The 72,089-nt window shown below is 34.1% G+C and overlaps 1 protein-coding gene across 1 annotated transcript; it reads right to left on the bottom strand.

Annotated features, from left to right (window-relative positions):
• Positions 1 to 13,582: 13,582 nt before the first annotated feature.
• On the bottom strand, positions 13,583 to 45,227 carry LOC142350430 (uncharacterized). The gene is made up of 5 exons (XM_075402277.1): positions 45,215 to 45,227; positions 44,271 to 44,346; positions 39,483 to 39,663; positions 16,758 to 16,967; positions 13,583 to 13,766 (listed from the first exon to the last, which is right to left on the bottom strand). Exons 2-5 carry the CDS (start codon positions 44,317 to 44,319, stop codon positions 13,583 to 13,585), a joined length of 624 nt encoding a protein of 207 aa, XP_075258392.1. The 5' UTR covers positions 44,320 to 44,346; positions 45,215 to 45,227.
• Between the last annotated feature and the right edge of the window lie 26,862 nt (positions 45,228 to 72,089).

Raw genomic sequence — 72,089 nt, 5'->3', positions numbered from 1 at the left:
ACAAGCCTCCTTATCTCAAAGTGTAATTGCCTTTCTCTTGCGACGTTCTAACCGAGTAATGAGATGACAAAGGGTTTTAACAGCGCTGCTTTAGCCAGTTTTATTGCTCAAGAAGGTTTTGTTGAAGGACAGAGTGTTTTATGTGTATATAATAAAATTATGAGCAAAAAACAATTAGATTAGGAGCACCAATAGTTTTGTTCTTGCTTTGCACAATATTTATTTTAAAAAATTGTCGCATTCTTTTTACTTTTTGAGCTTTAAAGAAAAAGAAAAGCGGAAAATGAGAAGACATAAACTAACAAAATATAAATAACGTTTTAGTTATACAGCCCCTGGGGAATTTTCTGTTTGTGCCCCCCACATAGTAGGTTTTTACAATTAACAAACATCCCATAAGACATAATGAATGATTACGTGATCTGTGACTAGGTGAATAGCGTATCGAGGGGGGAGGGGGCACAGTGAGAAAAGAGCCGATTCATTTAGTAAAACATGCCAGATTGATTTGAATGCGTAAATTTGATAATTGGAGCACCAAAATTGTTCAAACAACCTTCCAATGGAACATGAAAATCACAGAAGCAAATATAATTCAATTTTTATGTAGCAGCAGACAAAAAACGATTTACCTTAAGTAGCAGCTATTGATTTAGTTTTTAGACAGAAAACGTTTGACAATATTGAAAAACATTTAAAGACCTCAATACGTGTAAATATGCTATATTATTTTAAAGCTTTAAGTTACCTCTTTTATCCTCAATTGTCACAACACGTAAAATAGGATTGAACAATAAGGAAGAAAAAAAGTATTAGCCTAGCAAATTTTTTCCTCTCTTTTTTTGATGGAACAATGAGAGTTTTGTAGAACTATGCAAGCAACCGTTGGTAATGTTCGCAAACTTGCCTCGCTGGAAGAGTTTTTAATGATGTTGGAACGACGGCTATTTCAGTTTTCTACATTATATTGGATTTTTGTGCACTTCCAAAAGCTCGTGTAAACAACATAGTTGAAATTGTTTTTGTTGATTGTTAATCGCTTTTGTGATTTCTTACCACTATTTAACGGCAGTTAGAATAACGCTTAGCTGTAACAGAAGTTCAGATTTTTATCATGAAGCATCTCAAATTTTCTAAACTAAAAATTGCGTATGATCTTTAACCGCAAAAAATTGATTCCTGCATTATGCGGTTGTTTTACAACTATCTACTCATGTATATAACTATCTAACTGTATATCAACTGTAAGTAATCCAATCTAAATAAAGCTATACAATGGATTGCATTTTCAGACATTTGTGTCAAATTACGACAAGCTATAAATTAACTTATTGGGCTAACATTTTACGAGTCAGAAATGACCATGTATGAGTCAAGATAACTTTCTATAAAAATTTCTTGAAAATTGAAATGCTGAAGATTGAAAATCGTCCAAAAATATCTGCATGGTTATATACAGGTTACCAATTAAATATAAACAATCTAAGTCAGACAAGCAGTAAAACGTTAAAAATAAACCTATATTTTGCTTTATTCAAATAATTTTATCTGATTGGCCACTAGAAATAAAAATTTTACCGTTTTACCAATACTCAAATATTTTCTATCTAATGTTGCAAGAGACCGTTGAGAAGATAACAATTTATTGAGGTGGTGTTTTTCATGGTAATTCCTGAATTAAACAGTTTTCGACATCTTTCTAATCGTGGATATAACTATCTAATTTCATATATAATGTAGGTATTCCGATCAAAATGAAGCAACACAATTAATTGCATGGGTCAAAATAAGATTCACATTTCGTTAAATCTCATTGTCGCGGAATTGTCAAACTTTTCCAGAGTACGAAAAAGTATTTAGGCACGTCAAAAAAATCGAGGTGGATTTTATTTGCAAACACTCCAGATTTGTTGTCAAAAACTGAATATGAAAAATAAGCGTTTTAGGAAGTTGGCTCGTAGCCTCATGCCAATCTTTTCATAAAATATCAGCCAGAAAACAATACTTAACGTTGCCGTTTTTTAACGTGATATAAGTTTGATTGACATTCATGGAAGCTCTATTGCAGACTAGCACTACAACAAAACGTAATTTGAACTAGATTAGAACAGATTCCATAACGTTGTTTTTTTGTGTGTGAATACGGTGAACCATTTTGTCACCATATTCCACGTTTCCTGCTTTGTTGAAAAAGGGAACATTGATTACTGAGGAATATGGAGACAAACATTTTCACCATATTCTGCATTTAACATTAAAAAAATTTTCAAATAATTATTTTGTTATAATTTTTCACACACTGAGCCAATTTTGCATCTTTTAAGAGCTTTCTAAGAAACTTGATATGTGACGTGGACCGAATTGGTCCCCCTTTGGTAGGGCCTCTAGTCTGTAATATCTTAATTTGATGGAGCTATTTCAAACCTTTGTACGTTCAAACCTTTGTGAGTTTATAAACACGTATCGAAAATTGCTTTTTGTATTGATTTTTTTTTGTTTAATAATTTTCCTAAACTTAAAAGTTGAACAATTATCGTTATCTAAAAATGTATGTATTTTTATCTAAAGGCCACCAAATGTTTTGAAGTCTTATTAGTCTGACATCTATAAAAAATAACCTGGCCTTTTATTTTATTTAATTAATCTAATCTGACAGAATAGTCACCACAGCCTTTCAAAAAATGCGGACGCTTAATAAACAGATACAAGTTGATTGTGGTGGTGAGATTGTGACTGTTTTACACATAATTTAATAATTATCTCGTCACGTATATAGATATCTAACTTTTTATCAAGAGTAGGTAATCCAATCAAAATGAAGCAACACATGAGTGCATGGGTCAAAATTCAATTCAGATTTTGTTAAACCTGGTTGTCGCGGAATTGTCTATTATCTTAAGAGGCAGAAAATCTATCTATACATGTCGAAAACCGTAAACCATATATTTGTATTTCAACTGCAAACGCTCCATATTTGAAGTCAAAAACCGAATTTGAAAGAGAAGGGTTACAGGAATTCGGATCGTATCCTCCTTACCATCTCTTTAGCATTATATCAACAAGAAAAAGATTTTCTTTTCTTGTTTCAACGTGATTTTATGTAAGACTGACAATCATAGAAGCTCGATTACTGACCAGCGCGACTAAGAAGGGTAATTTGGGCTAGATTAACATAAATTCCACATAACTGCCTTATCTACAAAATTTTCCACCATTTTCTACAGTTAAGCATGCACGAGCATGATGTAGTTCCAAAATGCCGAATCTGAGGGACAAAATTTGTCGCCAATTCCAAAACGGACACTAATTTCGTCATTTTATGGAATTTGGTGACAAAATCTGTCGCGCAGATACCGCATTTTAGAAATCCTATATGATTTAAAACATGCTCAGGTGCTTAATTGTGGAAATTGGTGACAAAAAAATTGACGCAATTTCCGGATCTTTGCGTTTGTGTCCGCCTCCCCCAGTTTAGTGGGTGCATGTTATTTGCAACCCCCTGGTGCACGAGCATTCTTACATATGCAATTACTATGTTATCACACGCGCTCTGTAACTGGATGCATAACGTACTGGGGCGCACCAAGGGAAAAGATGCCAAATTCCAGACAACTTTTTTGTAACCACTTTTTTACATTTTTGGCCAATTTTGCGTTCTAAGACATTTTTGTGGAAAATGATGTTGAAATGGACCGAGCGGTCCATCCCAATTTGGGAGTGGTGCTTGTCTGTAACGTCTCAGTTTCCTGGAACTTTCTCAAATCTGTGTACGTTTTCATTACTTAACGCTTGGATCTATCAGCGGTGAAGTGGCAAACGAAGAGTAATTAAAAAAAATCTTTTCTATCAAAAAATTTTTATGTACTGAAAAAGCCCTCAGAGCAGAAAAATTCACATTGTTTGTCATGAAAGTATTAGGAGAGGTAAACCATTTTGCTAAAAAATAATCAAGAATGCTGAGGTTCATCGTGATTTGAAAGCGAATGTGGTCCCGTACCTTCCATTCAGTCGGCATCAGAACTGAATCAGAACATTTTCAGAATAAATTTAACTTTCAGTACTGATTCCAGAACAGTTTCTGTATTGATTCTGTACGTTTTCAGAACAGTTTCTGTATTGATTCTGATACCTCACTGAATCAGAGCAAAATTCAGAATCTATGTCCTCTGAATTTCTCTGAACCAGAACAAAATTCAGAGTGCAATTCTGAATCAGCTCTGGATCAAAATAAAAATCAGAAACTTTTCACAACACTGCAGGAAAGTACAAAAAAAACATCTTTTCGGCTATTTAACCGTTATTCAAAGGCTTTTTGAAAATTTTTTTGTGGAAACATATTAAAACTCAGAAGACTTTTAGTAATTAGAACTGATTTCAATGCAGCTGTACGGATGCTTAGAGTTGTGAGTCTGCAAAAACTTGGTCAGAAAACATTTTATCAGAAAAGTCTATTTTTTGAAAAAAGTTATCATTATTTAAAAAGTTGCAATTTTCTCATTGTTATTGGTATAGAGGAGAAATATTGCAGTTTTCCGGAGTTTTTGCTTTAGAACCAGTTGTGTGGGCTCTTTGAACTCTGAATCTGCAAAGAATTTGGTCAGAATAAAATTATTTGAAAAAAGTTGTCACTTTTTAAAGAAGTTGCGTTTGCAATAGAGAATTTTTCAATTTTTCAAACAATTTTTATTTGAATACTCTTCACTAAACGTAAATCCATTCGACAATGAAAGTAAAAGATATCCACAATAATTGTGACTGAATTCTATGGTCGAAAGTGGATTATTATTTGTCATTATTTAAAGAAGTTTTGTCTATAACCATTTTTAAAAATAAGTTTTATTTTTATTGTAAAATAGTTCAGTTTTTTCTAGTTGTATGGGCTATTTCAGACAATCTTCGAGCTATATGATCTTTATATCTAGTTTTGTCTTGTTTTGATGTTTAATTTTGTCTTTTTGTTTTGGAAAACTTTACAAGCTTGGTTTTTTTTAGCATGCTATACCAGTCAGTTTTCCTATAGTTAATTTTAGTAACTCCGCCACTGCAGGTCCCCAGCCCGGAATGAAAAAGGAGGAGGGTTTAAACCACACAGAACATACTGGAAAATCTCAAAAAGTCAGTCTTTAACTTGACTTGAGGAGATTTCCGACAACCTATTTTATAAATTTCTTCAATTTCTACAGGTATTGTATGAATTTGTATATTTTAAGGACCTGAGAGCAAAAGCAATGATAAAATCTGGCTTGGCTCACGAACATAGTTATGAATTTAGCCTAGTTCAGAGAAAAATCACAGTCTGATTCAGAGTCTGATTCAGAGTCTGAATCAGATTCTGAATCAGAATATTTCAGAGTCTGATTCAGAGTCTGAATCAGAGTCTGAATCAGAGAATTTCAGAGCCAAATGTGACATGAACAGACTCTGAATCAGTACTGAATTGTTTCTGAAAAACTTCCTGATTCAGTACTGAATTACTCTGAAAGTTAGGTACGGGGTCTCACATGAAAGTATATAGTCTTGAAGGTAACACAAAGCAATATTGTACGTAACCAACAGGTGGCAATCTGAGTGCGAAAATTTTTATTAATCACTCTACAAGTCATCAGAAAAGTGAGACAGCGCACAGGTGCAAAACAGTAACAACTTTTTTGTTTATTCTCCTCCCTCCCGAAAAATATAGGAGCAATATGGGTGGTAACTATTTATTATAACAAAAATGTTCCTTTTTAACCTATTTCGCACTTCATCTAATAAGAACTGTTTCATATACGTCTTTACTTAAGCTCAGTAAATTTTTCTGGGAAAAGTGGAAAAATCTTGGCATGCCTTCCATACATAATAAACATATGGAGCCTTTGCGACAATGAAAAACAAGAAATTTTTTACCAGATGTAGATGTTTTAAAATCATTTCAATTTAATAAACAAATTTCAAAACCGAATCAACTCCTTTCTAGAGGTTATTTTGGTCTACAAAGCCTGGTCAGAGTTCATTTCGGTGTGGAAAGTCACTTTTCAGACCGAAATGACTTCTCATCAAATTTTATTAATTTTGCATTTTGCTCAATTGATGACGGAAGAGAAAATTACTACTAGTTTTTACGCAAGGATCCTTTGCATTACCACAAAAATGAGTGCCCAGTTTGAAGTCCGGGCCCAACTTGGGCTCTGATTAGACTTTCCGGACAAAAATGCCTTTTGGCCTGGAAAATCTAATCATAGCCCAAAAATGGTCAGCGCCTCAAACTGGGCAATCATTTTTGCGGTAATTCAAGAGTTCCTTGCGTGTAAACAAGTAATTTTTCTCTTTTTCGTCATTTTGAGCAAAATTGATATAATTTGATACGAAGTCATTTCGGTCTTGAAAGTCTGATCAGAGGTCAAGACCTCTGATGACACTTTCCACACCGAAATGACCTCTGACCAGATTTTCTAGACCGAAATAACTTCTGCTCACACCAAACCCAGACATTAATCCAGATTATTGAAAACCTATGGTCAGACTCAAAATCAGGCAATTGTCCCGACTATAAACAGACTTTGATTAGACCTTCAGGCCAAAGTGACCGCCTATCAGACTCAGTCTATTGCAATTCTAGAAAAATGTACATTTTCTCATTTTTGCTTTATTGGTATTTTGCGTAACCAAACAATTTTTTAGCCGGAAAGTTGTAAATTCTTAACAACTCTCAAGCCTTTTGTTGTTGCTAATTGAAAAATTCTTCTGCATTCATGAATTCAACAAATTTCTTGTTTGAAACATTTGATCAAAAATTTAAAACATCATACGGTTAATGTTCAAAAATTGTTTCCACCTCATCATTAAGACTTGGAATGTTCAGGAGCAACTAGCTATAACTTAAAAGCAGCGCAAAATTCTATCACAATTTTTTTAAATTTTTTTATAAACGAAGTTTAATGGAACGTAAACTTAGTTTGACCATTATTTAACCTTTAATTGCATTTAAGTGCCAAACTACGATGCTAAAAATATTATTTTTCTTGATATAGGGGAATAAAAATCTCAGCAGCAAAATGATTGCTCTTTTCATGAACATTATATTTTTCAAATCCAAGCTTCAATATTTTTTGCAAGTAAAACATTTTTTTCCTCCGGCTCCTGAAGCCGTTTTTTTCTTCGTTATGCTTCAACAAAACTACCTCTCAAAACAGTAGAAAAAAGTTGCGTTTTTTTAGAACTTCGACTCACTTTGAGTTTAAATGGGGCATGAACGTTGAAAAAAATGCAATTGATAAAAATTGTAAAAACCTATTGGAGCAAACGAGCTTTTTGGTAAAATATCAACTCATAAATTTAATGAAATATACATTTTTTAAAAATATGTCCTAAGTTGTTCGTTTTAACTCCCCAGAGCCAGTCCCTAGCCTGAATGAGAAAAGAGTAGGGAAACGCACCCATAGCATACTGGAAAAATATGAAAACTTGATTTTTGAATTTGACTTGAAATTATTCCGACATTACATCAGCTATTTCGCAATACAGCGCTCGGCCTCTAATCAGATTCAAAAGCGCTCAAAAAGTCTCAAATAGACCCAAATGTGCTCAAAACCGTCTCTCGTGGGACTCAAATGCGATCGAAACGCCGGCCTCTGATTAGACTGTAGCAACTGCACAACCTGGAAAAATAATATCACTGAATTTTTTTCTGCGGTTTTATTTAAACTGAGCATTATCTAGGCAAACTTCAATCATAATTTAGAATTTGGAACGGATGAGTAAAAAGTATTTTTCAGGAAGACTTTTTTGGAACCTGAGATTAGAAGTTTATTAATAGTCTTCTCAGAAACCGAAAAAAATTCTTGCATTATCGCGCATACACTAAAACCATAAAACACAAAAACCATTAAAGAAATATTTAAATACACTATCTAAATAGATAGCAGGAATGAATTTCAAGATATGATCAGTACTTCTCCAGTAGAATAAACTTCTTGAATAGACAAATCAGTACTGATCACGTCTTATCTCAAGTCCTAAGACTTATGACGACATGTCAAGTCCTGCTTAACAATTGACAAGTCTAAATCAAGTCTTGGCCAAGATCTGACAAGTCTTGCGTCCAATCATGACTATTGCGCAGTAAGGCAAAAGACAGTTATGAGAAGAAATTATTTATAATTATTGCATTGCTTTTTCTGACAAATTTGCTAATTTGACCAAGATATTTCTGAACTGAGCATATACCAACTTCAAAGGTCCCATATAATCAGCCCATAAACATTTTTTAATGCGCAGAAAAAAAAAGACCATGACTGGTATATTTGGACAATGACTGATTTTTTTCTCATTCTCTATCAAGTGAGTTTTGTGGAAGTGCTCGCGTTCTCTTGTGCCTTTTTTTCACACGGAGAGTTTTTCATGCAAGCCACTGTAAGTTGCCGTTTTCTTCTTTCGTTATCAAACGAAACCAAACCACATATTAAATTGTGCTCAAAACTTGACCCTAGGACTTGATTTATGACGTCTTAGGACACTTAGGACTTGATTTATGACGTCCCAAGTTTAAAAGGGGACATGATCAGAGCTCTTATATAGTACTGATCAAATACTTGCATTTTTAAAATATGAGTTATGATTTAGACTTGACGTTGGTTGTGTCCGGGTACTCTAATTCCATCAAAAGGAACACTTTCTTTATTATGGAGATTGTTTGAGTCCATCGACTCTTCTATATACCCTAGATTATTAGTTTAAAAGTTTTAACGAACATGAGTGTAGATACAATAACTAGAAATAAAATGCTAGCTGTATTGAAGAAGCCAGATGACGTTTTTTGGGAAATTTATTAATTAAGGGACATCAGCGAAAATCAAATTCTCGTTAATGTAAACTTTAAAACTTCGGACTTTTGTATATGAAAGCCTTTCAACAAAAGCCATAGACAAAATAAATAAGAGCTTCTCATAAGTTCCACTGGAGAAATTTATCCATCCTTAAATATGGATTGAGCTCCAATATGATTTCTTACTAAAACATTGTTTCATGTTCCAATCGGTTTTCACAAATTTTTCCTTTGCAACAAAACATTCATGTGACAGCTAACAATCCGAGTTACCACTATAAATCAAAAAGTGCCAAGGATTTTTTTCTGAGAAATTTCTCCATAAGTGCCCAGAAATTGCGGATTTTGAAAATTGCATAACTGCAGTGAAAAAAATTTTTGGTGTATGAACTCCATGGATGAATTTGTATTGCCTAGTGTGGTCATTTGTCCCGTCAGAAGTAGATAAAAAAGTTTTTGAGGATGTGTCAAACACTTACCCTTGCCTAGGTTTTTCTTTTCAGGGTAACGGTGTTTAACCTAACTCCTCGCATCAAGTATCAGAAAAAGGGAATTATATAAAAAGCGCCGATTTGCTCTCGTCTCTTTTACCCTAGACGATAGCTAAAACGTTTTTTCAGGGCTCAAAAAAATCACGAAGGAAAAGACGAGCAAAATTAGTAAAACTTGAACATGAAGGTTTATACAGATTTGGAAAAAAGAGACAGTAGTGTAGCAAAACCGAGTTAATGGAAGATATTAGCAACTGCTTTTTCTTCTGGAAAGGATTTTTCTCGAGCTAAAAATGTGTTAATTTTGGTCCATCTAAATATTTTGGTTGGATTATTATCTGTCTGCTAAAAAGTAAGTAGTTAATAAGTTTAGGGTTCAAATTTTCCTAAAATATGTGCTCACACAAAAAATTTCTTAATAGTTAGACAAAAAATTTCTAGTTAATAGTAAGAAAAATATATGAAAACCTGTTAAATTAAGTAAACAATCTTTTGTACGCTTTTTTGGTACCCTGAAGGAAAAATTTTATGTTTTCCAATGAAAAATAAACGAGGAGTCCATAAAGAACAAAAAACTGAATGGTAATAAAGTATTTCCAAGCAACAGATCTTTCGAAATCATTGATCATTGTAAAGATTTCCGTGTTTCAGGTTACCGCTTTCAATTAACGAATTCTTCCTATTCATAAATTCCCAGACTGAAGGTGCCTCTGATGAGATGTTTCAGTCCAAAAGTGCCTCTGATCACATGCAACTGCGCTCGAGAGTTTCTTTAAGCGCGTTGAAATCCGTCTATGATCAGACTCAAGCGAGCTCAACAGTTTCTGTGCACCCGAAAGGACCTGTTTTCCTGATCAGACCCCAATGCGCTCAAATGTACTTCTGATCAGACTCTCGGGTAGAGATTTCACCTCTAAATAGTGCTTAAAAGTGTAATATTAGCAACGAGTTCTAGGAATTTTTGTAACATTTGCAGTTTTTAGCGCTGAAAGTGGAAAACGCGGTAAAAAAATTCACCGCTCAAAATAGCAAATATCAACAGCATGTTTTGTTCACCCGTTCCAGATAACTGGTGGAACCTTTTTCTCCAGGTAATCAGTTAGCAGCAAAAAAAAAATCAACGCAATACCGTTAGTCCCTTTTTACGACACAACGGATGGACATAGACAGCATTCCATAATAAACGTCTTGATCTATAGTTAATTAAAACCCTCTCAGGGGGTCCAGCATTTGCTATCAGCTGGGTTCCTTGATCGTGGTCAGAGCCATTTGAATTGAGTCTCTGATAAGAACTCTGATGAGTCCCTGATAAGTCGCTTCTTAATTGTTGCCGCTGGGCAGAACCAACATCTGTCATCAAAAAATACAACAAAATGAAGAGGCTTTCGAAATTGTCTCTGATCAGATTCTGATCTTGAAACAGTCTCTGGTCGAAATGCTGCGAGTGCTAGATTACCGACTATCTTGCACTTGAGAACTTAATGATCAAATTCAGTTGCATTCAAACCATTTATGATCAGACCCAGTTGCGCTTGAATCCGTTTATGGTCAAGACCCAGATGTTCTCGAAGCCGTTTATTATCCGTGATTATAACCTAAACTATGTATAAACAAATAGCAAAACCTGTGGACGGGTTATCAAGTAAGCTTGGTCTCACTGTGTCAAATAGAGAAAATTAGACTCGTATTGGGGGAAAAATAATAACTTTCTTTGATCATGGTCTCTCCAGTGAAAATCAAATGCAAGAATTCCATAATTCCCCGATCATAGACATGAAATATCTGATCTTAGTGTTGGTAGCAGTTTTTCCACTAAAAACAGTCAAATACCGAGACTCATTTTTTCAACTAGAAGCCGAAAGATTCTCGATTCACCTAACTATTGTCTAGAAATTTCAGTTCAAGATTGGAGTCCACTTTACTGACGCAACGATGAAAGTAGTATGTACACTTTCCTTTGCGAACTTTTTTTTAATATATACAATTCTTGGTTATAATTCAACTGAGGAGAAACCGTATTTGACCAAATTTGTAAATTTTGATTTCAGAAAAACATTTTTGTGAAAATTTTGAAAAAAAAAGAATCAACTTGAGCAATCGAAACACTTGTTTGAGGTACACGTTTGATTTGGTTAATAGGAAGCTGAAAGAGGCGGACAACGAGTTTTGAGAACAAATTCTTCGCAACCGTCCGACAAGTAAAGAACAGCGGAATTCTTATCAAAAAGTGATGTGGTTGGTAAAGGAAAACACCCTCATCCATAAAAATCAAGACGGTCATATTATTCAAATAAAAAGTGCGATATTGCGAATTCCATTAACGTGAATTTTCAAACTGTAGTTTTGTTCAATGGAGCATTTGTGAACAAACAGGTTTTTGCTACAATGACGCTGAATGAATCGTACGAGGTTGTTGACTCACTTGAAAATAACAATGCTCCATGCAAGGGAGTTTCCAATGCTTGGGCCAACAACCTGCTAAGTTTTCGATAAGATATCAATAACAAATCGTCTTCAACGTTTGCATTTTGGAAAAGATTTCCCCAGAATAATTGAAATCTGCTTTTGTCAGTCCTGTCTAGAAAAAAAGTAGCAAGGTAAATGGAAGTTATAGGCTGATCTCCCTAACTGCAAAGTTTCCAGAAATTTATTAACGTCTTCTACTGAATCAAGTGCCTGATAGCCCAGGGAAAAATACGCAATGATACCCAAGTTGGATTTCAAGTTCTTTAACTTTTCAAAACTGTTGTTTGCAATAGTTGAAGACGTACAGTAAAACCCAAACAATATAGGGAATTCAAATTTTTTTGATCCTGCCCAAACCTGCAACTTATTAACCTCTCCATTTTTTTCAAAAAATTAACAGCTTACGGATTTTCGTATAAAACCGTAAAACAAATTGTGACCTCTTTTAGCTGATAGAAAGAAATAGTGGACAAATAGGGGTCATTTTTTGGAAGGACAGTAAACAAACATCCAGCACGTTTTTCTTCCTTTTATTAAGTCTACATCAATGATAACAGGGAAAAGGTACTTGGAATATCTAAAATTTTTCAGATTCCGGATGCTAAAAGTTTTTATATCAAAGACAAAAATTATTATCGAGCTGAAACATTTTGCGTTCGGAATTTTAAAGAAAATGGATGAATTTCTGAAATTAAAAAAGTTAAAGCAAATACTGATAAAAAACGATTAGCTTTTTTTCGAAAAAAAGTTGAGTTTATCTAGTTCAATTTCATTGGTGAACAGTTAAAATCAAAGAATACTGCCAATATCTATGAATGTAAATTGATTTGCCTTCATATTCAACCCAAAGATCACTCTCAAAAACAGCTGTGGCTATACAATGAATATATATTTTATGCCATATAATACCTCTTGGAGCTCGATTATGGTTGTTGAGATCCGTAGTACTCTCTGCTTTAATTTTTTGTGCATTGTTGTCTGCAAAATTTTAACATTTGGCCAAACAAAACGACAAAACAACAATTTGATTGGGTAATCAAAGTATGCTACTTTACTTTCTTTCCGACATTGCACAAATCATTACTTTTTTCCGACATTTTATTCAAAAAATCAAGCAAGCGTTCTTACAAAAAAGCGTTTTGAAATACGGAAATTAAACACTAAACACAAATTTGAAAAAAAAATTAAAACAGCATCTGTTCTAGCAATTGAACTTGTACTGTTCGAAAGAAACATTAGCTACTTCAAAATTCAATTTTATGTTTAATGAAATATGAAAATTTTATATTTGGTGTACGTTATTGTACTGTAGATATTGAATAAATATATTTTACCTGAGTTGTAAACATAAACTGACTGGTTTTCAAAGTAATTTACTGGTCGATTCGGAACAAAAGTGGCAGGACTTTCTGCCTCTACTGGATGCAATAATAGTTTGTTTCTGTAAAATCAGGCTATAAAATGTCACATAAACCTCGACATATAGAGGAATATTCATAAATAAATGTATATGACATCATAATCTGCTTGCAGATTTGGATTGAAAAATAACCTCATCAAATAACTAAAAAAGGGCTTCATCTTTTATATTTATTTTTTTCGCATATTAATCAAAACCACCACACCTAGACAAATGTAATTGAGACCACCTCCCTCTGTCCCGTCTCCCCAATAAAGTACGTTTGCCAACCTTAATATAAATGCCCGACGAGTTTGTAATATCGCAGCTTATTGTGTATAAAAGCAACCTAATTTTTCTGTTTTATGCAAACTTCCTGTGCTTCACTTTGTTGATTGTCATATAAACAATCGAAACATTACATTAGTCAACGTACTGACACGCGGTAAGAAACCATATACTCTGGTAGTCGCAGATCGTGTTAAATACCCGCTGTTTAGTGCGCACCATATTCGATAGAGCAATGCAATACTCCATTTTTTCGTCCATCTTATCAGGCTGGCCAGCAATGAAGAACTTTTCGTCCATGTAGGGTGGGTTACTGGACCTGAAATAGACCGTTCATATATTTAAAGATCCGAGAAAATTGTATCTAAGAAACCGGGACGAGGAATTATTTCAAAATATTTGCATGAAATCCCAGGATGAGCTGCCATCCAGAAGTGGCTTCTGATCGAACCATCCCAGAACAAAGTATCCTCTGATCAGACTAAAGTGCGCTCGAAACACTGTGTGCACTCGAAGTGTGCTCGAAACTGTCTCTGATCAGACCTCTCCAGACGGAATTGACCTCTGATCAGATCAGAATAAGACCATTGTCTAGACGATTATACGACCATGGCCCAGACTAAGACCAGACCGTCGTCCAGACGATTGTGCGCTCAAAATCACTTCTGATCAGACTATTGTGCGCTCAAATTCACCTCTGATTAGACTCAATTGCGCTCAAATTTGTCTTTTCAGAGAATGCTTTACACTATGAACGAATCTCTTCAATGTTGTTATAATATATTCATTTAAGAAAAATTGATGTTTGCATTATTAAATTCATCTAAAAAAAGTTCATTCTAAAAGTATTGTTAAAAAAAGAAATCCAACTGCTGAGAAAAATTTACCTAGTACAACATTAGTGCATATTTCGAGCTCATTGGATGAATTTAGACAGCTTTCCAAAACTAAAGTTCGTGTTCTACTGTTAATAAAAATTTTCTGTTAATGGGACCGGCATTTTCTATCAGCTGGATTCCTTTGGTTCTGACCAAGGCCATCAGATTCTAGATGTGTCTCTGATCTGAATGCTGCTTTTTCTTGCCTCTCGGCAGAGTCAACATCTCTCGGTTAAAAAAATCAAAATTAAAAATTTCCGCACGAAACGGGCTCTGATCAGACTCAATTGCGTTGAAAACCTTCTCTGATCAGACTAATGTGCGCTTTAACCCGCCTCTGATCAGACCATTCCCAGACCGAAGTGACCTCTGATCATACCATCCTGGGACCGAAGTGACCTCTGATCTTACCATCCCCAGACCGGAGTGACCTCCGATCATACCAAGCCCAAACCGAAGTGACCTCTGATCAAACCATCCCCAGACCGAAGTGACCTCTGATCATACTATTGTCCGCTCGAACCAAATTCCAGACCTTGTAATTTTAGTCTGGAAACATACCGTGTGCGTTGAACTTCGTCTGATCAGAGGTCACCTTGGGATGGCACCTCAACCAGAGATGCGCTGCAATTGCAATTACTTCATTCCAAAAACCGTGCTTAATACGTAATGCACCTGAAAACACGCAAAAAATAGCACCTGTTAATTATTTCCGAAGAAAGAGAAATAACGATAATTTACAGATCTTCTAATTAAAGGCGTCCATGACTTTAACTTTAAGAAACGAATAAGTTATCGATACGTTTTTTTTGATACATCTTGACAATGTATTTCGAGCAATAAAATTTTTGAACTGACCGGAGAGAAAATTTTTTATTTGTTTTTCCTAATAAATTAAGCAACAAAAAGCAATATTTACTGAAAAAGAGCATTATTTACGCAAAAACGCAACTCTTAGTGCTGTAAATTAAGACTAAATGAAAATTTTTAAAAATTCAACCAGCTGGGCAAAAAATTTCACAGTTCGATTTTTTTAAATTAAATCCTAATATCTAAAATTTTTCCCTGGGAATGGTAACACATCACATCCCTTACAACTGCACTGGGATAATTTAATTTTGCAAAATTTTTGTCATAAAATTAATAGCTAGAATGCAACTAGTTTTGCTTTGATGAAAAAAAAAATGAAATTAACTGTGTCAGGACAATTTACCCCATTCCATTTTCCCCAATGCCATTATACCCGATGACAGTTTACCCAACCTGCCTTTTTACGCAATGCAATTTCACCCAATGCCAACATACCCATTTTACCCTTTTGCTAATTTTACCACAACGACTAATTGGCCGACTATATTATTAAATCGCCCGTGGAACTTGATATGAATATTTTAAATCATCCTGGTACTAGCGACTGCTAATTTGTAATCGGATAATTGAACAAAAACATAAAAAAGCATTGGGCAAGTTAGTATTGGGTAAAATGGCAGTGGATAAGTTGACAGGTTGGGTAAAATGGCATTGGGTAAAAAAGCTTTGGTAGAATGGACTTAGGTAAACTGTCATGTAACGGAAATTAACATAAAAATCGGGAGTATCAAACTTCCGAAAACAAAAAACACAGGAACTGTAAATATTTTTTCTATCAGTCATCAGAGAAAAAACATTAAGTTTTTTTTCGCTCACGTCAGTTCACAAACGCTTTTTGAAGCAGAAAAATGAAACTTATTGTTGAAAAAAAATCGAGGTACTACAATTCACGTGGGGAAACAAAATTAAAGATTAAATTGCAAACAAATTAAATTGCTACAAAACAAACGACTTGCAGCTAATATGTTTATACACATTTTTCTTATGAACAAAATTTTCTTGCTTTTAACACGCCAGTGAGAAAACTAATCATCATTAATTAGGCACGAGATTATCGATCTCTACACCAAAGTAGGAACTCAGTCTTCTTAAAAGAAAACGGAAAATTTATTTCAAATCTATCTAGTCCTCTCTTAAACAATTACAGATATTTTCTGTTTTCTCCTTTACCTTTTGAGTCTAAATTAGCTGCCGATTGTAAATGGATTTTGTTTCCTATGTCAGCTCTAGTGATCAAAGAATTCGAAATCTTGCAAGAATCTTGCAAGAAATCTTGCAAGATAATGCAAAGTTCGTCCGTTTATTTTGCAAGGTTCCTGCAAGAATTGAAATCTATTTTCTATTTTTTCTATTCGATTTTCTATTTTCTTGCAGGAATCTTGCAAGATTTCGGATTCTTTTTTTGGTTAACCTGGCTAAGAACTAGTGTTTGCTAAATACCCTCGTAAATTTTTCTTGTAACTTTTATTTTGACACCATTATCCTCTCAATTAGCAGTTTTGTCAGCTTAACTACCACCTGGACTGAATTGTATCCCGTAAAGTTGAACAAATTTTTCTCACCTGGTTTCACCTTCTTTGGGCTCCAGGTCCAATGGTACCCAGCCGTAGATTTTTGCACTTTTGTTGCCAAATGATCTATTTTTTACAAATCCCAAGAATACATGAACTCTCTCAGGTTCATGACTCCGCCATTTAAATGCAGCTACTGTTGCGTTTCCAAATATTTCGAGAGAATTGACATCTTTAGGAACTGGTAGAATTGAATGGCGTCTAGAACAAAAAAAGTACATTTGTAATTTTTCCCGGAATACAGTTTTATGATACCATTTTAAAAACATTGAATTGTTCCTCTAAATTTAATATGAGGAAAGCGAAACAAACAATTTTAATGAAGCAAGTCTAAAAAATTTTTCTATAGCAATATGCCCATAATGCAACGTTATTGACCATCAAATACTGGGAAAATTTTTATGATCTGAATTTCCAATAATGAGATGAAATACCAATAGTCATATCATTCTTCGCTCTCAATGAATGAGATTAGTTCTGTTGTGAAAGGTTTAGATGAACCCTTTGGTTCGTTTTCTATGGAAGAATAGAGTCCAGCAGAAAAAATGCCTGAAATAAAATGAATAGAAACAGTCACCCAAATAACAGTGAGCAATATATATATATATATATATATATATATATATATATATATATATATTACAAAACAGTTGACATTTTGAAACTCTAAGCAAAACTAAGATGCTCGGCAATGCGCATTTGCGCATCAGGTTCCGACCTCACTCAACCATGTTTTTGACTTAATTGTCGGACAACAAAAAGAAAAAGTTTAGGTCAGAAAACCAAAAAGTCATTTCAATTTTGCACACAAATTCGACCTGCAAAAAAGGAGCTTCGATTTGAAATCATTGTGATCTGTAACTATCGTGAATAACGAAAAAGCGCCTCATTACAATCCGAATCAATTTTGAACTATAAAAGGCCACATCTAGACAAAAATTGGTCTTGCCCGTGTTGCTTCTTCATGATAATGTACAAAGTTTTACCAAAATAACTAATTTGACCGACAAGACATAATATCAAAAATATACGATGAGTTTTGGATACATTGCGATTTATATGACCAAAAAACGATCTGTGTCAAATGAAGCAATTTATAGTTCTTTATTAGCTCCCCAGATACTGAATTAGATATTTGATTAATAAGACTCAATAACACTACAAAAATGTTATCAAGTGCTAGGAAATTTCAAGAATTTAAATAAACATTTAAAAAACAATTTGTCGGACACAGAAAAAAGACTCTATACTCATAAAAGACACTATTGAACTTTATTTGACAATTAATTGGATTTTATTAGAGCATAATTTTACAATATAAATCTTTAAATGAATACACTTTTTCTAATTTCGACGTAGGAAAGCAAAAAAAAATATTTAAAAAAATCCGAATTCTTTGCCAATGCAAATTCCAACAATGAGACCGAAACTGGCCATGCTGTCTCCGCGTGTCTGTTAAAAAAAGCCTTTTAAAAAAAAGCTATAGCGTAATATCTTTTTGGCAAACGATTATCTTAAAGCAGCAAAAAAACTATTTGATATTTTTTTATAATTATCGGTTTAATTTAGCGAAAGACCGGATAATTGTTACTTCCGGAAAATTTTCCTTGCAAAATTAGGGACAATTAGCCCATATCTGTGTAAACGATGAATATGTTAGCTGTTTTTATGTCTCAACCACCGATAAACTTACAAAAGTAGGGCAGCTGATCATATTGGTTGCAATTTTTCATTAAAAGAAAGCTGAATTTCCCAAAATTCAGCTGATATTATTGCCAAAATAGACAGTTCAAAAAAATCATCAACTTTTCTCGTGTTGTAATCGTAAAAGCAATTAGACTATTGCTAACAATTTTATCACATTTTGAATTGATCGAAACAATTGATCTAAAGTTAAGCGGAAAAACAAAAAAAGTGATAAAAACAACCGAAGTTAGGCTTATGTTCGCAAACATTTCAACCTTCTTAAATCCTCCGAAAAAAAATCCAAAAAACACTTCTGTTTCCATCTTTAATCTGCTTGTTTCCAGATTGATTTTAGTGGCTTTTACAAAATTGACCACAACTTGCAATCTATATCGAATTTTCTTTCCCTGTCACTTATGTCTCAAATTCTCTTGTTTTTCTTAGTGAAAGAATAAACAAATTATACAATAAAAAAACAATAACATTTAATTGGAAAAGAAATGAAATGGATAATCAAAAAGGATCCAAACGACAAAAGATATCAATTTTGAAAACAATTTAACAATCAAGTCCACCCATACAAACTGTTCAACTTTTTTATGATTCATTTGCGCGACTTCTCCGCTAAACTTGGAGAATAGAAGAGGTCCTCTAAAAATTAAAACGATTATGTAATGACATTTGGCGACTACTTTTAAAAATGGCTTTTAAATTAAAGTGATTTGATGTTAAATTTATCCTATCTTTACTTAACCCTATCTGATTTCAGATTTACCTTATCCGACCTTCGTGGTAAAGCCACTTCAAGCTTTTAACTGTTCCAAATTTTGATGAGTAAAATGTGTACTAGTTATCGAAGTTGATTTCCCTTTTGGCTTAGAGCAAATAAAAGCTGGGCTGGTGAGACGTCCATAACAATATATGATTACGTCGCCAGTCATACAAATCCAATACAGTCTGCGTTTGCGAACACGAGTGGAAATCTTTTTTCACTTCATTTTGCGTGGTATGAAATTGGTTAAATTGTGGACAACAGTGAAAAACTGCGGACAAATGTAACAATATTCTGTCATTGATCTTGTAAAATCACGTTTTTACGTCACAAATGTCCGCAAACTGTGAGCGGGAAATCGTCACTAAGTTCCATAATTTTAAGCATGATTATCAATTCCCTTCTAGTTCCCTTCCTTTTATGGTGCGCTTTAACTTATCAGTTAATTATGCTGCGAATAATTTATACAATAAAAAAATCAATGACTATTGTTTTCTCTGTCAACATTTAGATCAAAGCGTATAAAGAATAAGCTGCAGTTAACTCACCGCTATTTATTTTAGATCATCTAACAGTAAATTGGACTCAAAAGCACTCATTTTAATAGCATCAAATTCTAAATGAAGCAAAACTAGACTTCATCATAATTAGGATCAGATAATTTTAATACGAATCACTCGGTGCTGTTTCATCGTGGTGATTATATTGATAATAATCAATCAGCGCTGTTTCAATTTATAGACAAAATTGTACTTTGATTAACTTAATTAAAATCTCTCAGTGCTAATTTCTTTTCCAACAGCTAATATTTAAGCCACAAAAGAAATTTTTGAAGAGAAAGTTACAATAATGCAGCAAATACAAGTAAAAAAGAAAAAATAATAGAAGTTTTTCGTAGTTTTCTTCACTACGATGAAGCACATTAATTGTCACACGCAAATTGTCAATAATAGTCGTTGGAAGAATGGTTGATCAATGTTGTCGTTATTTTCATCTATAGTAGCTTTAATAAAAATTCTGTTCAATGTTATTGATTCTGTTCAATTCTTGATTATTTTTCACCGTTTGACAAACTTCTTTCATTATTTCTCATTCATTAAACATCGAACTTATCTCAATCATTGATTAGTTTGATGAAAGTCCCTCGCCGGTAGACAAACACTAGCAGATAAAAACAGCCTTTTTTGAATATATTTAAATACAGTTGCTATAGATTTAATAAAAACTTATTACAGAATTTTTTATACAGCGTATAGTCATATAGTTCATCACTCGCTTGTAGTAGTTAATTCTCTATTCATCACTCATTTGTAGTCTGTGTTAATGTTCTATCAGCTACCAGTCTTCGCATTTAGAGTCTATACCGACTCTTTAGGGACGGTAGTTTCCCTTATTTCGGAAACAAAGTTTAAAGCAAATAAGAGCAATCAAAATACTTAGTTTAATTTATAGCTGTAAGCAGAGCAAAATAGTGACCTGGAAGTTACGGATAAAAAAGACGCCGATAATAGTGACATAAAATTGCGGACAATAAAGAACCGAACAAAAGTGACAAAGACATCAAAACTGCGGAAATGAGTGACGATTAAACCGCAGAAAGTATTTACTTTAGAGTGGATAATAGGGACGTAATTTTGCGTAAACTAGTGGCAAGAATCTGACCGTTTTCCTCGCGGCCATCAAATTCTAGAGTCGCGGACATTTGTGGCGATTTCCTCCAAGTTTGAGCGAATTTGAACTGGTTTTCTTTGATGTTACTGTTGTCCACGAAAACCTATACAGCCCTATCTTAAATTATGGGAGAGCGGATGAGTTCAGCAAGAAAAAATGCTTGTTCAAAGTGTAGGATTGGCGACCTAATGATTTCATGAAGTTGAAAAAAAATGGAATGTTCCGAACTCCTGGCAATGGAACAAAGCATCAGTGAACTCAGTTTGTTAGTTTTCATCTGTTTTGAAAGTAAGAACTTTTCAAAAAAGTCAGGGTGTGCGAGCATTGAACATAACAGGAATTCTTCAAGGTGATCCTTTATAAATATACTGTATGTTCAGTGCCAGAACTCAGAGTTCATTAAGCATGGCGTTTCCAGCAAATCCAAAACACAAGTCTGTTTGCTTTACTAAATTTCTTGTATTTTCAGGACATTCAGTCGCCTTAACAAACTTCTGATACAAATTAAAGTAAAGTTTACTTCAGTACCTCCACAACTGCCAATTGCAAGAGTGAAACGAAAAAGGAGAAGCAAAATACATTGAGTTTTCAGTAAAAAAAATGGTTTGTTCGACTTCTTAATTTGTTTTTACAGAACATTAGCTTTCTCACGTTCTCGCGTGTCTCGCTTGAGTTAAAGAACAATCATACTCAATCTGTCTGACGTTAAACATTGACTATGAAAATCGTTACGCTATGTAACAAATAAATAATACTGGATCTCACTTTGCATGTAAAAAAGGATTATATGAGTATTTTGTCTATAAACAATATTGAATTGTTACTTTCATAAATACTAGCAAAAACAAGGACAACGGTAAAAAATACATGGCGGTTTCCATTGTTTTTTGCGGGGAAAAGGGAAGATGTTCAGTGTTTATTTTCTAAAATCAATTTTTTTTGGACCCAGCGATCAGAAATCGATAGATATTGAAATCCTATCGATTATTGAAAGTAAAAAGTTAAATGTTTATAGTATGAAAAGATATACACACCTCATCTACGTGGTGATTTACATCTTGGTTATGAATGGAATGATTGAATTGAACAAGAAGATAACAAGTGCTACTTATACCAACTATTGTCCTATTGTGTGCTCTATTGACCGTTGATCTTTTAAAGAAGTAATTTATCAGAGTAAGTAGCTATTTCAGATTGGACGTCATGAGAAGTCAAGGAAGTTGTAAATTAAGGTGATCATAATGAATGTAAAAATGTGGTAGTTTGGGTTAATGAATATGGGCTGAATTTTGTGCTAATTGCCACAGTTGTCAACCATTATTTCTAATTTAATTATTCGATTACAAGATTTGTCTCTGTGTTCCCAATAGCCGACAGGTTACGGGCCCAGAACTTTTCTCATTAAGTAATCAAACCTCCTCGTAAATAATTAAAACTTTGTTGCTGCGCCTCTTTGCTACATAAGAGGCGTTGTGAAATAACTGGGGGGGGACAGTGAGGACAAGGAGAGACAAGACTTGTAGTCAGGAAGTGGCCAAGTGAGACGAGAAGAAGAAAGAGTATGAAGCTTGTGCAGCTGGTTGAGGGACTTCATCTGTGGAGTCAAGAGCTTGTGAACCTGGTTGGGGGACTTCAAACGTGGATTGCTAAGTTTGTGTAGCTAAACTGGGGATTCTGCTTCTGAAATCAAGAGTGAGTGCAATTGTTTTGTCGGATCAGTGTGGAGCGCGGAGTTCAATTTTATAACAGAGCTATCGGGGAACCAGGATTGCTTAGAATAGCTGAGAACAGCTCAGCTTAAACAACTGTTTCATTTTTAACTGTGTAAGCTGTGCTTCTGTAAGATACAAGGTACATTATCCTCGGAAGGTTTTGATATCCTTATCGTGCTTAATCGCAGCAGAAAAAACCTGGCTCAATGTCAAAATCCTGCTTTCGATTTTGTTATGGATACTACAGATGTGGAACAGAACACCAACTTCTAGATTAATTTAGTCGACACTCTTTTTGCTTAATGTTTTTTTGTTTCTCTAACAAGTGCTACCATATTACAACAAGTGCTAGCCTGATGCTTTAAAAAATTTTTTGATACGCAAACATAACGACTCACCGCTTTGTCGTCCTATAACAAAGCCACCAACAGGCAACAGATTCAAAAAAGCTGATGAAAGGAAAAGAGCTTTGATCTAAGTCCGAAGAAAATTTTCTCCCAGCCTGACAATTATACGAAAGAATATTTACCTAGATCAATATTAACTGAGAAAAACAAAGTACAGAGTTGTTGGGGCCATAATTCTTTGGTTCAGTAGGGAACAATTAGTGTTCAGATGTAGTTTGAGGCAAACAGAAATAAAAATAGAATATAAGGCAGGCCTAACAATGAGCTCAAAAACAGGAAGATTGTCATTAAGCTGGCGTGAGGATGATTTCGTGTCTCTTGCTGAACAGTTTGTGAGGCTGTTATGCACTCTTTGAAATTTGGCAAAATTCTTAAAGGAGAAGCCACCTATCTAGATTATATGCGAGCCGCTAGAAAAAATTATCCGGAGGAGCAACGCAGGCAAGCTATAGAAAAAAGGCGGGAATAATTGGAAGAGAAGAAGAAGACTTTGTGGTACGAGTTAGTTCAAAACAAACATCAACTAGCTTTAGACAAAACATCAACTCTTTTTCTTAGACCACATAAGGATGAAGGCTCTAGAGCTTGGGATGTACTGTGTAAACGCTTCAGAGACCTATGCTACATAAATTGAGAGCACAATTATCGAGCCTTAAAAAGACTCAAGTGAGAGTATAGTATATTGTCTCATGAGAGCAGATGGTCTGCAATGCAACCTAACACTAGTGAATGGAGGAATCAGTGGCAATATGTTTTTCTCAATAATTCTGAAAGGGCTCCCGAAGGAACATGAAAAGTTTGCAACACTAGTGAATTACAGCAAGGACGAGAAAACTCTAGAGGAAATTTAACGAGAACTGATACATTTCGATAATTAAAATTCAAAAACGAAAACAGAGAGCGTATTCCTTAACAAGGAACGTAATTGTTTCATCTGCCAGGAAACGAGACGTATCACAAAAGAATGTAGGTTTAAGAAACCAATTTTTAAACACACCAAAGCTTCCCAATGAAATGTTTAAAATTTGGTGAGCAGAGACATATAGCAAAGTTTTTTTAGAAAGCAACAAAAACCTGAGATAAAGTTTGTAAGTCAAAGCAGTAGAACAGCTCAGAGAGGTTCGCAAAAATTATTGGAGGGGCAGAATATAGACAAACAAGTTCCTTTTTTCAAAAGTATTGGCCATATGCAATTTATATTGCAAGTGAGATTAAATAATTTTGTTTACACTCAGGTATTCAGAAGACACCTTGAGTTCTTTTGCTTCTTTTAAACCTCGGAAAACAACCATGCAAATGAGCTAATTTTTTACTCAGGTGCCACCAGTTATATGATTAAAGACGAAAGTTTTTTCATAGATATGGAGACGGAGTATTCTGCTACCATAATTAAGGCAAATAGCAATAAAAATTTAATTAGTGGGAAAAGAACAGTTGAAATCAGAATTTTGGTTTCCAGTGGTTCAGAGCGAAAAAAGTTAATTAATGCTTTGCTTGTTCCCAACAATGCAAAGAATCTGGCTTCAGTGTCAAACTTAGAGCAGCAGACATTGAGGTCTTCCTTTGCAGGACTTTAGAAATACGTACCAAGAGCGGAACAATTTTCACTTTTGAGGGAAAGATTGCTTGTTTATTCGGAACAACATTGACTACGAAGAAACCCAAGAGCAGTGAAACTTAGCAATTGGAGATCACCTTAGTTTGTTGCACTAGCGCTTGGGTCATAATAATGTTGAGGACATTTACAAATTAAAAGATCACGCATTAGGACTAAGACTAACCGAACAAGATTTGACAAACTGTGAAACATGTCAGCTAAATAAATCAAAGAAAAATCTAGTACCAAAAAAAACTGGAAACGAGAGCAAGCGAAGTCCTAGAAAATGTCCATAATGACATTTAAGGGCCAATCCAACCGGAATCGGTCGTTGGCAACTATTAAGCAATAGGGTTCGTGGATAGTTTTAGCAGAAATCTAAAACTATATTTTTTGAGGTCAAGGGATGAGGCCATTGAAAAAATGTAACAATTCTTTTCGGGTATAGGACAGCAGGAACCTTAGTTTTCGACGGGAAAGGTGAATATGTCTCACATGACATAAAACAATTTTGTAGACAAAAAAGTGTTAGACTGGACAACGTATACATCACAAGAAAATGAAGATGTTGAGAGGAATTGGGGGACAATCACCCCAATGGCTAGATGTCTGTTAGAGCAGTCAGTTTTAGAAAAAAAAGAGTTTTGGCCATATGCAATTAAAATGGCATGAGAGATTAAATTTGGTTTCCATTCAGGTATTCAAAAAACACTTTTGAGTCAATGTACAAGAAGAAACCTAATTTAGACTTTATCAAAGTGTTTGGTTCTTCAGCTTTTGTTCATGTTGAAAAATGTTTTTGAGGTAAGAATGATAGAACTTCTCAAAAGGGACTTTTGGGGGTCATAGTAAGAGTTATCTGGTAAATATTCCAAATGACAAAGAGATCTTCAAGATTAGAAAATCCCGGAATATAATTTTCAACGAAAACGAAATGTTCATTGAAGTAAAAGAAATGAATGAGGAGATAGTGAACTAGCTTCAGTCAGATGGTGATAGAGATTTAAAGTCGGTAGCATTTTTCGTGAAATTGTTGTGATTAAGGAAGTACTACCTAAGTCCATTGATGAAGCAATTAGGGATAAAAACTGGTGCGAAGCAATAAAATTAGAATACAACTCATTAGTGGAAAATAAAGTTTGGGAACTGGTAGAGAACAAAGGAAACAAACACATTGGTAGCCGCTGGCACTTTGCTCTTAAGTTTGGTCTTAGCGGGGAGATAACAAGGTACAAGGCATGATTCGTCGCAAAAGGATTCAGCCAAGTTCCAGGCTGGGATTACAACTGAACATACTCACCAACAGCACGCCTCTCAAAAATTCGGGTAATGATACGCTGTGCAGCATATAGAGACACCGAGTTGAAACCAATGGATATCAAAACAGCGTACCTAAACGCTGACATCGATGAAAAAATCTTCATGCAACACTCCGAAGGGCTCGAAAAATTTGACAAGCAAGGAAATCCATTAGTTTGTAAACTGAAGAAAAGTTTATATGGACTGAAACAGTCCGGAAGAAACTTGCCCAGAAATCTTAACAATCAAAAGTTTTTGCTCACAGAAGTTAAACATGATCGAATCGAAGACACTGGGAACACCATTAGAGGTAAGCATGAAGATGCAAAATTAGATTCACCAGAAAGAGGCAGAATTGAGCGTAGACAACTGCAATCATGTGATTATTCGGTATTGTGGGGCGCTTGAAATATCTGGAATTAACAAGTAGGCCAGATATTGCGCACGCAGCTAATTATTTGAGTTCTGTTGTCAACAATCCTGGAAAGTGACATCGGTATGCAGGAAAAAGTTGTTTACGTTACCTAAAAGGGACAAAATCAGAGAGAATGATTTATAGAAAATGCAAAAAAACTAGAGTTAACAGGATTTTCAGACTCAGATTGGGCAGGCAACTTGGACAAATAAGTAAAAACTTGGTAAGTATTAAACTTAAAAATAGTTCAGGTGCAATCATTTGGGCTACTAAGTTACAAAAGTGCGTATCCACTTCAACAGCTGAAGCTGAGCTTAACGTTGTAGTTGAGACAAGCAAAGAAGCGGTACATTTAGCAAACGTATTGCATGAATTAGATTAAGAAATCTAGCATCCAGAAAGCGTCAATGTAGACAATCAGGCTTGTTTTGCTCTTAGTGAAAATTTGATTAACCACGGAAAAACCAAGCGCTTGGCATTAAAAGTGCACTTCGTTCGGAGTCTAATCGAAAGTCGACTGTTGGCGCTAAACTACTTGCCTACCGATTGCATTCCGGCAGACACACATACAAAAGCATTGGGGAGGACCAAAGTACCACTTTTTTGTGATGTCCTTCTCGGAACAAACACTCAACATGATAGGAGGAGTTTTGAAAATATAATGTTAATTGTTCATAGTATGAAAAGATATAGGTACCTCATCTACGTGCTGATTTACATCTTGGTTATGAATGAAATGAGTGATTGAACAAGAGGATAACACGACCTATTTATACCAATTCTGTCCTATTGTGTGCTCTATTGACCGTTGATCTTTTAAAGAAGTAATTTATCAGAGTAATTAGCTATTTCAGATCGGATGTCATGAGAAGTCAAGGAAGTTGTAAATTAAGGTGATCATCATGAATGTGAAAATGCGGTAGTTTGGGTTAATTAATATGGGCTGAATTTTGTGCTAATTGCCACAGTTGTCAACCATTATTTCTAATTTAACTATTCGATTACAAGATTTGTCTCTGTGTTCCTATTAGCCGACATCTATAAATTTGATACAATTTTGCAACAATGTCGTTGAATACAAAGAAATTTAATTTTTTAAAGCGTAAAGGTTTGAAAACTCTCCCTGGACGCCTGACAAGCCAAAAATCGAGGCTATTATACAGTGTGTTATATGATTCAGTAATCAAACCGGGACCTAGACAATTTGTATGATTTGGGGCAGATACAAAACTTCAAACCACCACAAATGTTGCGCTCATATGACTTGAAATAAGTTAATGATTAAACCTTTTCAGTCTAACTATTGCTGAAGTGTCTTTTTCTCATTGAGAGTGTGTGTTTTGCTAGTTAAAACCAAATTGCAACAACCACAAGCATGTTTATCATGGTCATGTCACTTTTTCTTAAAAGAGACCCGCTCTAGCTTGCAGAGATCGCATATGATTTCCCAGCTGTCATGCAAAAAGAAATATTGTCTCCTAATTATCTCATTTCGATCAAATATTGCTCATTTTTTTCAGACAATGACAATAAATGATTTCCAAGTCTTCTTACTTGTGTCATAATCGTTTTAAATTTCAAAAATTCTAGTCATTGTGCAAGAATCCTATATCAGGTCCCCATAGTCTTAGAGGATCATCGACAGTTCACTTGCAATCAAACACGGCTGATACAGAAAAAATGGCATATCATCTGGGCCTCAGTCAGGAGGACGGAAAAAAATGACGCAAGATTTTTTGGCATAATCAGTTTTTTCCACGTAAGAAGTGCAATCGTTCCTATCATCGTTTCAAGTCGAGAGAATTTTTTGGAATTTTTGGTTGGGGACGTGAGAAAACTTCGGTAACTATATTTTCTTAGAATTGAAACGAGCAACGAGAAAACTTTGGTATTTCATAGCACATTTTGAGTTTTGTGTTCATAATGGAGTCAGGTGTCATCTTAGCATTCAATTTGCAGGAGTTTCAAACGTACCTAATCATGACAGTTTCCTTGCAAAAGTGCAAACAGTTTGATTTTTTTCTGTTCATTGATAAAACTAAGTGAACAAATCTGAGTCTTTCGTTTGCCTTTTAACTGAAATGTCAGACGAATTCTTCAAAATTGAAGGGGATTGAGTTCTTTAAAAATCATTTAACAAATCTTGCCATGATCTTGAGAAATCAGGCATAGAAATAGATATGATTTCTAACAATGTAACGTTTCTTACAATTTCAACCAAAAACACCCAAAATTTGTTACATTTGAAACCTAACATATCAAATCTAGGAAACTAAACGTAACAAGGAGGCTCGGTAATGTGCGTTCGCACATTAAGTTCCGACCCCGCTCATCTACATTTTTCACTTAATTGTCTACCAAATGAGGAAGAGATAAAAAAATTAACATATCAACATATCGTTCAACAAACTACTAAATAAACAAAACAATCTACTCTAGAGGGCCTATGAGACCTGTTGCAACCATAATATGACTCCAAGAAAGGACGGCAATAAAAATCAAATTTTTACAAATATTAATTACGACCAAAACTCCTTGTCCATTTTTTGAAAACCACTATTAACCAAATCAAAATGGCATCAGATAAAAATTATACTAAGAAGATTAACCGGTAGTTTTTGGAACAAAATATAGGAGTTTTCGTCAATGCAACTTGGCAACAGTGGCAAAAGATTATTAAAACATTGCTATTTTTTTAAAAAAGAATTAAATTCGAACTGATTAGAAACGTTACGCATCAAATGAAACCATTGAGAGAGTCTTTTATACCTCAATAGAGAGCGACTGAGGCCTTTCATTATCCAGGATATGTCATACTTTTACCAAAAGAACGACAAATACAGGCGAAAACTAAAAATTTCCACGAAAAATTATGCACGATAACGATGTCCCCCCGATCAATTAATGTTAAGCTGATCACAAAAAGCATTGAAAATCTTCGTTTGCACTTTTTGCAGGTGACAAAAATTGTATGTCAAATGACGCCCATATTTGTGATATTTTGAAAAGAAAACAAAAACCTACAAAAAGGGGGTAAATTTGGAAAAATCAAGAAAATTGGTTTTATGAAAACTGGTTTTTCCAAGAAGAAAGACCATTTGAGGAAAATAAAACCGTTATGGAAAGCAAATTACATTTCAGAAGATAAATGATGTGAATTGTATATAGAGATGCTCAGCTACAACTTAACAGAAATAAAATTGGAAGATCTCAAATAATCTATCTCTTTTTTTAAAAAAAACACATATTTTCAAAATTTATAGCCAACAAAAGCTTTCGACTAAAAGAGTAGAGAGTTTGTCTTGCAACTACTTGGAAAACTAATTGCGACTGTTTTTAACATCACTAAATCAATTGCGTCTCCTTTGATCATCATAACATTTTTTTGTAAAAAGACTATCACAAAATGACAACAAGAATAACCACAGAAACTGAAAAGTATCTAAACTTCACAAAATTCTTCTGAAACAATTTGTCTAAGCCCTGAAGACATCATTTAAAAAGTTTAAACAACCGAAAAATTATTTTTTTTTGATTCAACAAAACATTCAAAAGAGCTCTAAATAATGAGGCTAATTTACGAAAACGATACAACATTTTAAAATACGAAAAAAACGCAAACCAGATCAAAAAGAGATGAGTTGAAGAATACTATTACTCTTTTTTTTTTAGAAATTTATGCCGAAATTCAAAACAGCCATTAGTTATTTACCAATATCAGTTATTTAAGTTCACTTGTTTATCTAGATTTGGCCACTGAGACCTTTAATTACACAAAATTTGGCATATGACAACAAAAACTAACAACAAAGAAAGGGCACAAATAAAAAACAATTTCTGGAAGAGAACGGTGTCGCAGCCCTTCAGACCATATGTTATGAAAACAAAAACAATGTTCAGTTTCCAATGTTGTCAAGCTTCTTTCAGTTAGATTGTTAAATGATGTGACATTTTACAAAAGAAACAAAAACAACACAAAATTTGGGCATTTATGCACAAAAATCAGAAAATTTTGTATGAAAACTCGTAGTAACAAAAGCAAGAAGACCATCTGTTAAAACAATCGGACACGAAATTAGTTTTTTTTCTATATGGAGGAAAGAGTGACCTGTACTTACTGAGAATTAGCAAAATGTTGACTAAAGTAATATAAAAAATGACAAAATCAAAAAATTACAGAAATTTCCTTAAAACAAATACATTCAATAATATAAGAGACATTAGGTAACAACCGAATGAATAGAAAAAATTCTTTGCACCTTTTGAGGAGGCGATTTAGATCTTCGAGTGATTAAACTTGAAAATCAGACAGCCAATTGAATAACAATTGAAGGCAAACGACAAGAATTCAGTTGAATTTTACTAAACTCTTCCTCAATGCCATAAAAACCTTTGGTTCTCTGAAAACAAGTTGTATCTACATTTGGCCTCAAATTTGCGTAAATTGGAGTTGTCTTTGATGGATGCTTGAATAAAAAATATTGTCAGTATTTAACATTAAAAAAACAAAAGCAAAATATTTTGAAAAAAGGCAGCATCAAAGTAAAAACCAAAAAGACTCTGATTGTAAGAGTCCATGATAGTATCAATCCTTTCCCTCATTTTGTCAACAATAACGTTCAGTTTCCAATGTTGTCGAGCTTCTTTCAGTTAGATTGTTAAGTAGTGTGACATTTTACAAAAGAAACAAAAACAACACAAAAATTGGTCAATTATGCAGAAAAATCAGAAAAATTTGTATGAAAACTCGTAGTAACAAAAGCAAGAAGACCTTCTGTTAAAACAATCGGACACGAAATTATTTTTTTTCTATATGGAGGAAAGATTGATTTGTACTTACTGAGAATTAGCAAAAAGTTGACTAAAGTAATATAAAAAATGACAAAATCAAAAAATTACAGAAATTTCCTTGAAACAAATAAATTCAATAATATAAGAGACATTAGGTAACAACCGAATGAATAGAAAAAGTTCTGTGCACCTCTTGAGGAGGCGATTTAGATAATCGAGTGATTAAACTCGAAAATCAGACAGCCAAATGAATAACAATTGAAGGCCAACGACAAGAATTCAGTTGAATTTTAATAAACTCTTCCTCAAAGCCATAAAAACCTTTGGTTCTCTGAAAACAAGCTGTATCTACATTTGGCCTCAAATTAACGTAAAATGGAGTTGTCATTGACGGAGCCGTGAATAAAAAATATTGTCAGTATTTAACATTAAAAAAACAAAAGCAAAATATTTTGCAAAAAGGCAGCATCAAAATGAAAACCAAAAAGTCTCTGATTCTAAGAGTCCATGATAATATCAAACCTCTCCCTGATTTTTGCACACCCAGCAAGCCGGACAAGTGTCCAAGATATTTGCGAATTAGACCAATTGTTGAATGGAACTCTTCAAATATTGAAAAAAGGATGCATTTTGTATAATTATCGAGTTAAATCTGTAAAAAACGGGAAAGTTTTAATTCGAGAAGACTTTCATACGGAGCCTTATTGCAACTAGCACTCTTTTTGAAATTAGGGAGTCTGTGAAGGTTTCTAGGTCACTAAGTCTGGCAAACTTTAACAAAGTGGACCAAAAAAGCATATTTTGTACCATTTTTTGATGAAAAAAGTTTGAATTTTGAAAATTTTATCAAAGTTTTAGCCAAAAAAGCTTCAATCAAACAATTCAGCAACGCTCTTCTATCTCTAATTGTAACAAAAACAATTTGCCGTTAAAAATTTTATTTTATTTTGAATTATATTAGCGAAATTGTGCCAAATTTTAGCAAAAATTACTGAAAATGTGAACAAAAACAGTCGAATGTCCACAAAAATTTAAACTTCGATAACTCCCTGTAAGACACGAAAATCAATAAAATCTTTTCAATTCCGTATTCTACGCTGGACGGGCTTTTTAATGATACCACTCACAATTCTCTACGATGAATATATCGGTCGGCCAAAATTGACTGAACAAAAAAAAAACAGTTGAGCATATAGTTCCTCCCTCCCCACTAAAGTGGGGGTCGGAACAATAAAAATGACTTACGTTTTAATAGAGAACGACGTAAGAAACAATTCTTATATTTCAATCTGACGATTTCCTATTTGTGAACCCGAACATACCGAATGTACGAAAGTGTAGAAACCGACTATTTATTAATTTTTAAGCCAAACATACCGCCTATTTTTTACGCATAGAAACCAAACAAAAGGATGATAGAAAAAACGTAAGGGCAGCCGTCGGTTTTTCTTCCTAAAACAAACTATACCGAAAAATCTATTATGCCCGGGCCGAGGAATTCGTCAAAATTTATGTAAGAAATGGGCTGAAATTATCGAGTTAAATCTGTAAAAAACGGCAAAGTTTTAATTCCAGAAGACTTTCATACGGCGCTAATTGCAACTAGCGCTTTTTTTGAAATTAAGGAGTCTGTGTTAAGGTTTCGAGGTCACTATGTCTGGCAAACTTTAACAAAGTGGACCAAAAAAGCATATTTTGTACCATTTTTGATGAAAAAAGTTTGAATTTTGAAAAATTTATCAAAGTTTTAGCCAAAAAAGCTTCAATCAGCAACGCTCTTCTATCTCTAATGGTAACAACAACATTTTGCCGTTAAAAATTTTATTTTATTTTGAATTATGTTAGCGAAATTGTGCCAAATTTTAGCAAAAATTACTGAAAATGTGAACAAAAACAGTCGAATGTTCACAAAAATTTAAATTTCGATAACTCCCTGTAAGACACGAAAATCAATAAAATCTTTTCAATTCCGTATTTTAAGCTGGACGGGCTTTTTAATGATACCACTCACAATTCTCTACGATGAATATATCGGTCGGCCAAAATTGACTGAACAAAAAAAAACAGTTGAGCATATAGTTCCTCCCTCCCCACTAAAGTGGGGGTCGGAAAAATAAAAATGACTTACGTTTTAATAGAGAACGACGTAAGAAACAATTCTTATGTTTCAATCTGACGATTTCCTATTTGTGAACCCGAATATACCGAATGTACGAAAGTGTAGAAACCGACTATTTATTAATTTTTAAGCCAAACATACCGCCTATTTTTTACGCATAGATACCAAACAAAAGGATGATAGAAAAAACGTAAGGGCAGCCGTCGATTGTTCTTCCTAAAACAAACTATACCGACAAATCTCTTGCGCCCGGGCCGAGGAATTCGTCAAAATTTATGTAAGAAATGGGCTGAAATTATCGAGTTAAATCTGTAAAAAACGGCAAAGTTTTAATTCCAGAAGACTATCATACGGCGCCTAATTGCAACTAGCGCTCTTCTAGAAATTAGGGAGTCTGTGTTAAGGTTTCTAGGTCACTAAATCTGGCAAACTTTAACAAAGTGGACCAAAAAAGCATATTTTGTACCATTTTTGATGAAAAAATTTTGAATTTTGAAAATTTTATCAAAAATTTTAGCCAAAAAAGCTTCAATCAAACAGTTCAGCAACGCTTTTCTATTTCTAACGGTAACAACAACAGTTGCCATCAAAAATTTTAACTTATTTTGAATTATATTAGCGAAATTGTGCCAAATTTTAGCAAAAAATACTGAAAATGTGAACAAAAACAGTCGAATGTTCACAAAAATTTAAACCTCGATAACTCCCTGTAAAACACGAAAATCAAAAAAATCTTTGCAATTCCGTATTCTACGCTAGACGGGCTTTTTAATGATACCACTCACAATTCTCTACGATGAATATATCGGTCGGCCAAAATTGACTGAACAAAAAAAAACAGTTGAGCATATAGTTCCTCCCTCCCCACTAAAGTGGGGGTAGGAACAATAAAAATGACTTACGTTTTAATAGAGAACGACGTAAGAAACAATTCTCATGTTTCAATCTGACGATTTCCTATTTGTGAACCCGAACATACCGAATGTACGAAAGTGTAGAAACCGACTATTTATTAATTTTTAAGCCAAACATACCGCCTATTTTTTACGCATAGATACCAAACAAAAGGATGATAGAAAAAACGTAAGGGCAGCCGTCGATTTTTCTTCCTAAAACAAACTATACCGACAAATCTCTTGCGCCCGGGCCGAGGAATTCGTCAAAATTTATGTAAGAAATGGGCTGAAATTATCGAGTTAAATCTGTAAAAAACGGCAAAGTTTTAATTCCAGAAGACTATCATACGGCGCCTAATTGCAACTAGCGCTCTTCTAGAAATTAGGGAGTCTGTGTTAAGGTTTCTAGGTCACTAAATCTGGCAAACTTTAACAAAGTGGACCAAAAAAGCATACCTTCTACCATTTTTGATGAAAAAATTTTGAATTTTGAAAATTTTATCAAAAATTTTAGCCAAAAAAGCTTCAATCAAACAGTTCAGCAACGCTTTTCTATTTCTAACGGTAACAACAACATTTGCCGTCAAAAATTTTAACTTATTTTGAATTATATTAGCGAAATTGTGCCAAATTTTAGCAAAAATTACTGAAAATGTGAACAAAAACAGTCAAATGTTCACAAAAATTTAAACCTGGATAACTCCCTGTGAAACACAAAAATCAAAAAAACATTCAATTCCGTATTCTACGCTGGACGGGCTTTTTAATGATACCACTCACAATTCTCTACGATGAATATATCGGTCGGCCAAAACTGACTGAACAAAAAAAACCCAGTTGAGAATATAGTTCCTCCCTCCCCACTAAAGTGGGGGTTGGAACAAAAAAATGACTTACGTTTTAGTAGAGAACGTAGGGAACAATTCTTACCTTTCAATCTGACGATTTCCTATCTGTGAACCCGAACATGCCGAATGTACGAAAGTGTAGAAACCGACTATTTTTTAATTTTTAAGCCAAACATACCGCCTATTTTTTACGCATAGATACCAAACAAAAGGATGATAGAAAAAACGTAAGGGCAGCCGTCAATATTTCTTCCTAAAACAAACTATACCGACAAAGCTCTTGCGCCCGGGCCGAGGAATTCGTCAAAATTTATGTAAGAAATGGGCTGAAATTATCGTGTTAAATCTGTAAAAAACGGCAAAGTTTTAATTCCAGAAGACTATCATACGGCGCCTAATTGCAACTAGCAATCTTTTTGAAATTAGGGAGTCTGTGTTAAGGTTTCCAGGTCACTAAGTCTGGCAAACTTTAACAAAAAAAAGCATATTTTGTACCATTTTTGATGAAAAAAATTTGAATTTTGAAAATTTTATCAAAAATTTTAGCCAAAAAAGCATCAATCAAACAATTCAGCAACGCTCTTCTATCTCTAACGGTAACAACAACATTTTGCCGTTGAAAATTTTAACTTATTTTGAATTATATTAGCGAAATTGTGCCAAACTTTAGCAAAAATTACTGAAAATGTGAACAAAAACAGTCAAATGTTCACAAAAATTTAAACCTCGATAACTCCCTATAAAACACAAAAATCAAAAAAATCTTTTCAATTCCGTATTCTACGCTGGACGGGCTTTTTAATGATACCACTCACAATTCTCTACGATGAATATATCGGTCGGCCAAAATTGTCTGAACAAAAAAAACCCAGTTGAGAATATAGTTCCTCCCTCCCCAATAAAGTGGGGGTTGGAACAAAAAAATGACTTACGTTTTAGTAGAAAACGTAGGGAACAATTCTTACCTTTCAATCTGACGATTTCCTATTTGTGAACCCGAACATGCCGAATGTACGAAAGTGCAGAAACCGACTATTTTTTAATTTTTAAGCCAAACATACCGACTATTTTTTACGCATAGATACCAAACAAAAGGATGATAGAAAAAACGTAAGGGCAGCCGTCGGTTTTTTTTCCGAAAACAAACTATACCGACAAATCTCTTACGCCCGGGCCGAGGAATTCGTCGAAATTTATGTAAGAAATGGGCTGAAATTATCGTGTTAAATCTGTAAAAAACGGCAAAGTTTTAATTCCAGAAGACTATCATACGGCGCCTAATTGCAACTAGCAATTTTTTTGAAATTAGGGAGTCTGTGTTAAGGTTTCTAGGTCACTAAGTCTGGCAAACTTTAACAAAGTGGACCAAAAAAGCATATTTTGTACCATTTTTGATGAAAAAAATTTGAATTTTGAAAATTTTATCAAAAATTTTAGCCAAAAAAGCTTCAATCAATTAATTCAGCAACGCCCTTCTATCTCTAACGGTAACAACAACATTTTGCCGTTGAAAATTTTAACTTATTTTGAATTATATTAGCGAAACTGTGCCAAACTTTAGCAAAAATTACTGAAAATTTGAACAAAAACAGTCAAATGTTCACAAAAATTTAAACCTCGATAACTCCCTGTAAAACACAAAAATCAAAAAAATCTTTTCAATTCCGTATTCTACGCTGGACGGGCCTTTTAATGATACCACTCACAATTCTCTACGATGAATATATCGGTCGGCCAAAATTGACTGAACAATAAAAACCCCGTTGAGCATATAGTTCCTCCCTCCCCACTAAAGTGGGGGTCCCGACAATGAAAATGACTTACTTTTTAATAGAGAACGTAAGGAACAATTCTTACGTTTCAATCTGACGATTTCCTATTTGTGAACCCGAACATACCGATTGTACGAAAGTGTAGAAACCGACTATTTATTAATTTTTAAGCCAAACATACCGCCTATTTTTTACGCATAGAAAGCAAACAAAAGGATGATAGAAAAAATAAAAGGGCAGCCGTCAATATTTTTTCCTAAAACAAACTATACTGACAAATTTCTTACGCCCGGGCCGAGGAGTTCGTCAAAATTTATGTAAGAAATGGGCTGAAATTATCGAGTTAAATCTGTAAAAAACGGCAAAGTTTTAATTCCAGAAGACTATCATACAGCGCCTAATTGCAACTAGCGCTCTTTTTGAAATTAGGGAGTCTGTGTTAAGGTTTCTAGGTCACTAAGTCTGGCAAACTTTAACAAAGTGGACCAAAAAAAGCACATTTTGTACCATTTTTGATGAAAAAAATTTGAATTTTGAAAATTTTATCAAAAATTTTAGCCAAAAAAGCTTCAATCAAACAATTCAGCAACGCTCTTCTATCTCTAACGGTAACAACAACATTTTGCCGTTGAAAATTTTAACTTATTTTGAATTATATTAGCGAAATTGTGCCAAATTTTAGCAAAAATTACTGAAAATGTGAACAAAAACAGTCAAATGTTCACAAAAATTTAAACCTCGATAACTCCCTGTGAAACACAAAAATCAAAAAAAAATTCAATTCCGTATTCTACGCTGGACGGGCTTTTTAATGATACCACTCACAATTCTCTACGATGAATATATCGGTCGGCCAAAACTGACTGAACAAAAAAAACCCAGTTGAGCATATAGTTCCTCCCTCCCCACTAAAGTGGGGGTCGCGACAATAAAAATGACTTACGTTTTAATAGAGAACGTAAGGAACAATTCTTTTGTTTCAATCTGACGATTTCCTATTTGTGAACCCGAACATACCGAATGTACGAAAGTGTAGAAACCGATTATTTATTAATTTTTAAGCCAAACATACCGCCTATTTTTTACGCATAGAAACCAAACAAAAGGATGATAGAAAAAATAAAAGGGCAGCCGTCAATATTTTTTCCTAAAACAAACTATTCTGACAAATTTCTTACGCCCGGGCCGAGGAGTTCGTCAAAATTTATGTAAGAAATGGGCTGAAATTATCGAGTTAAATCTGTAAAAAACGGCAAAGTTTTAATTCCAGAAGACTATCATACAGCGCCTAATTGCAACTAGCGCTCTTTTTGAAATTAGGGAGTCTGTGTTAAGGTTTCTAGGTCACTAAGTCTGGCAAACTTTAACAAAGTGGACCAAAAAAAGCACATTTTGTACCATTTTTGATGAAAAAAATTTGAATTTTGAAAATTTTATCAAAAATTTTAGCCAAAAAAGCTTCAATCAAACAATTCAGCAACGCTATTCTATCTCTAACGGTAACAACAACATTTTGCCGTTGAAAATTTCAACTTATTTTGAATTATATTAGCGAAATTGTGCCAAATTTTAGCAAAAATTACTGAAAATGTGAACAAAAACAGTCAAATGTTCACAAAAATTTAAACCTCGATAACTCCCTGTAAAACACAAAAATCAAAAAAAAATCAGTTCCGTATTCTACGCTGGACGGGCTTTTTAATGATACCACTCACAATTCTCTACGATGAATATATCGGTCGGCAAAAACTGACTGAACAAAAAAAACCCAGTTGAGCATATAGTTCCTCCCTCCCCACTAAAGTGGGGGTCGCGACAATAAAAATGACTTACGTTTTAATAGAGAACGTAAGGAACAATTCTTTTGTTTCAATCTGACGATTTCCTATTTGTGAACCCGAACATACCGAATGTACGAAAGTGTAGAAACCGATTATTTATTAATTTTTAAGCCAAACATACCGCCTATTTTTTACGCATAGAAACCAAACAAGAGGATGATAGAAAAAACGTAAGGGCACTCGTCGATTTTTCTTCCTAAAACAAACTATACCGACAAATCTCTTACGCCCGGGCCGAGGAATTCGTCAAAATTTATGTAAGAAATGGGCTGACAACCGCTGAAAAAAATATATTTTTCAACGGATAATTCTTACATATTAATTCTCTTAATCTGCTCAAATTTCAGCACTTTTCTTATATAAGTTCAGCACTTTTCAAAAAGTCTGGTCTGTTTTTCAAAAAATGAATTTTCTTCTTTAAAAAATCACGCATATTTTTGCTTGATTAGCGGCTCTTCAGAAGCGCAAAAGGTGAATGAGCCCACATGCTGACTACGTTATAAACAATAGTGAGCAAAAAAATTGCGCGTGTATTTATGTAAGAAAGGCGCTGAATCCGCTGAATTTAAAATTTTCCATGATTTTATGCAAGAAATGTGCTGAAATGTCTTTAAATTTTTTTTTCAGCGGATTCATCAAGTTTTTCTTCAATTTTCAGCGCAATCAGCACAAACCTTACCTAATTTCAGCACACTCAGCGGATTTCGGACACAAAAATCCGCTTAAAGCTGCTGACCCCTCAACCCGGGCGTTTAGGAACTACCATATCCTGAATATAGTAGGATAATGTTTTGGTAATTAAGAGGTGGCAACACCCACAAAATTCTTAAGTTGTTCAAGTTTTACGGCTTTCCTCCCGAACCCTTGGCCTGAAAATATAAGAGTCTTACTCCAGACAGAAGCGCCTGGCTTGTTCCAGGTTTTCCGATTTGTCAAAGTACCAGTTATAGCACTCGCCATCAAGGAGTCGGTAGAAATCACCATTGGTGCAGTTTTCCCTCTCTCCAAGTAAGTTTTCTCTCTCCAGCCAATCTTCATGATATTCGTGTTCGTTTTCTCCGAGGCAGTTCACTGCAGATCACGGTTGAAAAGCAGACAAGTTAATTATTGTCAAAACCCTATTCAATGTAGTTTTATGGGTTATTAATTTGAATTTGTCGTTTGATAAAAACTTGGGAAGTCTTTTCTTCGTGATCTTTTCACTTTTCCGCTGTACTCCCCCCGCCCCACCCTAAGTTATCGTCAAGCGGTATATTTGCATGGAGGTATGCAATAGTTGTCTAGGATTATGCACCAACTTTCACTCGAGGTTTTCAAAGGTCTTAGTAGATTTGAAAAGGTATGCAATCCCTAGTCATTGTCCACTGCAAATCATACAAGATCTTATAAAATTTTTATATGGCCCTACAAATTAATGCATTAATCTTAAAAGACTGTATTTGAAACTTACAAGATTTCCTCAGAACTTGTAAGATCATTTAAGATTGCAAAAAATCCGTAAGAGGTTATAAGATTCTTAGAAGATATCTTTTAATCTTGTAAGATTTCCTGAGAACAGTAACAATTAGTAAGATCTTATAAGTATCTTACACGACACACATTATTCTCTTATATTTGTTCATACCTTGTAAGATCTTTCAAGAATCATATAAGACACACATTTTTCTGTATAGTTTAAAGCAGATCTCGCAAGATCTTAACAGAATCTTATACGAAACACCTTAATATTATAATATTAAAACATATCCTGTAAGATCTTATAAAAATCTTGCAGGACACACAATATCCTGTTGAGGTTAAAGCAAATTTTTAAAGATTTTATCAGAACCATATAAGAAACATGCAATTCTTGTAAGAAATAACAGATCTTGTAGGCATCATCTATGTTTTTCGATGCTTTTCTAAGAACTTACAAGATGTGTACCACTAAGAGCTTGTTGTTCCTCCAGTCTCCAAAGCCTCTACTAAGATTTAGGAGACTGTAGGAATCTGATAAGAAGCATTAATCTCTAAAAAAGACCAATAATGGTTTGAAAGATTTTCTTTGGCATTTATTTTGTGTACTCCAGCTCGCTCAATGAACCCTCACGATGCAAAAATTCAGAACCAAAACATGTGTTAAACGATGATTTTGTCCCAAAATTCACATTTTAAAGCACATAAATTGATTGGTAGCAATCCTTGTGTAATAATCCTCTACATGGAATGCTTTGTCATCTTGGGAGATTCAATTTTATTGCAAAAACTTTAAAAACACAAAAAACTGCCTCTGCTGCATGATGCTGGACGCAATTCAAGTCGACTCGGTAGTTATGGACACCAAAGACCTCTACTGAAAATTGAAAGCAATATTCGCGACTCCCATTAACGGCCAGGGTGTTATGTGTGTATTGACTAAAAAACAACAACAAAAGTTTCCTGAAAAAACAAGCAAAAATTTGAATTGACCACAACCTTTGGGATAATTATGTTATAATGGCTTCTCATGGACTCAAGAGAAGCCATTATAACATAATTTGCTCAAAGCAAAGCGCTCAGTTAAGTTGAAAACAAGCTGTTTTTGAACCTTTTTAATACAAAGTGACTGCTGTTTTCATAGACAAGACCATTTCGTTAGTGTTTTTCGACGATGACCAATAATCACGATGTGAGTGTCATGTCAGATATATTTTTTTCTTCGCTGGAGCTACCCATGTAAGATAATATGTAACGTAAATAATTTTACATCTTTTGCAATTTTTGTAATTTTTTAGATAGATTTGCAGCGTAAGATTTGCAATTTTTTTCAACAGAAAATTCCCGGATCTTTCAGTCTCTTAAGATCTTACAAGATTTGCAATATTTTATAAAATTGTAAAAAAATATACTCCGTCTTATAGGCAATTAAAAGATATGGAGATTTAATGAGAAAAATCTTGAAAAATCTTATAAGATTGACCATGATCAATGACTATGTATTAGAGTTATATTTTTCGCTTCAGTTATATCTGAGAAAACAAAATATTGTTTTTTTCTGAGATGATTTGTATACAAGAGATATCTTTGCTTACATCTTCCTACATTTCATCGGAATTATTTTAAAGTTTTTTAGTACCCAGAGACAAGATGCGAAGATTAACTATAAGATCTTACAAGACTGTTGTAATTTCCTATCCGGGAAAAGCTTTTTCAGTACAAATTTTTCTGTCATAAAGTTACAAGTTCTCGTAAGTTTAGCATGAACCTTTGCCTTTCTTACAGGTAAACAATAATTTGACTTTCAACATCTTAAATATTAACCATCTTACTTCCAATTTCTTATAAAATGACAATATGACGACGGACAAGAAATATAAACAAGATATGCTACCAACTCAATTGAATTGTTTTTTACCTTGCCGAAATAATCAAGTTACTGATAATGACCAAACTGCAATTTCCGACAAGATAGACGTTCTGCTTAACCTGAAGAGTAATGTAGGAAAATTAACGCAATAAATTGATTTGCAATGTGAATCCACCCTTTGAAACTGGTAATTAAATCAGCTAAATGCGTTAACAAAACTTCAACAATAAACTAAGAACAGATAGCTGCTGAACAAATTACAATGAAAGTTAAAGAGAAAGTTTAAAGGCATTTTTATTTGCTTTACATACTAAACTGGTTTGATGCTGATAACAAACAGTGAACACAGTTAACTTATCTGAAGAATTATTTTTGAAACCAGATTTTTTTCGAAAAATCTGTATAATCTTTTGCGTCAGGGACACGGTTATTTGTCAATTATTAAAGACGGTGCTCTAGAAAGAATCGATGAGCGCAAAGCTCGACAGCAAGTCAATTGCAAGAATCTCACAAGTACAGCACCCAACGTGCACAGTCTAAATTCTAATAAGTTAACTTGCAAGTTCTTTGAAATTTTTTCTTCAACTTGTAAAGTGTTACAAATTAACAATAATTTTGTTGGAGGAAACTTGGAAGAACTTATAAGATAGAGTTTAAGACTCAACCAGGGACTCCCCTTGTTTTCTTTAGACTTTTCTTTAGTTACTTAACTTTTTGCCAAATTTTTTTTGTTCTTGATTTTCTTTTGATGCTCTGCTTCACTTCATTTAAACTAAACAGGTTATTTATATCCATAAGTTAGGCATATGAAAATCTATGCATAATAGCTTTTGTTTTGTTGGCTTTTGACCTGATATGCTTTTGACTATTTTTCAAATTGCAATCAGAGAGACTCTCAGAACAATCTGAATGGTAAAACTACTATAAAAGATCAAAAAAACTGTCTCGGGATTGTAAAACTAACCCGGGCTCACCAACCAGAGTATTTCAGTACTGAACTTGAGTATCTCAATTTTTTCCTGTAAAACCAGTACTGAAATAGCTTTTTTACATAAAAAATAGTTGGTCATTATGCCCAGAAAAAATAAGAACAGCTATTCAGAGTGCTTAGAATAATTTCAATGAAAAATTAGTAGTGTAAAAAATTTGAAAGTGTTGAAACATGCTGAACATGTCAGAAAAGCATGCAAAATGCATGCAAAATGCATGCATTTTTCTGTAAGGACACGTTACCAGTTAAAACATCTACATAAATACTACATACTGTGTGCATACTGCTACTTTCACTGATACTGGATATTTCGAAGTGCGTTCGCGGTGCGTTCAGGGTGCTTTCAATTAGCAGTAAAATGTTGTCAGCCTAAAATACATTGCTTTTAAACTTTCGGAGTGCGGGCGTGTGTGTGTGTGCCTCTTTTGTGTGTGTGTGTGTGTGTGTGTGTGTGTGTGTGTGTGTGTGTGACTCTTTGTGTGTGTGTATGTGTGCTGGTGTGTGTGTTTGGGTGTGAGGGTGTATGTGTGTGGGTATGTGTGTGTGAGTTTGCCTGTGGTGTGATGCAGAATGGTGTGAATATGCTTGTGGTGTGATGCAGAATGGAGTGAATTTGCCTGTGGTGTGATGCAGAATGGTGTAAATTTTCCTGTGCTGTGACCGACAATCAGCGCTGAAACAGCTTAAAAACAGTGTAGTTTAGGCTGACAATCAGAGCTGAAACAGGTTTAGATCAGAATGGTTTTTGGCTGACAAGAGGTATACAATAATGTTAATTAAGCTGATAATTGTATGAAAATAGTAATGGACAGATCAAAATCAGATAAAGAACTGAGTGCCAATTTTACTCTGAAAAATAGACTGATCAGTCTATATTTTGACATGAACATAATATGTACAAGTGTAAAAATGGCTATATACAGACTATGGATTTACACTGGCTGAGTACTGCAATGCTCTGGATGGTCAGCCTGGGAAGCAAAGTAACAAGTGAAACAAAAATTTTACAGTTTGAAATAATGGAGCAGAATCCTTCGCATGCTTAGATAACTTAAAATAACCAAAAATTGCTTAACCAAAAATTGATCCAATAAATTAAAAATCTCTTTGGTTTTCAAATTATGTCAGAATAATTGAGAGCAGAAATTTTTAAGGTTACATGAGTTTTCCGCAGTTCAAAAATCAATACTCTTTTGCAAACAGTTTTTGAATGCACTCCTTCAAATTAAAGTGAATTTAATTATAAAGCATTCAAGAGGTAATTTCTATAATAGTTCTTTCTACGAATATTATTTATAAAGTTTAGAACACTTCTTCGCATTTCTCGGTTAATTTGTTCATATGGATTGTCTGCTTAATAACCAATCGCCCCACTGACGAGTGAAACTACAAATGCCAATTTAATTGTCATTGCCTATAAACAGACCAAGTTTCATTTCTTCTTGCAAATGATTCGTCACATTAGTTAGCCTTTTGAGCAAACCTACCACCCGGCGTTTGGTGGCAGAGTAAATCAGCGCTGAATCAGTATAGAGAAATTCTGTTTTTTTATGATGGCCAGTACTCTGTTCATGCCCAATTTACACGGGACAGTCTTGATATTTGTGTAAAATTTACTGCATGAAAAATAATATGCTCAGGTTAACTCCCGCCAACAAGGTTTGCTTATATGCAGTTCGAACTTCCGCGTGGGTACTTGTAACATTTAATTTGCGTAGCAAGTCGTAACCACTAAGCTAAATGGGCTTCATGTTAATTGCCTACAAACTAGTTTATATATAAAAAGTGTGTACGCTACTATAGTAATAACCAGCTATAAGCTACAAAAGTATGACATTACTCTGCCCAGACGTAATTTTGTGGTATGAGTAACTTTCAAAGTGTACAGTATAAGTTTATGACCTCAATATAATCATAATGAAGAAGAACTTCTCATAAAGAAATCAAAAATATTCTGGAGATGCAATGTTTCAGAACTGAATTAAAATTTTACACTTGAAATGTGCTGGTTCAGCGCTGAAATTCTCTGAGACTCAAGTCCGGGCATCTCTATGCAATTTAAAACACTACTTTTAAAAACTCTTTAATTCAGCTGATTTTATCATTCAAGATGTCTGTTTTATTATAGCAGATGATATTGCCGGAAGGATTGTTTTTATAAAACGGTTCACAAAAAGCACGGGCATTTTTTTATTATGAACTATCAATGTTTTTGATATTTTGAAATCTCTCATATGAGAGAAACTGAACAGTATTTTCAATAGTTAACTGTTACGTCGAATCAATTTCAAGAGAGTCGGTATAACAAGATGCAAAACAGTTGATATTCAATTTTTAGGAATATACGAAAATTAATCTGCGAAAAGAGGTATTCTGGTCAATAAGGTTGGCCACACTTTTTTTCACCCGTTGGTTGACCTAATTTAAATGCAGTGAGTTTTATTATTTTTTGGTAACATTTAGCTCCACCCACTAATTCATCTATAAACCGAAAAATAAAACTCAATTGACCTAAGCACCGTTAATGGAATTTAGTTCTTTCTATAATAATATCGGAATGTTCAACGCATTGGTATGCTTAATTCCTTCCTCGTCCAGAAAATCATAGATAACCATAAAGATACAATTTGTTCGAAACAAAATTCAAATTGCAAAAAATTTCTCTTTTAGCTCAGCGATAAAACAAAAAAAAAACAGTTTTTGTTTATTTTCGAAGATATAAAAAGTGACGTCTTAAAATTAATGTGGAATCAGATCATTACATCACAGGTCCCACTTCTTTGTTCCGTAAAATTGTCAATGTGGATATTGTGAGTTAGTAACAAATTGTGAGTTAGTAACAATTGTGAGTTAGTGTCAATGTGAGCATGTAGTCAATTTCTGTTTCAAATACTGGTGTGATATCTCGCTTTTGCATTTTTTTCTTGAGTTTAGTTTCTCTCTGGAGCTCTATCTGAACTTCAACAAATAAAACAGTTGCTAAGAGTTTTTTTCAACAGTGGTGAGCAATGAAAATAAGGTTCCTGAAATTAAAACTAAGTTAATCTGAAAAAAATTTATACAACAGAGAGAGAGAGAGAGGAGAAATAGTGAGAGAGATGTATGTGTGCGAGAGAGAGAGAGAGAGAGAGAGAGAGAGAGAGAGAGATAAGCAAAAGACAGGACACAGGGAGAGAGAGAAAACTGCATTAAGATGTTTTTCACAAGTTATCTTTAGAAGTCGTACAGAAATTTCTTCTATTTCGAGGCCTGCTGTTTTTCTACAGTCCACAGTGGAAGAAATCGCAATCCAGATAAACATAAGTGGCAACATAGAAAACCTCGTGTTACTCAGATTTAAACGTTATTCTTAACATTCAATCATCTAAACTGCACTCAATGGATCCTAAAATCCCGGTTTTAAGCAATTTGAGATACTATCCAATGGAAACTTTTTGAGAGATATTTTGAATTCACTTTAGTTTGTCTTTTTTAAATTTGCTTCAATAGACACAGAAAAGTTGTCAGGACATTGTTCCTCGAAAAAGGCCCCTTAAAATCATATGGGACAAGAGTGTTGCTATTTCTGAAAGCTTAATAACAAAATGTTTTCAAAAACATTATCCTTTATTCAACATTTTAATGCGTTTTTCAGTTGGATTCACACAAGACCCAAACAACGATACACAAGCCCCCAAATGCGTTTTCAGTTGGATTAACACAAGCCCCCAAACAACGATACACAAGCCCCCAAACAATCATCTAAACTGCACTCAATGGATCCTAAAATCCCGGTTTTAAGCAATTTGAGATACTATCCAATGGAAACTTTTTGAGAGATATTTTGAATTCATTTTAAATTGTCTTTTTTAAATTTGTTTCAATAGACACAAAAAGGTTGTCCGGACATTGTTCCTCAAAAAAGGCCCCTTAAAATCATTTGGGACAAGAGTGTTGCTATTTCTGAAAGTTTAATAACAAAATGTTTTCAAAAACGTTATCCTTTATTCAACATTTTTGTGCGTTTTCTGTTGGATTCACACAAGCCCCCAAAGAACGATACCGTGGCACAGTTTTTTTTCGATTTCATGAAAAATCAAATCATGACGTTGTTTATCAAGACATGAAATCAAGAACTCTTACAAAAAATATTACATCCACTACATCCTTTTTTCAACTTTTTGGAAAGTTTCTGCTATTTCTGAAATTGAAGGCACCCAAAATGTCCCCCACTGGTTGATATAATTGATTGTTTGTTCTATTTCCTTTAGTACGAAAAAGTTTTGATATGCTTTTATAAAAATGACGCGAGATAAGTTCATAACATAATTTACATAACAGGTCACCTTTGTTTTTATTCAAAAATTTGTCAACGTGGAAATTGTTAAATACTTACACTTCTATTTCAAATACTATTATGTATTTTAACTTTGAGCTTTTTCTTGAGTTTAATACGCTCTCTGATGCTCTATCTGAATAGTTAAAGATCTACAAGTAAAACCTTTGCTATTATTTTTTACAACCGTGCGTGATAAAAAACTCAAATCAGGTCACCGAAAAGAGAACACTTACAAAGAACACTAATTCTCTTAATTCTTTTCTATTTTTTTCTGAAATTTTCTAATTTTTTACCATCTATATGATTGAAAGGTGGCGAAGTGTCCTTTTTGATTGGTGTTACTGATGGATGGTTTTGTTTAAATTGGTTCAAAAAATTCTTAAAGAGATATAAGGAAAAGTTTCAAGTAGTCAATAATTGTTTGTTTATTTTCAATTCTGATGAATTTTTTTATTGAAAAAAAATTTTCTCTTTGCGTTTGAATGGTGAGAGCAGACCTTAGTTAGCATGAATATCAAGGCTGCGAGATTAAATTTGTAGCGCAATCTTTTCCAAATAACCGAATGCATTTATCAAAACGTTCAAAAAACTTTTTGCATTTTTAAAAAAGTTTTTTGGAAAAATTATTTGGTGTTTTTTGGGAGTTTATTAGACAGAGGTGCTTCTCTCATTTTTCATGCGAGAAGCACTTCAACTGCTTCTTTTTAATCTTATTGCACAGAGTACTTTTCTGTTCCTAAGGCTTGGAATTTCTGTTTGATTCGAGAAGTCTGATTTTCTATGTTGAACTACATCTTTATTATAAAAAAACGAAATGATGAATTTTTTGAAAAAACGGTCGGATTAAATAAAAAAAAGATTAGTAGCTGAATTTATTATCAAAAATACCTTTGCTCCTTTTCAGCTTTATGAGGACACTTTTTGTTTTTAGTTCAACTGTACAATGAAGGAGCAAGGAAAATTTCTGAAAGCTTGGAAAACAGCCAGTTTGTTTTTCCTGGAGTGGAATTGATTTTATTTTGGACGTAATCAGGACTCTTCAAAACTCAATTATAATTTTTTTTAAACATTTTATCAAAAGTTGCCGGATTAACACAACAAAACACTGCTGACACAATCTTACTGATCACCAATGAAGGCAGATTTTAACTTTGTATTCTCTGATAGTGTTCTTGAACTAATAATTTGACGGACTTTTGCTCATTTACCTCGATAATTATGCAAAAAGAATAATTTATTTTCGTTCTATTGATTTTTAAAATTATCCATATCCATAAGTTAAAGTATCCATATCCATAATATGTGGTAAAGTTAGGTGTTCGTTCTCGACGAACGGCGATAGCAAAGCCAATTTTGCTGCAATCTCTCTTTCTTAAAAGTCTAATAAACTTGGTTTATATTCAGTCAATGTTTTTTTAATAAAAATACCGATTTTTTTTGTTTTGTACCTGAATTACAGTAAAGAACAATGCTGATCAAAGAAAACTAATGACAACTCCAATTGGCTTTGTAAACAGCTTCATGGAAACCTAACACGCGTTTTATTTGGAAGCTAATGTTTGTTTTGACTCTTGAAAGTTTATATTTTCAAAACAAAGAATGAATTAGGAAGGTTTGCCACTTTTCTCTTTTTGGGTCAACTTCAAGTTGACAATAAAAGCAGTTTGCATGGTCTTTCTAATGGCAGAAAATTTAGTGTTTTGAGCCGTTTTACTTTTTACAAAATTCTTTTTGTTTTGATACTACAAAATTACTTAAAATATTTCAACGGGTCAGAAATCAGATAGTTTGTGTTTAAAGTGGGCACAATGAATACTGAAGTTTTTCAGTGATTAGATTATTGTCTTAACTGCCTCATCACCGTTTTCTAGCAGAACCTAATGGTATTTATTGTAATGGTCCTTTTGGTCGTTATTTTTGAATGCATAAGATAAATTCTGGGTAATTATAGGTCTTAGCGGCTTCCTATATGTAATCAATATTTGTTTGACGCTACTTCGACTTTGTCGTTATGTATTTATTTCTGAAAAAACGAAACATTGAGATTTGGATTTAAAAGTTTGATTTTTTGTTTTTCTTGTCTCGTAGTCTTAATAATGACAGGTCTCATTGACGAACTAATGTGTCAGTATTTACTTTTTTAAGTGATTTGAGTTGGAGCTTTTTTGATAGACGAATAATTTTGGAACAATATGAGAAACTTTTACGAAATTTTTCTATCTTTTCCTCGTTTGGGAGACAATTGAGAGTAAAATTTTGGATAAGCGGGGTCGGAACATTATTGGTCACCATCAGATTCAAAGGAAAAGCCGTGAATGCGCGGTACTCTTCCTTCACAACGTTTTTTTCTGAGTCTGCTTAAAGATTCTCAAGCAAATACTGTTCCTGATATTCCAATTTAATAATTTATAATTGTTTTAAAAATGTCACTTTTTGGATCGCAATTATTAATGACTCTCTCAGAAAACCGAATTTATAAATAGAAATAAAACGCTTAAATTTCAGCCTAAAACTGGCCTCATATCTTCTTTTATTCTGTTGCATAGCCTACTCTGGGCCTGGACTTAATAAAAGACCACCCGGGTTGAGAAATTGCGACGAAATCGAAGCAAGAACTGTCGTTTTTGGTCGACTTTTGTCGATTTCGTCGGTTTTTTATGTAGGAAATGTCGATTATCCACGTTTTCGTCGGTATTGTCGGTATTTGATGTAAGAAGTGTCGATTAGCGTAGTTTTCGTCGGTATTGTCGGTTTTGGCAGTAAGAAGTGTCGATTGTCGTCGTTTTTTGGCGGTATTGTCAGTCTCAATTTGCTTTAAATACAAAAGAAATAGAGTAAAAGTAAGTGACAAGTGGTGCAGTGGAGGAGAAGGTGGCTTGTATTATAGGGGTCCAAGGTTCGAATCCTGGCAGGGACTGTCTGGTTTGTGCGAATTTTAGAATGGCAAAAACCGACGGTTCTTACGTTAAAATACCGACGAAAAACGATCAAAACGACGAAAAAAACGTAAGGGCTTTGATCGGTTTTGGCGAAGTAAAAGCGTCGAAAACCGACGATTTCTTATGTTTAAATCCGAAGAATTTCTCAACACGGGCATCCTCGGCCAATATAAAGCATGAAAAAAACAGTCCTGAATAGATTTTTGAAAAAAGCTTTTCCCTAGACTTTAAGGGGGTCCTTTCGTAATACCAGGTCAAGACTGAGGTATTTTGTTTGTTTAGTGTGCCTGCCAAGCGGATCTGATCTTGAAATCTTTTGGCGACGATAAAATTCAAAACTTAACAACCAATAACAACAATGAGTCTTGATTTGATTTAGTAGGAGTTCTTATAGACGAAGACTGTGAAAATTCGGACCAATCATATCCATGACACCATTATTTTCACATAAAACAACAAACAAAGGCGCATCAGCATTTAAAATTTTTTGACAATAAGTGAAAATAATTGTGAATTCTCATTGAGCGCTCAAGGTGCTCCTGAATCAATCTCTGACCAGACTAATGACCAGTTAATCAAATTTAAAAAAATTAAGATCAATATAGCTTTAATTTGATACATAAATAGAGCGAAGCAAATACAATTATCGATACATGAAACTCTTCTCCAAGAATGCAGTTATTGAATCAACTTTCTGACTTCTCGACTTCACAAATAATGGAAAATGTTTTTTTATCTTTGGCGCAAACGACGTCATAAGCTCCTTTTACGTAGTAAGCACAGCAGTTCTCATTATCACCAAGAGAGTTGTTGGGCTCGCCTTCTGCAAACATGGATGTGTTCATGTAGAGGTTTCTGAAACAGATCCCATTTCACTTTACTTGGCAAATGGCCGTTGTTTCAAACCACGTTTTTTGACAGTGGTGACCGGGAAGAAGTGCTTCAAATAGCCCAAACCAAGATTTTGCGCATTTTTTTGAAATCACTAACTAAGAATTTGAATCAACTTCTATTATGCCAAGATACAATTAAATTCTAATCGGCTATTTTTACCAATAAAGCTAGTGTTTACCAATTAGATTCTCCAAAATTTCTGTCATTTTGGCTCAATGTGGAACCAAACGGCGGCAAAATCCCGTATTGAGCGACAAAACCTACCAAGAAGCGTCGTTTTTTGTCGGTTTATATCGATTTCACTGGTCCTTTAATGTAAGAACTGAAGATTATCGTCGTTTTTGTCGTTTTCGTCGGTATTTTATGTAAGAAGTGTCGAATATTGTCATTTTTTTAATCAATTTAAATGCTTTTGGTCTTTTTCTTTGTAAATTTGTGTAAAAAATATCGATTGTTGTCCTTTTCGTCAGTTTCATTGGTTTTTGTCGGTAATCTAGGTAAAAGTGTCAATTATTGTCCTTTATGGTGGAATTATCTCTTTTTATTGGAACTGTTGGTAGCGGAGGTTGAGGTGCCTTCATCCGTGAGATGACCACAATGAGCGAAATTTGACTGGATTGAGTTAAATAGTTGAAAAAAATTGCAAATAATTAGCGAAATTTGAGCGGCAAAAGTGCAAGCAATAATAGGAATAAAATTGCACGAAATGAACGAAATCAGAACTGAACAGATTATGTAAGCATTGGGCCGAAAACAAATATGTCAGAAAAAATATTACAACTTATTTGTCGCTATTTTTTTGCCTATTTTAGTTGCCTCCAGGGTCTAAGGTTCTGAATCCTGTCCATTGTTATTCCCCTCCATTACATTATGAAAATCCTCGCTATAAAGCACGTCTCATTATTCAATTAACCGCATGATGCATGAGTAAATCGCGTGCTTCGGGGGGGGGGGGGGCTAGATAATACGCACTAACTAAGCGGCGTATCCATGAAAAAATCCACGATTCCTCCTGTAATGTTCTAATTGTTGGCCTTCACCTACCTTTATTTGTCGCCCTCTCACGTTATCGAACAATTACCGCTGATTTTTTTAAAATAAAATCTTATAAGCATAGAGCATACACTTACAATTGTATGAAAAAGTGCTTCAAGGTTTTGTAGGGATGGTGAAAAATCAATCAATGGCTAGCGTTGTTGACACTAACTCTCTTGTACCAAGCACTTAGTGTCATTCTGCTCAATTTTTTCTATAATCAAATGAGTGGATTTCAAGTTCAAATTGTTCTCTTGGATCCTAATTTTTACGTAGGGAATACACTAAGTCAGACACACGCGCGCATCAAACTCAAGTGCAAAAAACTATAACACGCACGCGCGCATGGAAAGACCATGCACACATGCACATGCACACCAAATGCTCAAACCACACACACAATTCACACACACGATACCAAACACACAAACATACAAACACACAAAAAAACACACACACTCATACACAGAAACACACCCTATTGATGAGCGGATTCAAATTTTGCAAGAATCTTGCAAGATGATTCAAAACTTGCAAGATTCTTGCAAGAATCTTGCAAGATATCAATCAAGGCAAACAAATAAATCCGGGTACAAATGTTTTAGGAAACATCTTTGAAGCGAACTTTTGTTTATTAAACAAATTATAAAACTGAATTCAACGAAAAAAAAATAGCCCGCGGGTTCAGAAACTTGCAAGAATCTTGCAAGAATCTTGCAAGTTTTTGAAATCTGGAAAATACATTTGTGTATAATTGGTAGCTGAAACTAACTGAAAACCAAATGAAATGACTGATATCAGTATTGTTGATCAGCAAAACTGAACCTAATTGACCTTTTTGTACACGCCTTTTGAATGTGAAATCTTGCAAGAAAATTGCAAGTTTCCTGCAAGATTTTGAATTAAAATACAAATTTCCGAAAAATAACTATAGACAACTCGAGGCAATCAAATCCCTCCTTTAAAGTTCAATTTACCTAATTAAAGACAAAAACACTTTTATTCTTTTTCTCATTTTTTAATTAAAAAGAATTATTTTTAGAGAAACAAACATTTTTTCGAATTTTTTGTTACTGATCCTATCGGTAATTTAGCATGTTTTTGTTGTCGTAAAAAAATTCCGATTATTTATGGTGCGTTCTAAATATCTTCCTAGTGAGATCTAAATATACTTATATGATGCCTTCAGTTGATAGCTATTGGTGTTAATGTCCTTGAAGTTTTTCCATTCAAAAAATATTGGTGTGTTTTCGAAGTTTCATTTTTTGTTCTTCTTTCATTCGGTTTATAGTTTGATCTTCATCTAAAAAAATTGACCTCGACTTTCTAGTAAATCAAACATCAGCTTCGTTTTTGAATTTATACGAAGTAATGTTTCTTTTTAAGTACAAAAAGAAAACAACAGTCGGAGTTTTTTATTACTGATATTCGCAATGTACCACAACAAACTAAATGTACAAAACGATATATTAGTTCGTTCAAACAAACCTTAAATCATCACATAGCAAGAAAATTTTTTTTTCAAAAAGTTGGCGTTTCGGTTTTATGGATTTTTTATCCAGCTTGCCTAGGAAAAAAAGTTAGTATTTCATACGGAAATTTTCTATTATTTCCGAGTAATTTTGAATAAGTAATTTTTTAAATAAGTCTTTTTCGTCGGGTCAAGGAGTTGTCCAAATCAAACCAATATCGATATGGAATATCTCTTGTGTAGGTAGAGAGTAGGACGAAAAAATTTTTTGCTATAGGTTGCCTAGGAAAAAAGTTAGTATTTCATACGGAATTTTTTGAATTTCGCGAATTACGAATTTTAAAAATAGGTCTTTTTAATCGGGTCAAGAAGTTGTCCAAATCAAAACAAACTCGTTATGGAGTGTTAGATGTGTATATAGAGTCTGAAACAAACGATTTTTTGATATAGCTTGCCTGGGAAATAAGTTAGGTTTTCATACGAAAATTTTTGATTATTTTGAATATTTAATTTAAATAGTACATTTGATGTGTTGCTTTGCTATAATTTTGTTTTGTTCTGCAGAGAGCTTTTAGAGCCAGGTTTTTGTGTCTAGTGATAGGCTCAATTCTCCTATAGTTATTTTACGTAAATCCGCCACTGCCGGTCCAAAGCACGGATTGAAAAAGGAGGAGGGTGAGAAAAAAAATCATGCTAGAAAAAATCAAAGTCGGTTGTTTTAAATTGAATTGAGATTGTTTTCCGACATTTAATTACTTTCCTGTTTTTAGCGTTCATTTTCAGCTCCACCAGTCTCCCCTGCAGCCAGGTAATTAAAAAAAAGTGGATTCAAACTCTTGCAAGAATCTTGCAACCGGATTCAAAAACTTGCAAGAATCTTGCAAGTCGGATTCAAAATCTTGCAAGATTCTTGCAAGTTGGATTCGAAACTTTCAAGAAGTATGTATTGTCTTGCAAGATAGTTTGCAAGATTATTTCAAGTTTGAAAATTTTTTAATCACTAGGGCAGATGAAAATTTGCTCAAAAAATTTACTAGGATTGACTGACGAAAATTCAGTATGGTTCCGCAATACACAATTGGAAGAAAAATCGAATTGCCATGACATAATGTTGAGCGTGAGTGTGTTTGAACAAAGACAGTTTGGAGTGTAAATTGATCTCATTAAAAACAAAAAAGGACAATTAATTGGATTGCAAATAGGAAAAATGATCAATGTTACGAAATTCGTCGTTATCGAAACATAGGAATGACCATGATTGTCTGGTCAAAGAAAATCTGAGCGCACGTTAGTCTGATAATCAAGTCCCGCGTCGAGGTGTCACCGCCATTCAACGCAAAATTATGTAAGATAAGCGGTGAATGCGGAAAATTTTGTAAGATAAGCGGTGAATGCAGTGAAATTACATAAATCAGGCGGTGAATGCGGTGAAAAAAAACCGTAACTGCCTGGTAGCGGTAAATTACAAAATTTAACGGCTGAACGTAGCGATGAAATTACATAAATTCACCGCTATGAAAAAAAGTGTACAAATTATGAAGTTAAGCGGTGAATGCGGTGAAATTACATAAATTCACCGCTTAAATTAGTGGTGCACTTACATAAATTCACGGCTTGAAAAAAGTGTTAAAATTTGGTGAAAACAGCAGTGAATGCGGCGAAATTACATAAATTCACCGCTTTACTTAGTGGTGAACTTACATAAATTCACCGCTTAGAAAAAAGTGTTAAAATTATGCGGCAACAGCAGTGAATGCGGTAAAATTATTTATATTCACCACTCAACTTTGTGGTGAAATTACATAGACCCACCGGTTAGTAAAAAGGGTTGAAACTGTGTGGGAGCAGCTGTGAATGCGGTGAAATTAAATAAATACACCGCTTGACTTAGTGGTGAAATTACAAAAATTCACCGCTTATTTTAATAGTGAAATAACAAAAATTCACCACTTAGAAAAGGCTTCGAATTGCATTTTGTTCAACGAAGTTAAGATACAATTATTAAAAGAAGCACCGAAAATTTACTCACGAAAAATCATACACCTTTCTGAAACTTTTTTGAAGCGGTGATTTTATGTAATTTCACCACTGGAGTAAGCGGTTAACTTACATAATTTCACCGCATTCACCACATTTCACAGCTAAAATTTGTAATTGCACCGCTTATCTTACAAAAGTTCAACGCGCATGTTTTACAAAAAGTAGAGTGGATTTGATTTAAGTTCAAAACAAATATGCTAGGGTTTAGTGAGAAGTGGGGCAGTGGAAGAAGAAGTGACTGCCATGCAGGAGGTGAGAGTTTCGAATCTGTCGAATCTACCGCATTCCACCGCAAAAGTATGTACGAACTTTGCGGTGAAAAAAATCAACTTTTCACCGCTTATCTTACATAATTTTCCGATTTTTTCTCGACCCGGGGTCTGAGAAACTGGATCGCAGAATTATCTGTTCAATAATGTTTTGAGGGAACTTGATTTAATAAGAAGTGAATTCGAGAGCCCTTTGTTCTGATTATAAAGCGCTAGATAGACTAATGAGACTAATTCGATGGTAGAGTAAACAGATTCCGAGCGCAAGATTTTATATTCAGAGACGGAGGATGGCCTTCGAGCGGATGATGACCTAAACAGAGACGGATTCGGGCGCAGGGCACTCTGATCAGAAACGGTTGTGAAGTAATCCAGATCTGATAGAAAACGATTTCGAGCGAACTGTGGTGATGTGAAATTTTCTAGAGCATTTGACTGTGGTCAGTGATGGATTAGAGCTCGTTTCCAGGACAACCAATGAACTTCGAATGCAATTGAATATGGCTAGAGTTTAAAGCGACATGCGACGATGTATAACCACGTCATTTCAATATCTCAAAAGCCACTTTTCAATTTTTCACACGTCTGTGACTTTCTCGAGTGGTTCACACGCAAATTACCGATGTACTAACTCCCATATTTAGCGCGCGTTTTGGCAGTAATAAGCGTTTGCATGCACCTCATATGGGACATGAAGAGCTACTAAAACCAAAATAATCAGCTGTTTATTAATAGAACGCAGAAGTAACTTACCTGTTCCCCAACCAAATGTTGTCAAATTCTTCAACAGTTCTCCATCCGAGATCCAACTTTTGAGTATGCAGCCTGTTGTCCCTCATGAAACCAATGTAGAATCTTTGTTTTTTCTCAGACCTTCAATTGTGCAATTTTTTTCTGCGTATTTGTTAAAGCTTTCATTCATTCTTTTGCGAAAAATAAGAAGCAAGTGGAAAAAAATGGTTTAACAATTTCTTTTTTTTGTACACTTTTCACTACGGCAGCAGTTTTTAATGCTGTTTAAAGGATAAAAGTTCTATAACTGCTCCAAAGCTGTTTTACGGTTCAAGAGTTGCAAAAGATCTTGGCCTACTTGCAACTTAATGGGTGCGGCCACGAAGAGGAACATTCTCAGAGCCACGATAATGCCATTTATTATACTTACTTGTTTTTAATTATTTAGTTACTTGCTAGGCAACATTAAACAAGCAGTGACCGTTTTGGCAAACCTCAGTGGCTAAATGACAGTTTATGATTGATGTTATCGCCAAAAAAGGACAAAATGGTATCATACTTTTCAAAGTTATCTCTCTTTATTTGAGAGAGATTGACCATTAAGTCGCCAATCCTACAAATTCAACAGTGGCTGCATTTGCTAAAATGAGTGACGACATTTTGCCACTACTTACCGCGCAGAAGAAATTCGGTTAAATTGTCGATAACAGTGAAAATAAAATTGCGGACAATCCTTACAAAATTCGGACACTGATCTCAAATAAATCACTTTTTTGTGTAATCAATTTCGGCAATTTGCGAGCAATGACATCATCATCAATTCCCGCTTTATCAAAAAAATTGTTTTAACGATTATTTTAATAAAAATATCTCAGTTCGGTTCCATTATACAGATAAAATTATTCTTATGATTATTTTAATGAAAATTCCTCTTTTCTGTTTCACTTTATAGATCAATTTGGTCCAAAGACCATTTCCGTTAAAACCCTTCAGTGCTATTTTATTACCACTTGCTAATATTTGGCTCTCAGATAACATACAGTAAACAGATTAAAAAAATGAAGATGCAAATGCAAAAAAAGAATGCAACTGCGATGAAGATTTCTAAAGTTTTCATCACTGTGATGGAGCATCTAAACACACAAATTATTTATCTTTAGCAGCTTTAAAACGTAATCACGACGTTCTGATATCTGTATGTGTCTAATGATGTTATGTTGCCTATAATTTCTAATCAAATCACAGTGATCTCCAAGAAGCGGTCTACTGTTTTTATCAGCGTATTTTCCATTTAGATTTTATCCCAACTCTTTAGGGACTAAAGTTTCCCCTGTTTCTATCTGAAGCAAAATTGGAAGCAACAAAATGCAGTTAAATTAAGTAAGCTAATTTAGATTTCTAAGCAACGTAGAGTAGTGACATTGGATAATAGTTACATTAAAGTTGAGGGCAAGAGCGACCCGGATAAAAATAACAAAGTAACCGGCAGTTAGTGATGTTCAAATCGAAGAAAATAGTTACCTCAGTGCGGATGCTATTGACATAAATTTACGGACAATAGTGACAAAAATCTTCTAGACCTTTTCGCTGGTCATCAATTTCCGCAATGGCTGATATCGGTGACAAACTTTATTTCATTTTTGAGAAAATTTGAACGAGTCTCCCTCTCTGTCACGGTTGTCCACGAAACTCTATAACGCCTAATCTTAAAAAATGGGCAAGCGGAGAAAGGTGACATTTGCAAGCAAATTTGCTTGCTCAAATTGAAGGATAAGCGACTTAGTGACGTCAATCACAGTGTTGCCTGATGTATTTCCAAAATAGTCTGTTACGACGCCATTTTTGAGGAACTTTGAAAATTTTGAAAGACCGTGCAAAAGTGCCTCCGGTGAAGTCTCGCTTTTTGTCATTCTTGATCCAATGAGCTGTTTGAAAGTCACTTTCATTTTCATGTGAAAATATAGAGTTCAAGTATCATCACGCTAACAATCACCTAATGATGTAAGACCAACTCTATGATCATTGTTAAGAGTAACGCTTAGTTTTGTAAAAATCCGTCTAAGGAACCTAATCAAGTAAAACCAACGCTAGAAAACGCTTAAGTTGTATGAGAGCAACGCTAGCAACGCAGAATTAAGCAGGATCAACTGTGCTAAGAAATCCTAAATTATGTACAGTCGGAACTAAACGTTGCCAAGTCTAGAATAATGAATTAATTTTTGTATTGACTCATCAATTTAAACTTTTGTGAGGTTTGACGCGAAGATCTCTATTTTTGCAATAACTCAGATCAAACTACGACACCACAATTCGAAAGAATGCCCAATTATTAATTATTTGCGAAAAATTTCCCTCTTGATATTATATCTAGATTAAAAAGACAATTAGCAGTCTTACAATTTTCCTTGCCGTTCATTTCCATAAAATTACAATTTTCCTTAATTAAACAAGTCAGCCTCTATTAAAATTTGGGTATCAAGGGGTTACAAATAAAGCTTGGGCATTACGCTTTTAGAATAACTGCATGCATAAAAGTGTCGATGTGGGCGGCATTAAACTTTGAATACAGGTTACAAAATGTATGCCTATGATGAAACTTGCGTTTTCGGACTTTATCAAGGTAATGGATTTATACTAAGATTAGTTCCCTACTTTAAAACTAAAGTGGTGATTTATTGCGAGAATTGTGACGCGTTTAGTGTTATATTATTGTCAAAAGTCGAATAAAGTTTCTTTTTTATCGCGTTCATACTACAGAGCCGCTAATTTTGAAATCTAAAACCTTTTCCGAACTGTTCTGCCCACCCCCAAACTTGTAAGTCAAATGGTTAACTTGAGAGAACTTTCAAGTCGATTGGCAAAGTTGTAAGTTTCTTGCGAGTTCGTTCAGGTTGAGCTCAACTCTTATTGGTTAATTCATTTTAACAACCAGTCATTTACCGTGAAAACGCATCGGAGTTGGTTGTTCGGTTTGAATAACAAAAATACAATCCGATCTAAGTTGACCGAATGGTTTTTTTGCTAGTTTCACAAGCTCTGGAGGTCCCTTTGTAATTCAATTAATAAACAGCAGATGTCAATTAGCTTCTTCACGATTGCTTTTCATAATAGATTACTAAAAGTATCTACGCTTTAACCATTTTATTGCTTTGATTGAAATTTATAATTCTTACCAGTAGGTCCATAAAGACTATCTGAAGGCATCTTATCTTAAAAAATTAACAATTGATTATCTCATTGAAAATTTATTTGTGATAACTGGTGTAAATGCGATCGTTCCAATGAGTTTTTTTGCAAACTACCTTGGACACCAAAAAAACGATGATAGCCAATTATGTCAAAGAAACGTTTTTTGCGAGTTAAGACTAAAAGACGTTCCAGCAGAGCATTAAAAATCAAAACAGAGAGAATGAGGTATAAAGAGGGAGAGAAAGAGAGAAATCGACAGCAGCTGAAATAAATATAAGGCTACGGAGATCAAATAAAATTGAAAATACGAAAAGAACAAATGGCAGAGAACAAAATACGTAAGGAGGCAGAGAAAGAGAACAGAGAAAAATCGAGTCTGAGAGGTTTTCCAACGGGAGCAAAAAGCCAAAAAAATGGAATAAACGATAAAAAAGAAGGAAAACTCGAAACTGATAGGAGAGGAAAACAGACAGATTACAATGCAACAGAAACCACAAGAACAACCGTAAGAGAAACCATAGGAAACCAAAAATTGGATCGAAAACAGACAATTTAAAAGAAAAGAAGATGTTAGTAATCAACCGAAACAAAGAAAGAGAGAGAGAGAGAGAGAGAGAGAGAGAGAGAGAGAGAAAGGGGGGAAACAGAAAGTGAGCACGAGAAAGAACGCAAGAAAAAACGACAGCGCTATAATGAAGGAAAATGGGACAGCAAAAAGAACAAAGCCGAAATCATGAGAGAGAAAGTACAAGAACAGCGAGATAGTAATCAAGCGCATAAAAGCAAAAGCAAAAAATTTTAGTTCTTTAGATCAAAAAAAAAATATCGCAGTTATAGAAAACACGAGAAGAGCAGAAATAGATGATCGCACAACAGAAAAAAAAGAAAAATCGAGAAAGAAACTGAAGCGAGGGAGAGATACAACAGTCCAAAAGAGAAAAAAACAGGTCTTGGTTGAGACTAAGAATTCTAGTTCTCATGAAAAGAGTGAATATGCTAATGAGAACACGATGGATGTGCCCAAAACGAGGAATTGGCAGATAAAAGCAATCGTAGGCAAGTCTTTGAGTATGATTTTACGAATTCAACAAACGCAGAACTGAGTTAAAGGGCTGGCTAATGCAACCAACAAAACTGTCTGCGAAAAAAAAAGAGGAAGCAAAATTATATACCTATCATGTTTTGTAGGCAATAATTTTTTTGTAAAAGCCCATAATATGAAAACAACCTCTACTCAGCGCTAACAAATTTTCATTTATATCAAGACCACAGTTTTGACATATATAATTCTTTGGCACCGAACTTTGTTTCTTGCATCGGTACCCATTACACTTTTACCCTTTTATCGTTTCCATTGAAATTTATAATACATACTAACAGGTCCGTAAAGGTTATATGAAGGCAACTTATCTTGAAAATTTAACAATTGATAGGCTCATTGAAAACTTATTCGTGATTACTGTTGTACATGCAATAATTCCAATTAAATGTTTTGCAAACTACTTTGGACACACAATAAAAATGAAGAGAGCCAAATATGTCGAAGAAAAGTTTTATGCGAGTCAAGAGTAAGAGATGTTCTCACATAGCATTTAAAATCAAAACAGAAAGAATGAAGTATAGAGAGGGAGAGAACGGCAGATATCGATAGCAGCTGAAATTTAAAAGGAGACGGAGAGCAACTAGATTTAAAAATACGAAAAAAAAACAAAAGACAGAGAACAAAATAAGGTCGAAAGCAGAGAAAGAAAACAGAGAAAAAAACGAGTCTCGTTGAGAACCAACGGGTGGCGAAAAGCAAAAAAGTGAAATAAACGAGAAAAGGAGGGGAAAAACTGGAAATTGATGACAGATGGAGAAAAATAGAGGATACAAGGCAACAGAAACCACAAAAACATCAGCAACCCGCCGTAAGAACAACGGTAGGAAACGAAAATGTGGATCAGAACCAGAGCAAAAAAAAGAAAAGAACAAGTTAGTAAGCAACCGAGAAAATAAAGAGAAAGAGAGAGAAAGAGAGAGAGAGAGAGAGAGAGAGAGAGAAAGGGGAAAGGAAAGTGAGCACGAGAAAGAACGCAAGAAAAAACGAAAGCGCCAAAATGAAGAAAAATGGGACAGCAAAAAGAACGAAGCCAAAATCATGAGAGGGAAAGTTCAAGAACAGCGAGATAGAAATCCAGCTCAAAAATCAAGAGCAAAAAACTTTAGTTCTAAAAGAAAATTTCACAGTTAGAGAAAACCCTTGAAGAGCAGAAATAGAAGATCGCACAACAGAAAAAAGAAAGATAGAGAAAAAACCGAAGTAATGGAGAACAAAAGAGAAGAAAAACCAGATCCTGGGTGAGAGAATGAAATCCAACTCTCATAAAAAGGATGAATGTGCTAATGAGCACAAGATGGATGTGCCCAAAACGAGGAATTTGCAGTTAAAAAGCAATCGAAGGCAAGCCTTTGCGAATGCTTTACGAATTCGAAAAGACAGAACTGAGTTGAAGGGCTGGCTAATGCCAACAACAAAATTGTATAATGTTCTGTGTGCGGTAATTTATTAGTAAAAGCACTTAATATGAAAAAGTCCTCTACTGAGCGCTAAAAAATTTCATTTATTTCAGGACCTCAGTTTTGTCATATATATTTTTTGCACCTAATTTTGGTAACTGCGTCAGCACCTTTCGGGTCTTTTACCTTTCAAAAACTTGGTTCGATAAATTCTTCTGCATGAAAAAAAATTCGAGCAGTGAAACTCTGACAAAACAAGTTTCCATCATCCACCTTTTAATCCGTAACAGTTTCGGTGAGTGATTTTTCCTGTTAAACAGACAAAAAGAACCAAAGAATAAAGCAGTGATGAAGGAAAAAGATCAAAATAAACAGAAGAACGAAACGGAGACAGCAGAAAAAAAGACAAAAGCACGAAACAGAAAATTGAATAAACTTATGAATAAAAAATAAGGCGAAAAATGAAAAAAATTATTGAAAGCAAGAAAGAAATTTGACTGAAAAAAAATGAAACCGAAAAAAGGAATACAGAACCAAAGAGGAAATCAAGAGAAAAGAAGAATAAAAGAAAACAAAAAAAGATGGAAAAATAAAAACCAATATTGAACGAATGAGAGATAGAAAAAAGGAAAGAGAGAAAGAAATAAAGCAAGAAAAAAAGAAAGAAAGAAAGAAAGAAAGAAAGAAAGAAAGAAAGAAAGAAAGAAAGAAAGAAAGAAAGAAAGAAAGAAAGAACGAAAGAATGGAGAGAAGGAAGAAAGAAGGAAAGAATTCATAAAACGACTAACCTCTGATGCATGCCGCTAAGTTGAGTTCCGAGGAAGAAGTGGTCTTGATACATTTGTACAGGTAAAATAAAGTTCCGACTACAGACGGGTTTGATCTCGCGGTCTCCTGCATGGAAAACGGAGGTATTAACCACTAGGCTATTAGGGCCATCTCGCAACTTCATCCAGTCAAGAGTAAAATTTCGCTAGAGAATTGAAGTTGATAAAGTGTTCCAGAGCGAAAAGCGAAAACAGTTGACCAATATTTTTGCATAACATTGAAGACTGACACGTTTAGAAAAACTGCATCCATTATTGTTTGAGATCGTTAAAGAACAACAAAAATGAGAAAAATGAACAAAAAGAAGAAAACAAAGAGAAGGATTAAAGAAATGAAGAAAAGAACAAAACAGTAATGGTGAAAATATTTAAAAACAAGAACGGATTTGCTACAAGAGAAAAATTTAGAAAAAGAATGAAGAGGAAAATTAACAGAGAGATCTAAAGAACGAAAAATTAGCGGAAAGGAGGGAATAATTAAATAAAAAAGAGCAAACATTAAAAAGAGATATTTTGAGAGAAAAGAAACTAGAAAGAAAAAAAGATGCCAACAGACAAACGACGATTGGCAAAAAAAAGCAGTTAATTAAATGAAAAGCTAGAGGAAACTAGAGGTCTTCTCCCCTCCTCAATTTTTTTGCATCATGGCTTTCCTCGCTCACCAATCTATAACGTGCATAAATCACTCATCAGAGCCCCTCTACCAATGTCCCATTTTCGGTTATCAGTCGTTTCAGAAGATTGTTGTTCCCGGTCGTAGACTTTTTCTTTGTTCTGGATATTTTCGGTCACTGACCTCTACTGAATCACTCTTGCGGACATTGACCTTTTTTGTTTTAGCGTATTTTTGGTCAATAACCGCTAATTATGAGTTCCTTTAACTATGCTTGTTCTATAGGTCTCTTATACATGCCAGTCGAAGTTTTGAAACATGTCACCTTAAAAACTGCCACTCAATTAATATATATGATCTCAAAATATTTTAGTGACCTTTCATTTTTTATAACATTTTTTATTTGATAAATCTGGTTCACAATTTCCCCAATCCTATGTTTTTAAACAACTGTTTGGATTCATATCTTGCAAGTTTACATTAGTTTTTGTTACAGCATAGGCAGAATAATTTTCTAGCAACAAATTATATTTTAAAAACTTATGCAATTTTCAACAGCCTTGTAAGTCGAATGGTTAACTTGTAGCGACTTGTTAGTGGAATGGATAACTTTTAAAAACTTGCAAATTTCGTAAGAAAATTTGTAAAGCAATGCATCGCCTTGTAAGTTTCTGCTCTAGAAACTTGCAAGTTCTTAAAAGTTAACCATTTGGCCTCGACCCCGGTACAGAGCAACCATATTGGAAAACGATTGAAAATTGATCTTGGGTTCTGTCCTATCAGTGCTTAAAATAAGTATTTCTGTAAACCAAGGGAATTTAGGTATTCAGATTCAGTCTTTTTTAAAATTATTCATATATTTATTTAAAGTTTTGGTTTGAGGCTTTTTCTTTGAAAAAAATCCAACTTGTTGATGTGTTAAACCACTATAAGTAAACAGCTGTCATTATAAGGTAGTTTAATTTTTGTTTTAAACGCAGAAAAATAAGTTGATTAGTCAGCTTTTCCTTTCACTAAGAAGTTTTAACAGCTCATTTGCAAGCTCCGTGCTATCAGGAACTACCAATCGTCCATTGTTACTGAAAAAGAAAAATAATTTCTTAGAAGATTTTACCGCTTGTGGCAATCTGACTGAATGACAATTGGTTACCCGTCGATGAATATTTTAATTTACCAGATTGATGTAAACTCATATAACGATCGATCATGAACAATTCATAAAATGGATTTCGACCGTAATAGACATAGATATTGAGATGTAATGTAGACAGAGCAGCTAAATCTAGATAAAGTGGCACTGTTGAAGGTCAATTGATTTTTTAATCAAATTGGGATAAAAATTCCAATGTCTGATATGTCACAAAAAAAGCTTAATGAAAGTCAGTTACTACCCGGGTCACCACTTCTTAGTAGTCATAGAAGGATCATATATGGTATCAGACAAATCATAACGTATTTTCTAGTACGATCCTTGTATGACTACTAAGAAATCATATATGACTACTAGGAAATCATATATGGACCTTGTATGACTACAAAGAAATCATATATGATCCTAGTATGAATACCAAGAATCATACATCTATTTTTCAAAAATTTTAAAACCATTTATGTTTTTTTAAAAATTTCATTCGGCAAGGTCTCACTTATGTGATTCCCCAGCATCACTTTGTGCTCTGCCAATAGACCCAAAAGTACAGTATCATATGCAAAGTTGGGCACGCAAATAAACAGTAAGTCCAAATACATAAATAAAATTCTGATATTCTCTGCAGAAAGTTTATACCTATAAATGCTCATTTATAAAAAAATATTTGCATCAATTTTTGCAGATAACCTCAAATTGGTTTTCTGAATATATTTAAGTTGGAAAAGTATTCTTTTCGCCCACACAAAGAATCAAATGTGGAATGCAAATCCGATATAATAATTTATTATGTCCTCTGACTACATTATGCGGGAATTTGTGGAACCAATCAATGTTTTATGTGTCATATATGACCATGTATGATTTCCGGGAAATTTTTTCAACATCAAAAGAAAATGAATGATATACAGTTTTTAGGCTTTGAATTTCTTTTCTGATCCCTGTATGATTTCTAGGAAATCTTACATGATCCTTGTAAGACTACTAAGAAGTCATACAATTCATATATGACCTTGTATGAATACTAGGAATCATATATGACCTAGTATGACTACTAAGAATTGTGTATGACGAGCAACCCGGGTACCCAGGATGAGGTGCGCGACCCAGGCGAGCTCTGATCAGACCATCCAGACCAATATCGGCCCTGATCAGACAGATTTGAGTCGCCCACTGGGAGTGCCAGACTGAAGTGATTTGGGAATTGGGGGTGCGAGACCTACTTAAGTCGCGCACTGGGGTTGCCATACCGACTTGAGTCGCGCACGGGAGTGCTAGACCCACTTCGGTTGCACGCTGGGGGCATCCAGACTGATACTTTTAACTGTTCAAATACTAGTGATCAATAGTATAATTCATTATTTTCGGAAAAATAGACAACATTTTATGTATATAGTATTTGGGCTCTTCAATAAAAAATATTAGTTCTAAAGAAAGAAAAAGTTGCATCTCATCAACAATAACCAGAACTTAGTCTTTATCGTGGTATTTGATGTTCATCAAGTAAAATTGGGATGTGTTCTTCAATAACAGTCCTCTCGGGGGTTAACTACTTCTTTTTCTTTTCAAGGATTTTTATCGTTTGGGGCTGGAACTCATTGTCCGGATCAAACTTTCCAGACTCGGGAAATGTTTCTGATCAGACCCTACAGACTCTGGAAAGAGCTCTGTTCAGACTTTCCAGATCATACCACAAAACGTTCCAGGCCCTAGACCACGCTATGATCGGACTATCCAGACTCTAGGCGGCGCTCTGATCACACTGTCCAGACCGGAGGTTTTGCCCTGATCAGACCGTGCAGATTATGGATGGGGTCCTGATCAGACTATCCAGAACGTAGATAGTGCTGCCAGAGTTTGTGGAGCGGTCGCAGTTTACCCACCGTGCGCGCCTCAAGTGTGTCTGATCAGGGCCGGTTTGGGTCGCTCACCTCATTCATGGGTAAGCGTGATATTGCATTGACAGTTTCATCCCAATTTATACCAAAACGTAATAAAAACAGTGAGAACGCTCCATGCTGCCTTCTTCTCAAATTTTGACGAAACAAATGAGAAAAAATTTGTTCTCAAAGCCAATAATTGGTGAACGCAGAAAAGACAACTCGAGACAAAAAGTTCAACCTGTGCTTCTGTGATTGAGACCACTGTAAAACAACTGAATTACGACTCAGAGCCCTTGTCCCGTTTTAAGAGTGGGCTCTTCAAACACTCATGAAAAATTTCAAAAAATTAAGAGCCAAAATTGATGAAAAAAAATTACAAGCACAATAACATTTTTCTGTTGCTTGATCAGAAATGCTTCTTGTTCCGGCCCCTCTTGAGGGGGGAGGAACTATATACTCAACTTGGTTTTTTGTTAAGGCAATTTTGACCGACCGATATTTTCATCGTAGCGAGTTTTGAGTGGTATCAATATAAAGTTCTGAATTTCGCTTTCTAGTGCGAGTTAACGTGGCTTAAATTTTTCGAATAATAGACCGATTTGCGTTATTTTTTTCACAATCTCCCAAATTTTTGCCTAAAATTTGTCAATTTTGTATGTAGAAAAATGTAAAAAAATATCAATAATTTTTACAACTAAGCAAAAGAACTGTTGATTTGATTTTTAAAGAAAAAATAGTTGTTGAACATTTTGATTTGAAATTTTTTGGCCAGAAAATTGGCTAAATATTTCAAAATTCAGCCTTTTTCATCAAAAACTGCCTCAAAATAAGCTTCTTTTGTCCAATTTGATTAAACTTGCCGGCAGTACACACCCAATAACAACTAATACAATCTTTGTATGCTATGACGGAAGCTAATATTACTTCAACTTTTTTGAGAGATTTCTCGAATTAAAGTTTTGCTGTTTCTTGCTAACTTTACTCTAGGATTATTTAAAACGCATCATTTATTTTTTGATATTTTAACTAACAAGAGATCCATATTAATAACATTCGAAAAAATTCAGTGTTCCAAATGGATAAACAGCAATAGCAAGGTTTTTTTGGGGTCCAATCTTGGACAGTTACAATCCAAAAAAATCGGTTTGTAATCAGTAGAGTTTTTCTTTGAAAAAATTTGATATGTATGTTCATTAAAGAAAGAACAACTCAAACCGACAAATCAAACGGTTCCAAATTGATTTATCCTGTGTTCATTTGAAAGATTTTGGTCATTGGTCATTTTTACTTTTGAAAAATGATTTTTATATAAACAATGCCTTCTTTAACTTCGCCCTAATTTTTCTCTTAATTCGTTGAACTTATAGCTTAGTGTTAGCAGATAGAGAACGCTTTTACTTCCTCTTCTTTCAAAAGAATTAAAATTTCGTCATTTTTGCAAGTCATTTACGGTTTTCTCGTTCGAAAATACTAGACTTCATAATTTTTTTTTTAATTTTAGGCTTTGGCCCATTTTTCACGTTCTTTTTTTGTTTTGTCTCATTATCACAATATTGAAAAGTCATGTTACATATTACATTATTGTCGTTCAAAGCAGGGTACAGTTGAACATATAAAAACCTTTAAAGGCATGGATTGGGTTTTTAACTCCTTCGACCCCCCTTTTCTCGAAGAATTTATTGATTTTTTTACATTTGTCTTTAACCGTCGTTTTTACATTAACTTTTTCGTCACATGAAATTCCCATAACTTCGACAAGTATTATTGATTTTCATGAAGAATTAAATGAGTTTATACTCTTTTTGAGCTTTCATGACCTTGAAAACAACTGTTGTAAAAAAAACATTTTTCATTTTTGTTCTTTTTTGTCGATTGGTTACATGGTTTCGGTTTTTATAGGTCACAAGTAACATTGTTGTCATCGGAAGAAGGTGTAAATAAAAAAAATATAATGTTTTTAAAGATTTCATTATGAATTTACCATCTTCTCATTTACTGGATGCGAGTTTTTTCCTGAAAAAAAAGTAGAATAGTTTTTGTATTTTGAAAAATTTGAGGCTATTTTGTAGACGTAAGACATATTCTGAATAATTACAGAACTCAAGCATTTCCTTTGGACGATTAAAGGAACCTTTTAAAATATTTTAATCTGAAGCAGATGGTTTTTCTGACTTTGAAAATAATTGTTTTCCAAATATACAAAAGTATCACTTAATTTTGCCCTTTTTTCTATTTTGGCTACTCATTACCTGTTCTCATTAAAGATAGCTTGCTACGACAATTGAACAATCTTTGAGGAGCGTTGACTCATGTGAACATTCATTGGGCGCAAAATAAGCTTTTACGCCTTCCACAGCGTTTTCTCTTGGAATTTGAAGTTTTTGTTGTCTTTTAATTGAAATTTTTTAATTGAAATTTTAATTGAAACTTTTAACTGATATTTTTATTGTCTTTTTTGCTGTTGTTTTTGTAACGGCATACAAAATTGAACAAATAGAGGTCTTAGAACCCTCCTGCAGAGGCGTATATGATCGTAAACTTGTTGGATGTTTTCAATTGCTATCTAATGGTTCTCATTACTTTGAAACTAATTGTTTTAATAAATTTAAACAAATTTTTTAACTTTGCTGCTTTTTTGTTCTTTTTCTCTAATTGTTACCGAGCCTTATAATATCGTAGTCCCATATCCATTCTAGTGAAGTACAAATTGTTGTGTTTAGTTTCCGGTTTATCTGACGCTATTTTGACCATGGCAATAACTTTTTTTAAATGAACAAATTTTTGGATGTAATTAATCTTTGTTGTTATTGTTGTTTGATTTTTTTTGTTCCTCTTGACTTGTTTTCTTAATAACGGCTGATCTCATCAATCTAATTTGATGAAGGCGATTTTTTGTTCATTAACATTTTTTTTTTGAAATATACTTGACTTCTTGGGGGTTTGCTATCTGTTCCTCATTTGGAAGACATTTATAACAAAAATGCGGATGAGCGTTGTCGGAGCTTTCTGCAAACGCACTTTGGCGTTCCTCCTTGTCTAACCAACCCTAATATGGACAGAAAAACACTAAAATTTGTCCCATATAAACAATTGACGCAATTAAAAGCTTTTTTTTAAATATCATCCGAAGAGTTTTGTTAAAAATTTGTTAACTATTACAGCCATTTTATCTTGATTTTATTCAATTTTTCGGGCTTCGAACACTGATGGCAAACGTGAAGATCTATGAACTCAAAGTTTCAAAGACCTGTAGTGTTCTAAAGTGTCGCAAAAAGATGCTCTGATATCAACTTTCCTAAATAGGACCAACAACTTATAATTTGTGCTCTATGCGTTGCTTTTTTCCAAGACACTTGTGTTGTAAGAGCATTTCAAGATAAACGGTTCTTGGGGGAGGGGGTGCAAATAGGACTGTAATCTTTCAAGTATGTTTTAAGAAAGACTGTCAAAGACGGCGGGCTTCTAGCATGATTATGTTTTTTATTGCTGAGTGTAGCATTCTCTACCCGGGTTGACCTTTCTTGGCAACCATATCCAAGAACCATATATGGTCCCATACAGGCCATACAAAATTTTCTTATATGATCTTGCTATGGTTGCCAAGATCTCCATATATGATTCTTATATGGCATCCAAGAAACCAATATGGTCATTTGTGCGTTCTTTCAACGCCCATACAAATCTTATGCAGCAGTTCCAGCTTTTAACGCTTTACACGACTTATGGCATATTGGTACCATATATGGTTCTTACATGGTCCATATATGGTTCTTAAATGTTTCTTATATGGTTCCGGCATGTTTCTTACATGGTTATTACCTTGTCCACTCAAGGTCATTACAACAAAATCTTTGTGATTAGATACATGGTGGTTACATGATCCATATATGATTCTTACATGTTTCTTTGATGGCTCATATATTGTTCCGACATGTTTTTTACATGAGCCAAACAAGGTCCATATCAGGTTATTACAAAAAAACCTTTGTGATTAGTTACATGATTCTTACATGATCCACAAATGGTTCTTACAAGATTCATACATAGTTCTTGCATGACCCACAAATTGTTCCAAAGCGGTTCCTGTATGGCTCTATGGTTTTCTAAATATCCACGTATAGTACGCGATTTTTGCATGGCTGCTCTGTGTTTGCGACATGCATATGGATGCCGAGAAGAATTTAAAGGACTTAAGTTTTTCGAAAGCTTAATGTCATTTTAATATCACCACTGTAGTTTTTACTTGTTTTTCTGTTTTTTTTTAACTTATGAATGCCTTTTCTAAGACCCACTGGTTTTCAAAAAGTCCACATATAGTACGTGGCTTTTGCATTGTTTTTCTGTGTTTCCTACATGCATATGGTTGCCAAGAAGAATAAAAAAGAACTGAAATTGCTTTTTCGAAGGCTTAATGTCTTTAATATTACCACTGTAGTTTTTACTTGTTTTTCTGTGTTTTTTAACTTATAACTGCCTTTTCTGAGGCTCCATGATTCTCTAAATATCCACGTATAGTACGTGTTTTCCGCATGCTTGCTCTGTGTTTCCTACATGCATATGTATGCCAAGAAGAGTTTAAAGGAACTTATATTTTTCGAAAGCTTAATGTCATTTTAATATCACCACTGTAGTTTTTATTTGTTTTTCTGTTTTTTTTTAAAATTATAGATGGCTTTTCTATGGTATCCAAGAAATCAATAAAGTATATAACCTTTCATAGCTTTTTCATAAAATTTATGCTTTACTTCAAGTTTCCCGCGTTTTTGAACAGTTTACTGCAATGTGTCACCAGTTAATACTTGTCTTAGAAACGGTTGCCGAGAATTGAAACAAGATTTCTCTAAGATTGAAGCAAAAGAAAAATTGCAAACATACAGAACCTCAGCTCAACATGAAATAAGAAGCTAAACTAAGAAAGAAAACAAAAAGCAAAGAAAATTAAATTTTCAACAAAATAATCATTTGATCAACAAAGAAAATTGCACTAAGATAATCAAGGTACATACACAACAAAAATTAAATATTAATATGTTTCGAATGTCTTTGGGTAGTTTTCTAGATCCTAATCATGTTCAAAGCAATTCAGAAGGTGTGACAAGTACGATGTGTTATTGAAATCAATACGTAAAAACTTGTCTTTGATTGCGTCCTGAAACACTGTTTCTATTTTTGAAGTTCTTCTGAAAATGAGAAAAGAATAAGCGGGCGCTGCTGTTGCTTGATTGCATTTTTTCACTTCAATAATTTTAAGTACAAAAACCTATAATTTCTGAACGTTATTTGAGGAAAAAACCCTTATCTGGCCATAACGAAGCCCTCCATTGC

Source organism: Convolutriloba macropyga, chromosome 12 (genome assembly GCF_964194025.1).
Source record: "Convolutriloba macropyga chromosome 12, txConMacr16.3, whole genome shotgun sequence".
Lineage (NCBI taxonomy): Eukaryota > Metazoa > Xenacoelomorpha > Acoela > Convolutidae > Convolutriloba > Convolutriloba macropyga.
This window is presented reverse-complemented; position numbering and strand designations above follow the sequence as displayed.

What these genes read in the sequence shown, in the direction of transcription:
- LOC142350430 (XM_075402277.1), bottom strand. Translation starts at nt 44,319, where the DNA reads ATGACAATTAAATTGGCATTTGTAGTTTCACTCGTCAGTGGGGCGATT. An exon ending in ACTCGTCAGTGGGGCGATTG is followed by an intron (nt 39,664 to 44,270) that starts GTTATTAAGCAG and finishes CGTGATCTGCAG; the next exon opens with TGAACTGCCTCGGAGAAAAC. An exon ending in GCCAGGCGCTTCTGTCTGGA is followed by an intron (nt 16,968 to 39,482) that starts GTAAGACTCTTA and finishes TTTTTGTTCTAG; the next exon opens with ACGCCATTCAATTCTACCAG.